The sequence below is a fragment of the Hyla sarda genome, unplaced genomic scaffold (genome assembly GCF_029499605.1).
Source record: "Hyla sarda isolate aHylSar1 unplaced genomic scaffold, aHylSar1.hap1 scaffold_88, whole genome shotgun sequence".
Taxonomy (NCBI): Eukaryota; Metazoa; Chordata; class Amphibia; order Anura; family Hylidae; genus Hyla; species Hyla sarda.
This window is the reverse complement of record NW_026610908.1, coordinates 501545-572677: the sequence shown is the minus strand read 5'-3', so window position 1 is coordinate 572677 and position 71133 is coordinate 501545. Positions and strand designations below refer to the sequence as shown.

General features: G+C 48.7%; 6 protein-coding genes across 6 annotated transcripts; 4 read left to right on the top strand and 2 right to left on the bottom strand.

Annotated features, from left to right (window-relative positions):
- Window positions 1-5884: 5884 nt before the first annotated feature.
- On the top strand, window positions 5885-6586 carry LOC130348337 (histone H1B-like). Its single transcript, XM_056554741.1, has one exon. It carries the CDS (start codon window positions 5907-5909, stop codon window positions 6564-6566), a length of 660 nt encoding a protein of 219 aa, XP_056410716.1. The 5' UTR covers window positions 5885-5906; the 3' UTR covers window positions 6567-6586.
- Window positions 6587-10786: 4200 nt separating this feature from the next.
- Window positions 10787-11607, top strand: LOC130348346 (histone H2B 1.1). Its single transcript, XM_056554749.1, has one exon. The coding sequence runs from the start codon at window positions 10787-10789 to the stop codon at window positions 11165-11167; it is 381 nt and encodes a 126-aa protein (XP_056410724.1). The 3' UTR covers window positions 11168-11607.
- A 19603-nt stretch (window positions 11608-31210) lies between these two features.
- Window positions 31211-33092, top strand: LOC130348354 (histone H4). Its single transcript, XM_056554756.1, has one exon. The coding sequence runs from the start codon at window positions 32620-32622 to the stop codon at window positions 32929-32931; it is 312 nt and encodes a 103-aa protein (XP_056410731.1). The 5' UTR covers window positions 31211-32619; the 3' UTR covers window positions 32932-33092.
- A 1453-nt stretch (window positions 33093-34545) lies between these two features.
- On the bottom strand, window positions 34546-35263 carry LOC130348349 (histone H2B 1.1). Its single transcript, XM_056554752.1, has one exon. It carries the CDS (start codon window positions 35034-35036, stop codon window positions 34656-34658), a length of 381 nt encoding a protein of 126 aa, XP_056410727.1. The 5' UTR covers window positions 35037-35263; the 3' UTR covers window positions 34546-34655.
- Window positions 35264-37505: 2242 nt separating this feature from the next.
- Window positions 37506-37874, bottom strand: LOC130348356 (histone H4). Its single transcript, XM_056554758.1, has one exon. It carries the CDS (start codon window positions 37838-37840, stop codon window positions 37529-37531), a length of 312 nt encoding a protein of 103 aa, XP_056410733.1. The 5' UTR covers window positions 37841-37874; the 3' UTR covers window positions 37506-37528.
- A 31312-nt stretch (window positions 37875-69186) lies between these two features.
- LOC130348335 (histone H1B-like) lies at window positions 69187-69888 on the top strand. The gene has a single exon (XM_056554740.1). The coding sequence runs from the start codon at window positions 69209-69211 to the stop codon at window positions 69866-69868; it is 660 nt and encodes a 219-aa protein (XP_056410715.1). The 5' UTR covers window positions 69187-69208; the 3' UTR covers window positions 69869-69888.
- Window positions 69889-71133: the final 1245 nt, after the last annotated feature.

The following is a 71133-nucleotide window of genomic DNA, read 5'->3' as shown; positions in this document are numbered from 1 at the left end:
GGCGATGAAGATCCCCCTGATGTAGGCTTTATGGGCCTCCCAGACTATAGGGGTGGGCAGTCCCGACCGACCATTAAGGTCAAAGGTAAGGGGAGAAGGAGGTAGGGAGGGAGGGGGGGGGGGTAGAAGTAATTGAGTTAGGAGAATGGGAATGTAAGGGTGATGGGATAAGAAGGCGAAGGGATGGTGCATCCTTCAGAAAGGATGGAAAGCGAGGTGAGAAGAAGAGAAGGGGGGGGGGCAGAGGTAGAATTAAGGAGAGTCAGGGAGGGGGGGTGTGAGGAGACAGGGTGAAGTCCTCGTATCCACGCTGCAATCCCGGGCACTAAAATTCTCTCAATCCCCCACGCAGAGGTAAGGTGGGCAAAACAAAATAACAGGAGAGTTCTAGTTACAGCATCAATTGGGAAAAGTCACCGGTCAGCCATCCATATAGGCTGGAGAAGAGGGCCATCAAAAAAGTCAGAAGGGGTTACTTATCTCAACCCTCTGGGGCAGGCGTCTTCACCGGGGTCTTCTTCTGCTTCGGAGACTTGGAGCGAGCGACCATCTTCCACTCTCCCAAGTTCGGCAGCTGCGGGAGCGGCACATGATCTGACAGCGGCATCCACGATGGTACCTCAACAGGGACGATGTCCAGGACTCGCCAGGCGCTCTGCAGGTCGTCAGGGGTCCTAATGGTGATCATCTTCCCTCCTTTTAGAACCGAAAGCCCGAACGGGAACAACCAGGCGTACGTCAGGTTTTTCTCCCTGAGTTTTTCGAGGAGGGGGCGCATGATGCTTCTCTTCATCAGCGTAGTAGGAGCAATGTCCTGATATAGGGAAATGTATTCTGCTCCGTAGTGGATGGGTCTCTTTTCCCTCGCAGCTTGTAAGATGGCAGCAGTATCCACAAACGACAAGAGACCACAGATAACATCCCTGGGGGGTTCAGCTGGCTTCGGCCGAGGCCGGAGGGCCCTGTGAATGCGCTCTATGACGATGGAGCCAGCGCGCTCGTCCCCCAGCAATCCAGCAAAGATCTCACGGGCAATTTTAGGCAGCGCATCAGGCGCCCAGGATTCCGGAAGTCCTTTGAAGCGAATATTTTTCCGCCTGCTGCAATTTTCCTGGTCTTTGATCAAGGTAAGGGCATTATTGACATGCGTCTCCATGGCTTCGGTTCTGGTGGCAAGTGCAGCAGAGTGTGTAGCGAACTCCGTGCATGCCGACTCGAGGGCCTCCGTGCGAAAGCTGATGGCCCGAACCTCCGATTTGATTTCCGCCAGGTCCGCTCTCACTGGCTTCAGGGCTTGTGTTAGAGCCTTCTTCATGAATGATTTGAAGAAGGCTGGCGTAATAGCCGCCACTCCGCCAACCTCCGAATCGCTGTCCTGGCCTCCTTCTTCTTCAGGGTTACAGCGTGTGGTGGGATCAGGCGCCATCTTGAGCGCTCGTGCATGAGACCGATCGGAGCGTTTAGCAAAGAAAGTCGTAACGGCTGCTTGGCTTTTCTGTTTGGGCATCGCAGGTGGGTCACCAGGTATATAGCGACCAATTTTCACCATTCCTGGTGAGATAAAGTGGGAATAAAAGGGTGCTCAGGAGGTGCGAGGCAGGAGCGCTCAGACTCGCACAACCATACCAGTCCGCGGCCAGACTCCGCACTCCACTCATCTGATGTATTGTCCCTTCCTTTCCTCTTCCTCTGTATGGTACCTGGGGGAGGAAGCAAAGGAAAATCCTCCAAAGAGCGGGCGCCAGCAGCTGGAGGGGGGTTAGGTGCTGCTGAGCCAGGGGAGAAAGGAGGCTGGGTGGGGCGGGGGGCAGGAGAGAGTGCCCGGGCAGGGGAGGACGGGGCAGGGGTGGGCCGGGGTGGGGTACGGGGGGCAGGGGTGGGATGGGATACGAGTGGTCTGCTTGGTCCTGGCCATGATCCTCTGTACACGTACACAGCGGAGAAGTGATGGGAAGAGAGGAAAGAGCAGAATATTTATACTCCTAGCCTGATCCTTATTGGCTCATGTAAACCACACCCCTTCTTCCCATTGGCTGATTCATACAAAATAGAGCCCGCCAAAACACATGAGACATCTGTACTGGATCTTTGTTCTGAAGCGGCGGGGCCCATCCTCAGCGATGATAGCGCCCCCCATGTATGACACGATGCCGGGTCCCGGGCGTTCACACTGATTCCCCGCTCCTCGCATACAGACTCCTTTATGCCTACATTTCCTCTGAGCTCTATCTGCTTCACTATTTCCAATCTCTATATACATGGGGCAGTACAGTAGAGTGACCCCATGATCGAACAAAATGCCCAGTAATTCTCAGAATGGGTTAGTAACTTCATATGTGCACAACCTATTAAGTAGAGTAGAGGGTTAAAATCAGCACAATGTTTCTGGTTAATCAATATTAATAATTTCCAATAAATATTTTCTATCAGTCACTGCACGAAATTCTTACAGTTTCAGGATAGACAAATCAGTTACAGTGAGTGTTACAATAGCGACACCTGGTGGTGAGAGCTTTGTATTCTAACCTTTGCATGTTGCCAGATTGTAACAAGTCTTTACATTTCCTCAAGAACTGACACTAAAATTGTTACAGAGGCGCAAATAGATACAACTAGATGTTATATGAACACCACAATACCAGGCTCTCTAATATGGAGAATATAGTCAAGCCGGGAGCTTGTGTCTCTTCTTGAGGATCTAGGACAAAGGCATATGCATTGTAATGTGTATGTGTGTGTGTGTATATATATATATATATATATATATATATATATATATATATATATATATATATATATATATACACATACACACACACACACACACACACATACACATTTCTCACCCACTCTAATTTGTTTTATATAAAACGCAGGTTATACTACAGTGTATGTAATGAGTATTTAAAAGCTAAATTTTAATAATCGGTTCAAAGGTTTTGGGGTAAAATTAAGAGGTCAAAGTGTCTCCTGATGATATGCATGATTGGCAATGCGCCCCAGGACTTCTGTAAACCCTCGGCCTCCTCCCCTTACATCCTGGGCTCTAATCCCTCAGTATATCTGCGCTCCTGTCCTGTTCTGCCCCAGTAAACCCCAACAGGATTCCCCAAATACACCAGACTATGATGGCGCTTCCTTCTCTTCAGGATCTCTGCTGTCTGGAGGAAAATACACGGGCTCCGGGGAGTGTTAGGTCGGTAAGAGAGGAGGAAGATGCCGCAGGTATAAGATATGATCCGACTGAAGCTCTGGATGTGGAAATGGTGGGGTCGGCGGGTGATCTCCGGGCTGCTCAGCGGTGAGAAGAGAGCGGGAGAAAGGAGACAGGGATAGCGGGAACCGGCGAGGACAGCGGAGGGAGCGGAGAGCAGTGAGGGGGTCAGAGGGGCTGAAGATGAAGAATAAGGGAAGAGAACAAAGGAGAAGATTCTGAGAAGGAAAGTAATAATCCTGATCCAGATACAAGACGATCCGGACTTTCTGTAGGATCCTTCACAGACTGAATTGTATCCGCAGATCCCTCGTCTATTCAGTGATGATCTCTGGGATCTATTACAGAATTGAAGATTCCTATCTATTATTATGTATAGACGATATAACATTATAGTGACGTCATACACGTCTTGGAGGTAAAGCTCTATACTGCCCATTACTCTATTACAGTCTCTGCTCATTAACCCCTAATTCTCCTGAGAAGTCTCGTTGAGAGCAGGAAGGGGAGTTACAAAAGTATACAATGTAACAACAATGTATTAATAAGAATAAACAAATGAATAAATAACTAATGTATCAACGTGGAAACTAACAGACAGGAGTCCATCATAAAGAGTGAATAAGATGTGTTGGTCCTGGAGAGACTGCACAAAACAAAGAATTTATTACTTTATAATGTTGCCCCGTTGTGGATGGGCTGTGGTCTGGTGTCATCTATATAATACATGACATGGACATTCTGTAACACAGTAGGTGACATGTCCCTAATGTACATGGGCCGTGACGTCATCGTTCTCTCTGCACATTTACAATGGAAGTATAAATGACATCATTCTATCAGAGACAGGAGGATTTATGGTTATAGAGAGTTATACCGTGTTATATCCCGTTCCGAACCTGTAGGGTGGAGTCTAGTTTGTGGACTTACCTGTTACATCTGTATGAATTCACATTGTTATCTATATAAACCATTTATATTAATATGATGCATTATAATTCCGTGCATTGTATAAGGTAAACATAATATTTTATTACATTATTAATTAGAAGATAATAAAGAAGAGTTTTATTGTCCGCCCGGGCTGGAGTTCCTCTTGGATGTCGGCAGTCTGATGCTTGCTGTGCGGCTCTCCACCTTTCCCGAGCACAGGAGCTGGGATTCAGCAGGCGGACTGGCTTCATACAATTGTTGTGTGGAATACAAATATGACATGGAAGTATCAGTGCAGCGGCCGGGATAGGGCTTTCTCTCCCAGGTATAATGTTCTCTGTTATCAGGACCATATATACAACCAATATAAGAATCCCCGATGTCATCCTGGTAATATACAAGCAGGTCCTGTAATGGAGATAATCTGTGAGAGAAATCACAATAGGATCCTCGGGGTCATCACTTAACAGACGAGGGATCTGGGGATAGAAGACATTCTGTGAGGTGGAAGGATCCTACAGAGAATACGGAGTCTCTTGTATCTGGATCAGGATTCTGACTTCTTTGTTCTCTTCACTTCTCCTTCCATCTTCAGCCCCTCTGACCCCCGTCACTGCTCTCCGCTCCCTCCGCTCTGTCCTTGCCGGTTCCCGCTATCACTGTCTCCTTTCTCACCGCTGAGCAGCCCGGACACGATCCTCCGACCCGACCACTTCTACTTCCAGAGCTTCAGTCGGGGACCGGATCAGATCTTATAACTGCGGCATCTCCTTCCTCAGTTCCCGGCCCGAACACTCCCCGAAGCCGGATCAGCTGTGACAGCTCCTGCCCGGTGGCTTCAAAACACGTTGGAGATTACAAAGAATAACAACAGGGAGATCACATAATTCCCCATCATGGAGAATCTGTATCCCCTTCCCCCTGACCTCCTGCACAGCCGGGATGTGAGAGAATATCCCCAGGGGTAGGAGCCCCAGCTCTAGGTCCAAATCCTCCTCCTCCCCCCCGCACCCGGGCCAAGTGCTCTCTGCAGACATGAGGAGACATCTGCGGGTGTTATGGGTCGGGAAGCTGTAAGGAAGATGAAGGAGAGAACAGTCATCACATCTACTTGTAGACAACTCCCCCCATCATCTCCGGGTCAGTAAATGGACACGTTGTCCGTATTATATCTATATATCAGGACAGGGAGCCGGCAGTGAGCGGAGGCGCCGCCTGTGTTACCCTCCGGGGCTCTCAGCAGCTCCAGGCCGTCTCCGCATCGTACAATCAGCTTCCTGGACGGTAGATGTTGTATTAAAGATCCGTGTGATGGTGACCGGTGCCGGGAATAGAAGGAACGATCCCCAGCAGCAGATTTATATTCCCGGATACACAGTGATGTGCAGATCGGGAAGACTGTGGCGGAGATCCCGGGGCCTCCTCCCGGCTCCTCCCCGGCACCTCCGCCAGTGACGGGTATAAACTGCTAGGGGGAATGTTGGGGAGGAGGAAGACACGGAGAAGGGGATCTCTCCTGTCCGGTTCTAGCCGGTAAAGATCTTTTATCCCGGGCAGGGAAGCACAAGGTTGTAGCGGAACTTTGGCCGGGTCCAGACGGGATGGGGCGGGGCCTGTTCTCTGTGTCAGCCAATAGCAGCTCCGGACGGTGACATCTCAGCAGCCAATCATTGCGCAGCCGCTGCACATATAAGAGGCGCCAGCAGCTCCGGTCTCAGCATTTATCGTTCACGATATTTCTGTAGTTTTGATTTCTAAGATGGCAGAAACCGCACCAGCCGCTGCTCCTCCCGCCGAACCGGCCGCAAAATCCAAGAAGCAGCCGAAGAAATCAGCCGCAGGGGCCGCCAAGAAAAGTCACAAACCCTCCGGTCCCAGCGTGTCCGAGCTGCTCGTTAAAGCCGTGTCCGCCTCTAAGGAGCGCAGTGGGGTGTCTCTGGCCGCCCTGAAGAAGGCTCTGGCTGCCGGAGGATACGATGTAGACAAGAACAACAGCCGCCTGAAGCTGGCCATCAAGGGGCTGGTGACCAAGGGAACCCTGCTCCAGGTGAAAGGCAGCGGCGCCTCCGGATCCTTCAAGATCAACAAGAACCAGCAGGAGACTAAGGACAAGGCGGCCAAGAAGAAGCCGGCGGCTGCGGCCAAGAGACCTGCAGCAGCTAAGAAAGCGACCAAATCCCCTAGGAAGCCAAAGAAGGCTCCGAGCGCGGCCAAGAGCCCGAAGAAAGCCAAGAAGCCTGCAGCGGCCAAGAGCCCGAAGAAAGCCAAGAAGCCTGCAGCGGCCAAGAGCCCCAAGAAGCCGAAGGCTGCTCCTAAGAAGGTGGCCAAGAGCCCGGCTAAGAAGGCGGCCAAACCCAAAGCTGCCAAGAGCCCGGCTAAGAAGGTGACTAAAGCCAAGAAGAGCGCGGCTAAGAAATAATCGGGAGACTCGTCCTGTACTTATCCCACAAAGGCTCTTTTCAGAGCCACCACCTCCTCCAGACAGAGCTGTACGATCAATGCCCGTGTCACCCCCGGGATACATAAAGGATATAATACAGTGATATAAATCCCTTCTATATTATCATCACTTTATTATATTTTATCAATCCCAATACATCTGCCTTTACTAATTCTAGATCCCCTTATGAACACTCAGCTGAGTCTGATCTGTAACCAACCATTGTATCTTTCTGCCGCTGTAACACTTGTAGGGTCAGCGCTTGGGGGAAGTATAAATATTGTTACAAATCGGCAACAAAAAGATGATAAATCTCTCCACCAGGTGTCACTATTGTAACACATTGTAGATCCTATGTATAAACTATAAGGATTTACACTGCTGTGATAGACGCCCTAAGGATAAACGGGATTATGGAAATTATTGACTTGCCAGACATTGGGGGATAAATGTAACCCTTTGGGTAATAGGTTGTGCACATATTATTTCCCCCATCCTGAGGGTTAGTTTGCTGCTTAGTTTTATTACTATATAAAGTCATGCAGTCCCGAATAGAGTCTGAATATAGGGGAGCGGCAGGCAATGTGTGAACACCCGAAATGCGGTACCGCATCATGTCTGAGGGGACACGGGGGAGGGCGCTATTATCGGGAGTTACGACAATCCGCAGGGAAGGGCAGAATAGGGCGAGGATGGGTCCTGCCTCTTTCTAACAAAGATCAATTGTTGACGTCACATGTATTTTGGCGGGCTCATTGGTTGTAAGAATCAGCCAATGGGATGCAGGGGTGGGGTTTACATGAGCCAATGGGGATGAGACCAGGAGTATAAATGTTCCGCTCTTTCCGCTCTTCTCATCACTTCTCCGCTGTGTACGTGTACAGAGAATCATGGCCAGGACCAAGCAGACCGCTCGTAAATCCACCGGAGGGAAAGCTCCCCGCAAGCAGCTGGCTACTAAGGCCGCCAGGAAGAGCGCTCCCGCCACTGGTGGGGTGAAGAAGCCTCACCGCTACCGTCCAGGTACAGTGGCTCTCCGTGAGATCCGCCGCTACCAGAAGTCCACCGAGCTGCTGATCCGGAAGCTCCCCTTCCAGCGCCTGGTAAGAGAGATCGCCCAGGACTTCAAGACCGATCTTCGCTTCCAGAGCTCGGCGGTCATGGCCCTGCAGGAGGCCAGCGAGGCTTACCTGGTGGGACTCTTTGAGGACACCAATCTGTGCGCCATCCACGCCAAGAGGGTCACCATCATGCCCAAAGACATCCAGCTGGCCCGCAGGATCCGTGGGGAGAGAGCTTAGATCTAATCGGGACCCGCATACAACACAAAGGCTCTTTTCAGAGCCACCAAATTGTCTATAGAACGAGCTGATTCCTGATCCTCTCCATTGTTCTGCTCCTATACTCCGCCTGTCCTCATAAGCAGGATCCCGGGATTGTCCTCTGCAGTTAACCCTCAGTGCTGAGTTATGTTCAGTTACTATAGTGATGTAGATCGTGTCCCCCGCAGTGTAATGCGCCTGTGTGTGATCGGTGCTGCTGGCTTCAGTCTCCCGACACTTGGGATCGTAATTGGTGCATAGAGGGGAAACGAGCGGACACTAAAGGGTTAACTCTAGGTGGAGTTATAGACACGAATGTTCGCTCATTGGATGATCAACGCAGTTAACTTGAAATTCCCGCTCTTCTGATCGTTTCTCCCTTTGTCTCGTCCTCTTCCCTGTACACGTGACTACATTCCTCTGGTTTCTGTAAATAGGAAGAAAAAGGCGGCGGATGGGAAACTGTTGGGGCCGATCAGGGGGATTCTAGTGAGGCTGATGCGGTAGGAGAGGGGACACTATGTCCGGGGCTGACATCACAATGGTGGGTGAATTCGGGGTCGTCCCTGTCCTATTCCAGACCTGATACCGATCACACCCTGCAGCCTGACACTGCTGAGAATGCGGCGGGGAAAGCTATCCTGTATTTTATACATTGTCATTTTGTTATTTAATGTAATAAATTCCGATATTATGTCACTCTGCTGCAAGAGATCGCCCAGTGTGAACACTAACCGTGCGGTTGTTTTACAATCCATTTTACTTGTCAGCGATCACCGTGTATTTAGACCTGATGAAGTCTTAGTGGGGGGGGGGAGAGATTCCTGGGCCCGTCATTGATGAAATCCTTCCCGATCTGGATATAACGCGTGTCAGTGTGAGGAAAGTTACAGGGGAGAGAAAAAAAAGAAATAAAAAATTATATATATAATATACGTACACACACACCATTTATCATAAAAGTAATCTCAGGACCCTGTGGTTACTAATATTATTGGTTAAAATAGACCCCACCGATCTCTCCCCTTCAGGCTTCCATGCGCGGCCGATTTATTCACAAGCTGAGCCGAGATAGGGTGAGCGGTGAGTGTACACCGGCCTTTTACTATTAGTTCAGGACTATAATTTACGAATATTGCGCATAGGACTCACATTTTAATTGGTAGCATACACACAGTGCGATATCATACATCGTGTCCAACCAAAACTATTCAAATGGTGTTTCATGTTTCTTTATTGGAATTAATATTGAGACATTTTCTTAGTAACAAAGTTTTTCCTAGTGTCTCATTCGTTAAATCACAACAAAATCTAGCGGGATTGTTACTTTTTATAACAGATCGGTGAAGTGAAGGAAATTCTGAGCTGTCTGTTTTATTAGTGCAATAATGGGTTAAGTATTTAATGTTTATGTGATTACTATCTATTTTAACCAATAATTCTAGTAGCTAAAGGGCTCTGAGATGACTATTATGTTTCATGATCAATGTTATTGTACTCCGAGCGACCCAGCTGAGAATATTTAGTTTACTACAACTTCCCTCATTTTATTCTTAATTATATTTGTGTCATTTATATTTTTATTTATTCATTATTCTCATTCTACAGCGATAGTTGTAGAATGAGCGGGAAAATAAGTTTTATAGCCGGATACTGAGCGCTTATTGGCTGATCTCTGGGGCGATTATTCCCGGGCACTGTATACAGCGAGTGCCGGGATCTTTATGTAACCAGCGATGGAGAAGCGATGACCCCCTGATCGGCTGGATGGAAGCCTCGCTGTGTATTGCGGCTGGAGATCCGATGTGTTCAGGAGCTTCCATTACACAGGAGGCTACAGTATAGGGGGCGCCATCTCTACACTGCGGTCCTGTCTATTGTAGAGGATCCGTAAACTACATCGTGAGAACAATCTTAAAGCGTAGTAGTTACAAAAGAGAATTACCCCCTCACATACCAACTACATTCTGCACAACCCGCACGGTGTCCTATATTAGATAAAATGTGCAGGATGTTCTGTTTAGTCCCTATAACAGCCCAGATCCCTATCACACCCGAGATCAGCGGTGCCAGCTCTGTAGGAGACAATGTGGTGGCTCTTAGAAGAGCCTTTGGTGTTCGGGATGATCTGGGATAAGCGGTGATCACTTGCTCTTGGCCGCTTTGCTGCTCTCGGTCTTCTTGGGCAGCAGCACGGCCTGGATATTGGGCAGGACGCCTCCCTGGGCGATGGTCACCCCACCCAGCAGCTTGTTCAGCTCCTCGTCATTGCGCACGGCCAGCTGCAGGTGACGGGGGATGATGCGGGTCTTCTTGTTGTCCCGGGCGGCGTTACCGGCCAATTCCAGGATCTCAGCAGTTAAATACTCCAGCACAGCGGCAAGGTAGACCGGAGCACCGGCGCCCACCCTCTCGGCGTAGTTCCCTTTGCGGAGAAGCCTGTGTACACGACCGACGGGGAACTGGAGTCCTGCCCGGGATGAGCGGGTCTTTGCCTTAGCCCGAACCTTCCCTCCTTGTTTGCCACGTCCAGACATAATGATAAGTAAAACCTAAAACGCTCAAAAGAAGCCTTTCTGTGATGTAACCGTAATTTCCTTTCTGCTGCTTTTTATAGGTTTCTGCTCCGCCCTCCGGCTCCTGTGATTGGGTAGATTTGAATCCGGCCAATGGTGACGAGAATTAACGAGACACCAATAAACTGCACTGGGTGGGGCTTATGACGCTCCCACAGGTCACATGATTTGCTCCTCCAGTAGAACAGCGAGCAGACAGCATTTCTCATTTGCATGGGCTGCCTATAAATACGGCTGCGGTGGGAGGAGGAGGCATCATTATTCTCTCTGTTCTAGTGAAGGATTATTGTGTTTGATCATAATGCCTGATCCCGCCAAGTCTGCCCCAGCGCCCAAGAAAGGCTCCAAGAAAGCCGTGACCAAGACTCAGAAGAAGGATGGTAAGAAGCGGAGGAAGACCAGGAAGGAAAGCTATGCCATCTACGTGTACAAGGTGCTCAAGCAGGTCCACCCTGACACCGGCATATCCTCCAAGGCCATGGGCATCATGAACTCCTTTGTCAACGATATCTTCGAGCGCATCGCAGGGGAAGCCTCCCGCCTGGCTCACTACAACAAGCGCTCCACCATCACCTCCCGGGAGATCCAGACCGCCGTGCGCCTGCTGCTGCCTGGAGAGCTGGCCAAGCACGCCGTGTCCGAGGGCACCAAGGCAGTCACCAAGTACACCAGCGCCAAGTAACCTGCTCCGCCTCCTGCTGTCACCCCAAAGGCTCTTCTAAGAGCCGCCACATTGTCTATAATAGAGCTGGGGCTTCTATCTGCTACAATTATCTTTATTTGTGACCGAGTTTATACCGGTGCAGCCGCTTTATACTGTATATATTGTGCTGCTCCGGGATCGCGGTCTGTGATATATAATCTGACTGCAGGTTACATCAGTACCGTATATATACGTCATATGGTAACGGCAGAATAAGTAATTGTGTCTCCTGCACTGACCGGACATATAAGTATCACAGTGGTGATCGGTATCGCCGGGATTCCCGTAGCTTTTCTGCGGTTCCGTTTAGATGCCGGGACATCTATACAAATCGTGAGATTCAGGTCCTTGTGTCTCCCGGAAACGATCAGATCTCTTATCAGTTCAGTCCTGTATACATATTCCCACCATCAGATCTGATCGCGAACAGACTGGGCAGGAAACAATCGATCAGACACATTACAGGGAGGGTCTGCGCCATCTCTAGTCCCAGGAAGATCTCATCCCCCCCATGTATCTATCGGCTCCTCGTGGACAGTGATTTCCCGATCTTGCTGATCGCTTCTCCCGATATTTTACTCTTCATCCATATAAAATGTGAAACAATAAAGTGAGAAGAGAGGAAGATGGACGGAGATTATACCTGATCGTTTATAGATTTGCAGAGATCGTCCGGGAAATTCTCTCCTAGACCTCCGGCCCCTGATTGTTATTGCGGTAATAATCTGCTGGGTGTGATCAGGGGTCTATGGGGGATGAGATCTTCCTGGGACTAGAACTGACAGTAACTTTCTTATATATCCATATAAACAATAAATGTACAATGTAATAAAAATAGAAAACAAATAAAAGGGGTAAAATACAACTGGATCACTGGATGGTAAAAGGCAGAAATGCAAATCAATAAAACATCCAGTAAATAGATGATGCGGCTCCTCTGATCAGATGTACAGGGGATAAAGCTGCTGTGCGGAGATCAGTAGTGTGTACTGGGCTGTAGGATAAAATGTATGAAATAACACAGGGAACCAACCGTGTGCACAGACTGATGGTTACAGCCGCCGACCGGGATCCCGTCGATACAGGAGAGATCTAGTGTTGAGCGGCATAGGCCATATTGGAATTCGCGAATATATGGACGAATATTCGTCATATATTCGCGAATATTCGTATAGTCGTAATATTCTCGTTTTATTTTCGCATATGCAAAAATAACATATGCGAAAATTAGCACATACAAAATTCGTATATGCGCAAATTTGCATATGCGAAAATTCGCATACCAGTCTCACACAGTAGTATTAGAGCCTTATTTACACCACACAAGCTGGAAGCAGAGAGGGATGATCACTGTGATGTGTACTGTGAAACAAAAACAAAAAAAAAAAAACGAATATTCGTAATTACGAATATATAGCGCTATATCAGTGAATATGCGATATTCGCGAATAAAATTCGTATTGCGAATATTCGCGAGCAACACTAGAGAGATCTCGGTTTAATCCTTGGTGGGAAACTATATATTTTTTCTATTCTGTTCAGATGATTAATATTAGCGCTTCAAAGCCTCAATTATAATGTTTCTAAATAGAATAATTACTGATGTAACAACAAAGTGAACTGATCAAAGACAAAACACCTGAAAGGTCACTGCAGGGGTTAATAGGATATGAAGATTGGCAGTGAGTTTACGTGAAGACAGATGGAAACTATACTACAAACCACCACTAGAGGTCCCCAGAGGACAGGAGATGAGGCTGATGGATTCAGTCCTCATTGTGAATGCAGTAAATGCTTCTGAGGCTTCATCCAGACCGGATGATATTTGTGTTATAACTTTTAGATCTAAAACATTTCCAGGCGCTTCCAGTTTTTCAAATCTGTTAGATTAATGGGCTGGTACCTGTTTACTTGGAGGGATATAAGTGGAATCTCATGTGTTAGGCACAATAGTGTGAGGCAATCTGCTTCATCAGTTCTCTTATGTTCATTTCATCCCAAAAGCAAAGAACTACACAGCTCAAAAACATAAAGGGAACACTCAAATAACACAATGTAACTCCAAATCAATGACACTTCTGTGAAATCCCACTGTCCACTCAGGAAGCAACACTGATTGCAGGGGCATACCTAGAGCATTTGGAACCCAGGGCGGACCATTTGTTTGGCACCCCCCCTCTAATTACACCCCCTCCTTCCCCCCAATTACACCCCCTCAACCCCTTGGGGACCGAGCCCATTTTGACTCTAAGGACCAGAGCATTTTTTGCAATTCAAACCACTGTCACTTTAAGCATTAATAACTCTGAGATGCTTTTACCTTTCATTCTGATTCCGAGATTGGTTTTACGTGACATATTCTACTTTAACAAGGTGTTTCACAAGAATAGCAGCAAAGTGGAGGAGAAAAATCAAAGTCTGCATTTTTTACACTAACATATTCTTGTAGACCCATATTTTTTTTTTTTTTTTATTTTTTACAAGGGGGTAAAAGGAGAAAAAATCCCCCAAAATTTGTAACCCAATTTTTCTCGAGCAAGAAAATACCTCATATGTGGATGTAAAGTGCTCTGTGGGTGAACTAGAGGGCTCAGAAGAGAAGGAACGACAATGGGATATTAAAGAGCAAATTTTGCTGAAATGGTTTTTAGGGGGCATGTCACATTTAGGAAAACCCCATGGTGCCAGAGCAGCAAAAAACACCCCACATGGCATACTATTTTGGAAACTACACCCCTCAAGGAACATAAAAAAGGGGTACAGTGAGCATTTACACCACACTGGCGTTTGACAGATCTTTGTAACAGTGGGTTGTCCAAATGAAAAATTACATTCTTCATTTTCACGGACCACTGTTCCAAAAATCTGTCAGACACCTGTGGGGTGTAAATGCTCACTAAAACCCCTTGTTAAGTTCCATGAGTGGGGAAGTTTCCGAAATAGGGTCACATGTGGTTGTTTTTGTTTGCATTTATTTCAGAACCGCTGTAACCAGCAGCCACCCCTGTGCAAATCACCAGTTTAGGCTTCAAATGCACATAGTGCGCTCTCACTCCTGAGCCTTGTTGTGCGCCCGCAGAGCATTTTACGCCCACATATGGGGTAGTTCCGTACTTGGGAGAAAGTGTGTTACAAATTTTGGGGGTCTTTTTTCCATTTACCTCTTATGAAAATGAAATGTATGGGGCAACACCAGCATGTTGGTGTAAAAAAAAAAAAAAAAACAATTACACTAACATGCTGGTGTAGACCCTAACTTTACATTTTCATAAGGGGTAAAAGAAGAAAAAGCCACCAAAAATTTGTAGCGCAATTTTGCTGTAATAGTTTTTGGGGGGCATGTTGCATTTAGGAAGCCCCCATGTTGACAGAACAGCAAAAAAAAAAAAAAAAAAACACCCCACATGGCATACTATTTTGGAAACTACAACCCTCAAGGAACGTAACAAGGGGTACAGTGAGCCTTAACACCCCACAGGTGTTTGACGAATTTTCAATAAAGTTGGACGTGAAAATGAAAAAATATTTTTTTTTCCCTAAAATGCTGATATTACCCCAATTTTTTTATTTTCACAAGGGGTAATAGGTGAAAATGTCCTCCAAAATTTGAAACTCCACTACTCTCGAGTAAGGAAATATATTATATGTGGATGTAAAGTGATCTGCGGGTGCACTAGAGGGCTCAGAAGGGAAGGAGCAGCATTGGGCTTATGGAAAGCAAATTTTGCTGAAATGGTTTTTGGGGGGCATGTCCTATTTAGGAAGACCCCATGGTGCCTGAACAGCGAAAAACACCCCACATGACACACCATTTGGGAAACTTAACCCCTCAAGGAACATAAAAAAGGGGTACAGTGAGCATTTACACCCCACTGGCGTTTGACAGATCTTTGTAACAGTGGGCTGTCCAAATGAAAAATTACATTCTTCATTTTCACGGACCACTGTTCCAAAAATCTGTCAGACACCTGTGGGGTGTAAATGCTCACCAAACCCCTTGTTACGTTCCATGAGTGGGGAAGTTTCCGAAATGGGGTCACATGTGGGTGTTTATTTGTTTGCGTTTATTTCAGAATCACTGTAATCAGCAGCCACCCCTGTGCAAATCACCAGTTTAGGCCTCAAATGCACATAGTGCGCCCTCACTCCTGAGCCTTGTTGTGCGCCCGCAGAGCATTTTATGCCCACATATGGGGTATTTCCGTACTTGGAAGAAAGTGTGTTACAAATTTTGGGGGTCTTTTTTTCCCTTTACCTCTTATATAAATGAAAAGTATATGGCAACACCAGCATGTTGGTGTAGAAAAAAAAATAATAATAATTACACTTCTTTCAGAAGATATGAAGGCTTTGGGAGGATTATGATGATTCTCTGAATAACCACTGATGCGCCATGGCCATGCGAGATTCTCTCTTTATTTTATAGTCTTTCTTTTATTTTTTATTTAAATTTTTTATTTTATCATTATTTCTCTTTTCATTTTACTTTCTTTCCCTTTCTCTCCTCCTACTTCATCTCTACAGTGTTTCTCCTTTATATATAAGGTTGCAAATTTCACTTTATATATTGTAAAGTGCTCATGCTCACTGTACATATGTCGTATTTTTCTTCTGTATTAAAATACAATATTCTTTAAATAAAGAGTTATACAAAAAAAAATTACATTAACATGCTGGTGTAGACCCCAACTTTACATTTTCATAAGGGGTAAAATGAGAAAAAGCCACCAAAAATTTGTAGCGCAATTTCTCCTGAGTACAGAAATACCCCATATGTGGCCCTAAACTGTTGCCTTGAAATTCGTCAGGGCTCCGAAGTGAGAGAGCGCCATGTGCATTTGAGGCCTAAATTAGGGATTTTCATAGAGGTGGACCTGGATGCAAGCATTACACTTGTTTCCTCTACTAAAAATACTGTATGTCAGTTTTCCCCAAACAGGTTGTCTCCAGCTGTTGCAAAGCTCCCAACATTCCTGGACAGTCAATGGCTGTCGGGCAATGCTGGGAGTTTTTATTTTGCAACAGCTGTAGGCTCCGTTTTCTAAAATCTGACGTACAAGACGTTTTTTTTATATATATTTTTTTTTGGGGGGGGCACAGTGTAAGGGTGTAGTGTATATGTAATGTTTTACTCTTTATTTTGGGTTAGTGAAGTGTAGTGTTTTTAGGGTACATTCACACGAGCGGAGGTTTACAGTGTGTTTCTCTCAAACTTTTAGCGGGAAACATGCTGTAAACCCCCGCCCGTGTGAATGTACCCTGTACATTAATGTTGGGGAGGGGGTTGGTGGGGGACTACAACTCCCAGCATGCACTGACAGACCGTGCATGCTGGGAGTTGTAGATATGCAACAGCTGGAGGCACACTGGTTGGGACTGGGAAACACTGAGTTGAGTAACAGAATACCGCAGTGTTTCCACACCACTGTATGTTTCCTAACTCAGTGTTTCCCAACCCGTGTGCCTCCAGCTGTGGCAAAACTACAACTTCCAGCATGCATGGTCTGTCAGTGCATGCTGGGAGTTATAGTTTTGCAACAGAAGGAGGCACACAGGTTGGGAAATACTGAGTTAGGAAAAATACAATGTTTCCCAACTAGTGTGTCTCCAGTTGTTGCAATACCACAACTCCCAGCATGCCCAGACAGCTGAAGGACATGTTGGGAGTTATAGTTATGCCACAACTGAAGGAGAACAGTTTAGAGACAACTGTGTAGTGGTCTCCAAACTGTAGTCCTCCAGATGTTGCAAAACTTCAAAGCATGCCAAGACTGCCCAGGCATGCTGGGAGCTGTAGTTCGGCAACAACTGAAGGGCCAGATGTTGCCAAAGTACAACTCCCAGCATGCCTGGACAGTCTTGGCATGCTTTGAATTGACATCTGGAGTGCTACAGTTTGGACACCACTGTTTAGTGATCTCCAAACTGTGCCCTTCCAGATGTTGCAAAACTACAACCCCCAGTATGCTGAGACTTTCTAGGCATGCTGGGGGTTGTAGTTCTGCAACATCTTCTCGGTCTGGATAAGACCGCCATGGGAATTTCTTAACATCTGCAGGACAAACATGTCAGACTCAGACTCTGTGTAGAGGAGGGCATTGTTTCAGTGCCCTCCTCTACACAATCTTTCCATCTATAGGCCCACAAACTGTAATAATGCCCTCCTTGGTGTCCTTCAAAGTAAAAGGACAGGTAGGTAGCTGGGTAAATAGGAAACTAGGTAGGTAGATCAGGAAGCCAGATTTATAGTTAGGTGACAAGCCAGGTAGGTAGGGGGCTAGCATGGTAGTTAGGCAGCCATGTAGGCCAGGAATGTACATAGTTAGGTAGCTGGTTATGTAGGTAGTTAGATAGCCTGGTATGTAGGTAAGTAGTCAGGCATCCAGGTATAAAGTTAGGTACTCCCCCCGCTTCCCCCTTTACCTGTAGGTATAGGCAGCAGAGTTAACCCCCCTTTCCCTGTAGGTATAGATAGCAGAGTTACCCCCCCCCCCCTTTCCCTGTAGGTATAGACAGCAGACTTAACCCCCCCTTCCCCATCAGTATAGGCAGCAGAGTTAAAACCTCTCCCCAATAATTATTGAAACAGAGTTCACCCACATTTCTTCTTAGGTATATGCAGCAGAGTCCCCCCACCCCCTTTCCCCATAGGTACAGGCAGCATTACCCCCCCCCTTTCCCCATAGGTATAGGCAGAGTTATCACCCCTCTTCCCCATTGGTATAGGCAGAATTACCCCCCTCTTCCCCATAGGTATAGGCAGAGTTACCCTCCCCTTTTCCCCATAGGTATAGGCAGAAATACCCCTCCTTCCTCCCCTTTCCCCATAGTTATAGGCAGGGTTACCCCCCTTTCCCCATAGGAATAGGAAGAGTTACCCCCTCCTCCCCACTTTCCCCATTGGTATAGGCAGAGATACCCCCCTCTTCCCCATAGGTAGAAGCAGAGTTACCCCCCCCTCTTCCCCATAGGTATAGGCAGAATTACCCCCCTTTTCCCCATAGGTATAGGCAGAGTTACCACCCCCTTTTCCCCAAAGGTATAGGCAGAGTTACCCCACTTCCTCCCCTTTCCCCATAGTTATAAGCAGAGTTACCCCCCTTTCATTATAGGTATAGGAAGAGTTACTCCTCCTCCCCACTTTCCCCATAGGTAAAGGAAGAGTTACCCACCTCTTTCCCATAGGTATAGGCAGAGTTACACCCCCCTCTCTTTCCCATAGGTATAGGCAGAGAAACACCCCCCCCTCTTTCCCATAAGTATATGCAGAGTTACATCCCCCCCCCCTCTTTCACACAGGTATATGCAGAGTTACCCCCCTCCCCCTCTTCCGTATAGGTATATGCAGAGTTAAACAAAATATATATGTATGCTCACCTGATGTCCCACGCATGGTTCTCCTCAGCAGAAGGGGCCCACGTCTTCTCCCCTACACAGTACAGGTGCCGATGAGTGAAGTCATCAGTGCCTGTACTGCGTGCTGCGTGGGGACGGAGGTCATGTCTCCTCTGTGTAAGCTGCAGCTGTGTATCACACATACCGGAGAAGGCAGCGATGTCTTCTGGGGATCTGGGGAGTGTCCCGGATCCTCAGCAGCGGCAGCGGTGGTGGGCCCTTAACCCGGTCGGGTCCTTGGACGACATCCAATCGGACCGGCCAGTCAGTCCGCCCCTGGCATCCACCTGTGAGTGGCACCCGGGGCGGGCCGCCCCCCCCCCCCCCCTTGGTATGCCACTGACTGATTGACAATGAATTGGACATTAAAGTAATTAGCAAGATGCCCCCAATAAAGAAGTGGTTCTGCAGATGATGACCACATACCACTTCTCAGTTCCTATGGTTCCTGGCTGATGTTTTGGTCAGCCAGGAAGCATAGTAACCACTCTAGTGGTAGTGTGGTGAACCACAATGAATGGCGGGACCACGGGGTGTAGCGGTGTAGGTGGATGGTATTAACCTCAGGGGCAAGGTGTTATTAACCCCTAATGTTTGTTACGCCAGAGTGTTTTTTTTCCCCTCTTTTGCGGGGGGGGGGGGGGGGGGGGGGGGGGGGGGTGGAGGGGTTGGGGGTGTATCAGGAACCACCCAAATGATATCTCCACTATCCCAATGGCTAGTGCACGACCGGGTTATGGTTTAACGGAGGCTTTACTGAGGTCAGACAGTTGTTATAGTCTCTACAGCTCGGCCAGAATCCCAGAGAGTTGGCCAGAAACACGGAAGGACCCAGCAGCTTGCTGGGACTAATTATACTTGTAACAGACTGTAGATTCTTGACTTTAGGCTTGACTAGACTGTAGGCAGTGGCAGCAGACACAGACTTGACTTACTTGAAGTGACTGTAGATTTGAGGCCTTCCAGGTAGCTGGACACTAGCACTGAGACATCTGGTCTCCACTTTTCCACAGCTAGAGTGATGGTAGAAGAGCTCAGAGATCTTGTGCTGGTAGAGAGTGATTGTAATGGCTGACCCTCTTATAAATGGGGGCTGAGCAAGAAGCCCATAGGTCAATATGCAGGTCATGTGTTAAAAAAAAATTGAAAAAACAATGCCATTTTTGGCTTCTGCTTCTACGCAGTGCACTTTTCGGTAAAAAATACACCTTATCCTTATTCTGCAGGTCCATACAGTTACAAAGATACCCAATTTATGTAAGTTTTAGTTTATTATACAGGTATCCCTCAACATACAATATTAATCCGTTCCAAATGAACAATCGTTTGTTGAAACCATTGTATGTTGAGGGATCTGTGCAATCCCAGATCTGTGCAATGTAAAGGTTTTCTATCCGAGTATGGAGGTACCCCATAAGTGGACCTGAAGTGCACTATGGGCGAACTATAATGCTCAGAAGAGAAGGAGTAATTTTTGGCTTTTTGAGAGCAAATTGTGCTCGGGGGGCATATCGCATTTAGGAAGCCCCTATGGTGCCAGGACAGCAAGAAAAACCCACATGGCATACCATTTTGGAAACTAGACCCCTTGAGGAACGTAACAAGGTATTAAGTGAGCCTTAATACCCCACAGGGGTTTCACGACTTTTGCATATGTAAAAAATGTTTGTGTTTTTTTCACTAAAATGTGTGTTTCCCCCCAAATTTCACATTTTTGCAAGGGTTAATAGCAGAAAAGACCCCCCAAAATTTGTAACCCAATTTCTTATGAGAATGGAGGTACCCCATAAGTGGACCTGAAGTGAACTGCAGGGGTGCTACGATGCTCAGAAGAGAAAGAGTCACATTTGCAAACTTTGCTGAAATGGGGGGGACATGTCGCATTTGGGAAGCGCCTATGGTGCCAGAACAGCAAAAAAAAAAAACACATGGCATACTATTTTGGAAACTAGACCCCTTGAGGAACATAACAAGGGGTAAAGTAAGCCTTAATACCCCATAGGGGTTTCACGACTTTTGCATATGTAAAAAAATATATATTTTTTTTCACTAAAATGTTTTTTTTTTTTTTCCAAAATGTTACATTTTTACAAGGGTTAATAGCAGAAAAGACCCCCCCCCCCCCAAATTTGTAAATACATTTTTTTGGAGTAAGGACATACCGTATATACTCGAGTATAAGCAGACCCGAGTATAAGCCGAGACCCCTAATTTCAACCCAAAATCCCAGGAAAAGTTATTGACTCGAGTATAAGCCTAGGGTGGGAAATACCTCATCCCCCCCTGTCATCATCCAGACCTGTCATTAACATCCTCATCATCCCCTTGTCATCATCCCACACATCCCCCCTTCATCATCCCCTTGTCATCATCCCACACATCCCCTTATCATCCCACACATCCCCCCTTCATCATCCCCTTGTCATCATCCCACACATCCCCTTATCATCCCACACATCCCCCCTTCATCATCCCCTTGTCATCATCCCACACATCCCCCCTTCATCATCCCCTTGTCATCATCCCACACATCCCCTTATCCCAAACATCCCCCCCTTCATCATCCCCTTGTCATCATCCCACACATCCCCCCTTCATCATCCCCTTGTCATCATCCCACACATCCCCTTATCATCCCACACATCCCACCTTCATCATCCCCTTATCATCCCACACATCCCCCCTTCATCATCCCCTTGTAATCATCCCACACCCCCCCCCCTTCATCATCCCCCCCCCCCTTCATCATCCCCACACCCCCCCCCCCTTCATCATCCTCTTCTCATCATTCGCCCTCAGTGGTCTTCAACCTGCGGACCTCCAGAGGTTTCAAAACTACAACTCCCAGCAAGCCCGGGCAGCCATCGGCTGTCCGGGCTTGCTGGGAGTTGTAGTTTTGAAACCTCCGGAGGTCCGCAGGTTGAAGACCACTGCGGCCTTCAACATGCGGACCTCCAGAGGTTTCAAAACTACAACTCCCAGCAAGCCCGGGCAGCCATCGGCTGTCCGGGCTTGCTGGGAGTTGTAGTTTTGAAACCTCCGGAGGTCCGCAGGTTGAAGACCACTGCGGCCTTCAACATCATCCAGCCCCCTCTCACCCCATTTAGTTCTGAGTACTCACCTCCGCTCGGCGCTGGTCCGGTCCTGCAGGGCTGTCCGGTAAGGAGGTGGTCCGGTGAGGAGGTGGTCCGGGCTGCTATCTTCACCGGGGGCGCCTCTTCTCCGCGCTTCCGGCCCGGAATAGAGCCGTTGCCTAGACAACGACGCATCTGCGTCGTTGTCAAGGCAACGTGACTATTCTGAGGCCGGGCCCGAAGCGCTTAGAAGAGGCCTCCCCGGTGAAGATAGCAGCCCGGACCACCTCCTCACCGGACCACCTCCTTACCGGACAGCCCTGCAGGACCGGACCAGCGCCGAGCGGAGGTGAGTACTCAGAACTAAAGGGGGTGAGAGGGGGCTGGATGATGTTGAAGGCCGCAGTGGTCTTCAACCTGCGGACCTCCGGAGGTTTCAAAACTACAACTCCCAGCAAGCCCGGACAGCCGATGGCTGCCCGGGCTTGCTGGGAGTTGTAGTTTTGAAACCTCTGGAAGTCCGCAGGTTGAAGACCACTGCGGGTGGGGGAGTTCACTCGAGTATAAGCCGAGGGGGGTGTTTTCAGCACGAAAAATCGTGCTGAAAAACTCGGCTTATACTCGAGTATATACGGTACCTTGATTTTTGATGATTTTCGCTCCGTGGGTGCACACCAGGTCTTGGAGTGGGAGGTCAGTCAGAGGCCTTGAGCTTATTATAGCAGCCAGGATGTGGGACCCCTCCTCAAGGAGCGTTAATGGGGGGAGCACTGAGCCCTAAAATAGGGGAACACTATGGGGGACAACGGGCCGTAACTGGGGTAGACAAATGGGGTACAGAGGCCCGTAATATGGGGTACAGTGGGCCAGAAAACTATAAATCATAAAATAATAAAACAGCATATGTTCCCAGAATGATGACCCAGAGCATAGCCAAAACTAAAAAAAACTATGCCCTCCCCAAACCCTATGCTCTGAATCATCATTCTGGGAATGTGATGTGTGTGGCCGTCCCTAACCAGTTGCCTAAAATGCGCACCCGCTCAGGTGGAGAGAGAGCGCTGCGCAATTAAGGCAACATAAAAAGTCCCCGATGATAGTGAGTCAGTGACCTATGACCCATTTCTGAAAAAACACCCCCAGAGGTCTTATCAGGTTTTTTTTCCAGATTTTTTTTTGCAATTTAGTGATTTATGGGGTTAACAATTTTGAATGTACTCTGGACTTGGTACATTGTTCAAATTATGGAAAATTGAAATGAAAAGGGAAAAATTAGTACTCCATGAAAGTGTGATACTCCCTGAAGCAGCCTATGCAGAGGCCCGGATTATCGGGGCAAGTGTTGCACTGATAGGTGGTGTCCTTCCGTCTCTGCATTTTTTCTGGCGCCTATAACTCCAGACCCTTGGGAAGTCCGGCCTGCTCTTTCCCGGTCAGCGAAGATCAGGAACCTTAGGACTTCTTCTTGGTACTGGAGGAATGTCCCTGTGTTGCCAGCGTACTGGGATAGTACAAAAGCGTTGTACATGGCAACCTGTACCAAGTAGACCGCAACTTTTTTGTAGCATGCCCGTGTTTTCCGCATGGCGTTATATGGCTTGAGGACTTGATCTGAGAGATCAACTCCCCCCATATACCGATTGTACTCCAGAATACAATCGGGCTTGAGGACCGGTCCCACGGTACCTCCCACAGGGACAGGGGTGCTGCCGTTCCCATGAATAGTGGTGAGTATAAGGACACCCCTCTTATCCTTATACCTGACCAGCAACAGGTTATCATGGGTGAGGGCACGGGACTCACCCTTGGGAATAGGCATCTTAACAAAATTTAGAGGGAGATCTCTCTGGTTCTTCCGCACAGTCCCACAAGTGGACGTGGATCTGGCGGCAAGGGATGTGAAGAGAGGGATGTTGATGATGTGTCCATGGATGCCACGTGGGTGCCAGCTAGAAGAGAAGAAGAGGGGGAAAGTTTAGATGGGGAGACAGAGAGGAGGAGGAGACGAGTTGGAAGCAGGGGGAGGTCGTCGCAAGGAGCTAGTGGCACAGTCAGACAGCATGCATCGGCACCCGGGGTCAGCCAGACGGGACACCAATCAACGCATGCTGTTGCCACCACCAGAATGCCGTCATCGCAGAGCTTAGCAGTGTGGCATTTTTTGTGTGTGTCTGCCTCTCACAACAACGAGGCCATTTGCAACCTGTGCCAGAAGTAACTGAGTCGTGGGAAGTCCAACACCCACCTAGGCACAACTGCTTTGCAAAGTACACAAGCAGCACACAAAGTCAAAGCCGCCATCCTCCTCCTGGTCCAGCATCTTCAGCCAGGTCAACCACTGCTGCCCTCCTTGCCCCCTCTCAACCATCCGCCTCTCCTTCTCTCGCCTTGAGCAGTTCCTGCTCATCTGCCCACAGGAGATGTTTGAGCGCAAGAAGACAATGTCTCAAAGTCACTCTCTAGCCCGGCATCTGACAGCTGGCTTATCGGAACTGCTAGCCCGCCAGCTTTTACCATACAAGCTGGTGGAGTCTGAGGCCTTTAAAAAAATTTGTAGCCATTGGGACACTGCAGTGGAAGGTACCCGGACAAATTTTTTTTGCACAAAAGGCAATCCCCAACCTTTACTCCATTGTGCAAAAGGAAATTATGGCATGTCTGGCACACAGTGTAGGGGTAAGGGTCCATCTGACCATTGATACCTGGTCTGCAAAGCATGGTCAGGGCAGGTATATCACCTACACTGCTCATTGGGTAAACCTGGTGACAGCTGCCAAGCATGGGATGCATGGCTCTGCAGAGGAGTTGGTGACACCGCCACGACTTGCAGGCAGGCCTGCTGCCACCTCCTCTACTCCTCCTACTCCATCCTCTTCCATAACATCCTCGTCCGAGTCCTCTTCCACTGCTGCATCTTGCTCCACATCACCGGCAACCCCCCAGCTCCCCAGGTGCTATTCCACATCCCGGATACGGCAGTGTCACGCCATTTTGGGATTGACTTGCCTCAAAGCAGAGAGTCACACCGCACCAGCGCTCCTGTAAACCCAGAGCACGGGTGGACCAGTGGCTGACTCCGCACCAACTGAAGATCGGCAAGGTGGTTTGTGACAATGGAACAAATTTGTTGGCGGCATTGAGGTTGGGCAAGTTGACACATGTGCCGTGCATGGCACATGTGTGTAATCTGATTGTACAACGCTTTGTGCTCAAGTACCTAGTCTTACAGGATGCCCTGAAGCAGTCCAGGAAGATGTGTGGCCATTTCAGGCGTTCCTACACGGCCATGGTGCACTTGTTAGGTATCCAGCGGCAAAACAACATGCCAGTGAGGTGCTTGATTTGCGACAGCCCGACACATTGGAATTCAACACTCCTAATGTTCGACCGCCTGCTCCAACAAGAAAAAGCCATCAACAAATATTTTTATGACCGGGGTGCTAGGACATCTGGGAATTGTTTTGCCACGTTACTGGAGGCTCATGCGCAATGCCTGTAGGCTCATGCGTCCTTTTGAGGAGGTGACAAACCTGGTCAGTTGCACCGAAGGCACCATCAGCGACATCATACCATTTGTTTTCTTCCTGGAGCGTGCCCTGCAAAGAGTGCTGTATCAGGCAGTAGATGCACATGAAGAGAAAGAGTTGTGGACACCATCACCACCAGAAACAGACTTATCAGCATCGCTTGCTGGACCTGCGGCAACGCTGGAAGAGGATTGTGAGGAAGAGGAGTCAGAGGAGGAATGTGGCTTTGAAGAGGAGGAGGAAGACCAACCACAGCAGGCATCCCAGGGTGTTCCTTGTCACCTATCTGGTTACTGTGGTGTTGTACGTGGCTGGGGGGAAGAAGATTATACCTTCCCTGACATCTCTGAGGACGAGGAACGGGACATGAGTAGCTCGGCATCCGTCCTTGTGCATATGGGGTCTTTCATGCTGTCGTGCCTGTTGAAGGACCCTTGTATAAAAAGTATGAAGGAGAACGACCTGTACTGGGTGTCCACGCTACTAGTCCCCCGGTATAAACATAAAGTGCCTGACATGTTACCGGATTACAGCAAGGCGGAAAGGATTCAGCAGGTCCAAAATAAATTAAGAAGTATGCTGTTCACAGCGTATAAGGGTCATGTCACAGCACAACAGGCATCTAACAGGGGAAGAGGTGAAAGTAATCCTCCTCCCACGAACACGCCGGCTGTACAGACATGCTGTTGATGGAGGACATGCAGAGCTTTTTAAGTCCTACACATTGCCAAAGCCCTTCGGGGTCCACCATCAGAGAACGACTTGACCGACAGGTAGCAGACTACCTGGCCTTAACCGCAGATATCGACACTCTGAGGAGCGATGAACCCCTTGACTACTGGTTTTGCTGGCTTGACCTGCGGCCTGAGCTATTCCAATTTGCGCTCAAACTTCTGGCCTGTCCCGCTTCAAGTGTCCTGTCAGAAAGGACCTTCAGTGCAGCAGGAGGTATTGTCACCTTGGTCAAAAAAGTCTGGATTACCTCACCTTTCTTAAGATGAATGAGGGATGGATCCCGAAGGGACTGACACTAGGTGATACATTTGACTGAACAAGGCCTGATCAGATGACCTGCCTTGGCCTAAAAATGGTCCACACGCTGCTGTATTTGAACTCTGAATGCTGGATAACTTGCGTGACTTATCCGCCACCAACTAGGGTTCAAGCTGCAATGTTTTAGGGCACTTTCTGCCTGGCAACAGTGGCGTTGCGACCCGGGTGCAGGGGGTGTGGCCCGTACCGGGTGACACCAACCTAAGGGGGTGACACCAAGACCCTCCGCAGCACCCAGCCCCCCCTCCTCAGCTACACCGACACCCCCCATCTTTGCCCAACCAGCCTCCCGTCCGTCAGCACCCCCCCCCCGCCTTCACCTGCGCTGTGTGTGCGGTGCGCCCGTCCGTCAGCAACCCCCCCTTTCACCTGCACTGTGCGCCCGTCCGTCATCACACCCCCCCCTCACCTTCACCAGCACTGTGCCCGGCCTCCGCTCCCACGTCTGCGCCGGCCTTACGTCACACCGCATGGCCGCATAGGAGGACGTCAGTTACGTCACTCGCAGGGCGCCCGGTGAGAAGGAACGCTGCGCTGGATGGGTGAGTGTGTGTGTGTCTGACTCTCTGTCTGTCTCTATCTATGTTTGTGTGTGTGAGACCGTGTGTATGTGACTGTGTGACTCTGTGTATGTGTGACTCTCTGAGTGTGTGTGACTGTGTGACTCTGTGTGTGTTTGTGCGACTCTGTGTTTGTGTGACTGTGTGTGTGTGACTGTGTGACTCTGTGTGTGTGTCTGTGTGAGTGTGTGTCTCTCTGACTGTGTGTGAGTGTGTGTCTCTCTGACTGTGTGTGAGTTTGTGTGTGTGTCTCTCTGTGTTGTATGTTTTTTTTTTATTTGTGTGTGTGTGTGTGTGTTTGTGTGTGTGGGGGCGGGGGGGGGGGGGTTGTACCAGCGATCTAATGTGGGGAGACTTTGACCCATTGTGGGGAACCTGCAAGGGATCCTGCGGCCTAATGTGGGGAAACTACTACCAAATGTGTGAAGTCTATGCTACCAAATGTGGGGAGTCTATGCTACCTTATGTGGGGAATCTGTGCTACCTAATGTGGGGAATCTGTGCTACCTAATGTGGGGAAATTTCTACCTAATGTGGGGAATCTGTGCTACCTAATGTGGGGTAACTGGTACCTACCTAATGTGGGGGAACTGGTACCAAATGTGGGGAATCTATGCTGCCTAATGTGGGGAAAAGATGCTACCTAATGTGGGGAAACTGCTACCTACCTAATGTGGGGGAACTGCTGGCCAGTAGCACCCTCATCATCCTCCAGCAACACCCCCCCAGTAGTAGCACCCCCATCATCCATTAGCAACACCACCAATACCCCCCTCCCGTGGTAATAGCATCAGCTAACGGATGTTGAGGGGTGTTACTGCGGTTGTGGTATTATATTCAGAGGGTGCACTGTATGGCAACGTTATATTCAGAGGGCGCAGTTTGTGGTAGTATTATATTCAGAGGGTGCAGTGGGTGGTAGTATTATATTCAGAGGGCGCAGTTTGTGGTAGTATTATTAGAGATGAGCGAACTTACAGTAAATTTGATTCGTCACGATCTTCTCGGCTCGGCAGTTGATAACTTATCCTGCGTAAATTAGTTCAGCTTTCCGGTGCTCCGGTGGGCTGGAAAAGGTGCATGCATTCCTAGAAAAGAGTCTCCTAGGACTGTATCCACCTTTTTCAGCCCACGGGAGCCCCTGAAAGCTGAACTAATTTATGCAGGAAAAATCATCAACTGCCGAGCCGAGAAGTTTGTGATGAGTTGAATTTACTGTAGTTCGCTCATCTCTAAGTGTTATATTCAGAGGGCGCAGTGGGTGGTAGTATTATATTCAGAGGGTACCGTATGTGGCGGTATTATATTCAGGGGTACAGTATGTGCAGATTTATATTTAGGGGTACAGTATGTGGCAGATTTATATTCAGGGGTACAGTATGTGGCCAATTTATATTCAGAGGGTACAGTATGTGGCAGATTTATATTCAGAGGGCACAGTTTGTGGTAGTATTATATTCAGAGGGCGCTGTGGGTGGTAGTATTATATTCAGAGGGTACAGTATGTGGTAGTATTATATTCAGTGGGTACAGTGTGTTGCGGTATTATATTCAGGGGTATAGTATGTTTCAGATTTATATTCAGGGGTACAGTATGTGGCAGATTTATATTCAGAGGGTACAATGTGTGGCAGATTTATGTTCAGAGGACACAGTGTGTGATAGTATTATATTCAGAGGGTACAGTATGTGGTATTAATATATTCAGAGGGTACAGTGTGTGGCGGTATTATATTCAGGGGTACAGTATGTGGCAGATTTTTATTCAGAGTGTACAGTATGTGTTGGTATTATATTCAGAATGTACATTGTGTGGTAGTATTATATTCAGTGGGTACGGTGTATGGAAGGTTTATAATCAAAGAGTATAGTGTATAGTAGTATTATATTTAGAGGATACAGTGTCTGGCAGGTTTATAATAATACTTGTTTTCATATAGAGGATGAGAATGCGCTGACATAGTGAGGAGACGTCTGGGCGTCACATTCTGCAGAGAGAAGTTTTAGCTGGAACAAGTCTTGGCGGTATGTACCATCCGAATTAGATAAGGGAAGACTATAGAGAAGACGTCACCTATAGTCACTGATATCATTGTACATTCTGCTCTCTATGTCCTATCAGAGCTGTAGTCGCTTGTCAGTTCTACAGTTATGGTGAGTGAAACTACAACTCCCAGCATAACCTCACTACTGCTCAAAGGGGTACTCTACTGGAAAATATTTTTTTTTAATCAACTGGTGCTACAAAGTTAAACAGATTTGTAAATTACTTCTATTTAAACATAATCCTTCCAGTACTTATTAGCTGCTGTATAAGCGATTCACAGGAAGTTATTTTCTTTTTTAATTTATTTTCTGTCTGACCACAGTGCTCTGTGCTGACACATCTGTCCATGTCAAGAACTAACCATAGTAGGAGCAAATCCCCATAGCAAACCTATCCTGCTCTGGACAGTTCCTGACATGGACAGAGGTGTCAGCAAATAGCACTGTGGTCAGACTGGAAAGAACTACACAACTTCCTGTGGAGCATACACCAGCTTATAAGTACTGTAAGTATCACCATCTCATTCACACAAACCAAACTTCTATTTATTTATTTTTTTACCAAATATTCACAAATCACTTACCAAACCTCCTGGATGTCCTATTATTTCATGTACAAACTCTGCAACCAGTAATCTTGCACGTTACCTGGATCTATGTCTTTAGGACTATAATGAGTTCTGTATCAAGGTATGAGCCGCTCACCACATACATGCCCTCCTCACCACCTGTGCCGTGGACCGGCTGGTACCGCCTCCAGCCTATTATTAGACAAGAACAAAGGCGAGGTCCGGCACCTGGATGGTTGCAGATAAAAGCTTGCATTATTTTATTGAAGATATCGCAGTACAAGGCAAAACGTCTGACACGTTTCGCACATGACCATGCTTAATCGTATGTCTACGATTAAGCACGGTCACGTGCGAAACGCGCCAGACGTTCTGCCTTGTACTGCAATATCTTCAATAAAATAACGCAAGCTTTTATCTGCAACAATCCTGGTGCCGGACCTCGTCTTTGTTCATATATATATATATATATATATATATATATATATATATATATATACAGTGGTCCCTCAACATACAATGGTAATTCGTTCCAAACGAGCCATCGTTTGTCGAATCCATGGTGTGTTGAGGGATTCATATAATGTAAAGTATAGGAAGCTGTGTCACCTGTCCCCGCTGCTCGCGATGGTGACCCCGGGCCTCCGCTGTCTTCTCCTGGTCTTTTCCGGTCCTCTGCTGTCTTCTCCGGTCCTCTCCTGGTCTTCTCCGCTGTCTTCTCCGGTCCTCTCCTGGTCTTCTCCGCTGTCTTCTCCAGTCCTCTCCTGGTCTTCTCCGGTCCTCTCCTGGTGTTCTCCGCTGTCTTCTCCAGTCCTCTCCTGGTCTTCTCCGCAGTCTTCTCCGGTCCTCTGCTGTCTTCCGCAAGGCCTTACTAGGCCTGCGTAGCGATTTCATTACGCCGCTGAGTACGCCATTCCTATTGGATGGCGTGCGCAGCAGCGTATTGACGTCATTGGAGAGGGCCGAGAAGACACCGGAAGACCAGCGCTGGACCCAGAGGGCGCCCTGGAGCATCGTGGAGGGGTAAGTAATACTTACCGCACCACACGAGGAACATTAAGCTGCAATCCGGCAGCAGCTTAAGCATTTTGCGCTGCCGGAGAGCACTTAATGCGATGGCCCCGACATAAAAAAAGCATCATATGTCAATTTGATCATATGTCGGGCCATAGTAGGTCGGGGGGTCACTGCATATATAGATAGGTAGATAAAGTCATCAATAGTGTTGAGCGGCATAGGCCATATTCGAATTCGCTAATATTCGCGAATATATGGACGAATATTTGTCACATCTTTTTGAATATTCGAATATTCGTTATATTCTCGGTTTATTTTCGCATATGCGAATATACACGTAAGCGAAAATTAGCATATGTGAATATTCGCAAATACAAAGTTAGCACACAAGAAAATTCGCACATGCGAAAATTGGCATATGCTACTTTTCGCATATTCAGCCTTCTTTACACCACACAAGCTGGAAGCAGAGAGGGGTGATCACTGTGATGTGTACTGTGAAGACAAAAAAAAAAAAAATAATAAAAAAAAAAAAAGAATATTCGTAATTACGAATATATAGCGCTATATTCGCGAAAAATATTCGAATTGCGAATATTCGCGAGCAACACTAGTCATCAATATATAGAATCTAGGCTAAGGGAGTGTTCAGTCCTGTTTTCTGTTCATTGTGCAACAGCGACATCTACTGTCAGTTTACTGCAATCACATTACTAGATATCATGTTCCCGCTAATTCTGTTTCTTTTGCGGTCACCTCATTATTCTATAAATGATTACATTCTAATAACATCTACTGATCAACAATCACAACGTTAACCCTTTAACCACGAGAGATACATGAGATCTGATCTCACTGCTGGTCTCATAACTCAGTCCCGCTTCGCTTCCCGTTCGGCCTGGATTTCTATTGATCTTTTCCACATTGAATCAGACTTTTTATTACATTTTTCCTTTTATCGTTATTTTATGTAAATAGTTATTGTATATGATCTTACTCTGCTGTAAAATATCGTCCAATGAGAACTCTGACCGGAGTCTTAGCGATTGTTTTATAAACAATTTAACCCCTCAGCATTCAAGGGATGTTTAGACCTAATAAAGCGCTTAGTGTGAACAGCAAACGTCTCCTCTATTAGTTGTTTTTTTCTAGAATAAAGCGATTCTTATTCTGCGTTATACATTGGGATATCTGATCTTCTATACCAGTGTGGAGAGATCCCAGTGTCCGTCCTTCATGAAGACTTCGGCCGGAGAACTTCTGGAATGTAATCTTATCCATCTAGATTTGGAATTAACGCTTGATCGTGTGAATATATCGCTAATAACAGAGTAGCTCAGTAATAGTCCGGTCCCTGACTTTGCTATTACGGTGCAGAGCTGGATTGTTGTAATAATCTGCTGGGTGTGACCAGGGGTCTATGGGGGATGAAGCTTCAGACATAGAGCTGATGTGATGAGCGGCTTTTTCTTCCACAGAGATGACTGCGGTTTCGTTACATTGTAGAGACTTGCGGTACCTGCTGTGCCCCGAGCACAGATTATTAGGTCCCGTCCATCCCTATAGGACTCGTTTCCTTGTAGAATCTTGGCGGCCCCGATAATCACTGAGATACACAGATGTCCCTGTCAGTGATGTCCCCGTCAGTGGTCCCAGCCATTGGACACCGCAGTCTCCTTACAGCTGTGAATTAATGTCTTTGACTGATATAATGAAAATAAAACAAGGAACAGAAAATGTGGACACTAAAGAGTTAATGTACGGATCTATAGCTCTGATACTTAGTACCGATCGGATGATAACGGAGCTTTGGGGATTTTTTCTTTTCTCCTCCTCATCCATGTAATAACAGGAGCCCCCTCATTGGTGCTTATTCCCGGTGACTGTATACGGAGAGTGCCGGCATCCGCAGCCTGAGAAGGAGCCGCCTGTATATGAGATCACATAACACGGGACAATTGTCTTCTCTCCCAGAGCGGAGAATTACAGGGTGAGCGGGAAATTCAAAATCAACTAAGCTTTTGTGTTCAGCCAATCAAAAGAGAAGGGGAGGGGCCGGGAATGTAAATTATTAAAGGAAACGCCCATGATGACGTCATCTTGTTTGAGTTCTCCGTCTGGTCCGCCATGTGCTATATAAACCAGGACTCCGCTCCTCAGACATAATTCATTCTATTCTCAATCAGCAGGATGTCGGGACGCGGTAAAGGAGGGAAAGGTCTCGGTAAGGGCGGAGCCAAGCGGCACAGGAAGGTGCTCCGGGATAACATCCAGGGCATCACCAAGCCTGCCATCCGCCGTCTAGCTCGCAGGGGAGGTGTGAAGCGCATCTCCGGCCTCATCTATGAAGAGACTCGCGGTGTCCTGAAAGTCTTCCTGGAGAACGTCATCCGTGACGCCGTCACCTACACCGAGCACGCCAAGAGGAAGACCGTCACCGCTATGGACGTGGTGTACGCCCTCAAGCGCCAGGGCCGCACTCTCTACGGCTTTGGAGGTTAATTCTAATCCTGAAATCATCTCCTCCCCCCAAAGGCTCTTCTCAGAGCCGCCCACATGTTCTATAGAAAGGCTACAATTCCTTGTGTCTTCCCTACTGAGTGGTTGTGTGGTCGGTGTTGTGCTTTGGTGGTTGCGGTGTTTTTTTTCCCTCAATTCTAACTTAATCAGAGAAGGAGCGGGAAATACCGGCAGACTATCTGCCCCGGGAGATTTCCACTAAATGTTCTGACTACTGCCCTCACCATCTACATCATTCTTCCCCTCCTCCAGATTTCATTACTTCCCTCCCCCACCAAATCACTATCTCCCTAAAGAGTCCGTGTTATAGAGGATGCAGATCTCCTGATAACGGGATATAAATGCGTCTTATCCGGATACCACTGGATAGACGAGTCTTCGCTCTATAGCACCTGTAAGTTAATTAATGGAGCAGTTCACACCGAACTAAATTGCTGCGGCTTTATTCTAGTGTAGATGCAGGTTCCTCTATATCACTCCTCAGCACGTTGCAGGCTGGCGCAGTGTGCGCTTCTCCCTGTGATACCGATCCTCACTGATGTCCCGGACTGTGATAGCGGCACAAACCCCCATACACCGGACTATGATAGCGCTATGTTCTACTACCCAGCGGGAACAGCGAGAATCGGAGTCCCGGTGATCACTGACTGTTCCTCTAACAATTCCTGTATAAAGTTTTGGCAATGATTCCGGAGAAATAATTGTAGAAATGAGCGGGAAACTCCCAATATGTATAACACTACATGTCCGCCAATTATTCCTCAGCTTAATAACTATACATATCATCCAGCATCATGAGCGGGGAGAGGTACCGGTCCCCGCCACTCACCCCTGGCAGGTGCATGTTAATCTGGTTTACACAGACTAATAGGGGCAGATTTGGAGCTGATGGTATCGTCTATTATGGATCTTTATCCCTGCGCCCGGATACATTGTTATATCTCCATCAGTCGGTGACATTTGGGGAGCTATAGCCCTGAGCGTTGTAATTGTCTCATTATTGTAGTGCACATGCCGCTAAAGGGTTAACAATGAGCCGTGCGCGCGGTCCCGTCCGATGCCTAATGCTCATTGGCTGATCACAGGATGTTCAGGATTTGAATTTCCCGCTTCCCCCAGACCCGATAACAATGGAGAGATCTCCCCGAGATGTAGAGCCTGATTCAGTGTCTGACTACTACCCTCATCATCCTTGTTTCTCTATTGTACCCCCTAGTCAGTGCACAAAGATTATGGCAGCAGGATGCGCGTCTCATTATAAACCCCGGCGATTCCGATCAATAGATTCCCCGGTCAGTAAATTAGGATTTATAGCGTTACCGCAACAATCCACTCCAGTAAGGCTGTGTGATCGATCAGGACCGCGGAGATTATAGAAGAAATAATCGGGGAATCTGGTGGAGGAGATACTGATCACAAGACAGATCGGGCAATGGGTTAACTACGGAGAACTGATCTACAGCGCCCCCCGCTCCACCACAGGAGAATATACATCCTGCAGTCAGTGAGAACCGCAGCCGCCGCTCTGATCTCACCCGATCCCGGAGCAGAATATATATAGTCTCAATAGACTGTACTGACAGAATAGCGGCCACATATACAGAAGAGAATACGGGGAATACAGACAGGAGAAGCCCCAGCTCTATTATAGACAATGTGGCGGCTCTTAGAAGAGCCTTTGGGGTGACAGCAGGAGGCGGAGCAGGTTACTTGGCGCTGGTGTACTTGGTGACGGCCTTGGTGCCCTCGGACACGGCGTGCTTGGCCAGCTCTCCAGGCAGCAGCAGGCGCACGGCGGTCTGGATCTCCCGGGAGGTGATGGTGGAGCGCTTGTTGTAGTGAGCCAGGCGGGAGGCTTCCCCTGCGATGCGCTCGAAGATATCGTTGACAAAGGAGTTCATGATGCCCATGGCCTTGGAGGAGATGCCGGTGTCAGGGTGGACCTGCTTGAGCACCTTGTACACGTAGATGGCATAGCTTTCCTTCCTGGTCTTCCTCCGCTTCTTGCCGTCCTTTTTCTGAGTCTTGGTCACGGCTTTCTTGGAGCCTTTCTTGGGCGCTGGTGCAGACTTGGCGGGATCAGGCATGATTATCAATCTCAAGAATTCCTAACTTAAACAAAGAGGATAATGATGTCGCTTACTCCCTCTGCAGCCGTATTTATAGGCAGCCCATGCAAAAGAGCAATGCCGTCAGCCTCTTGCTCTACTGGAAGAGCAAATCATGTGACCTCAGTGCTGTCATACGCCCCGCCCAGTGCCGCCTATTGGAGAGTCTTCAATTCCAGTTTCATTAGCCGGATTCAAATCTACCCAATCACAGGAGCCGGAGGGCGGAGCTGAGAACTATAAAGCCAGCAGAACGTGTGGGAATGATCACATTATTCTGAAATAAGTTGTCATGTCTGGACGCGGCAAACAAGGAGGGAAGGTTCGGGCTAAGGCCAAGACCCGCTCATCCCGGGCAGGACTCCAGTTCCCCGTCGGTCGTGTGCACAGGCTTCTCCGCAAAGGGAACTACGCCGAGAGGGTGGGCGCCGGTGCTCCGGTCTACCTGGCCGCTGTGCTGGAGTATTTAACCGCTGAGATCCTGGAATTGGCCGGTAATGCCGCCCGGGACAACAAGAAGACCCGCATCATCCCCCGTCACCTGCAGCTGGCCGTGCGCAATGACGAGGAGCTGAACAAGCTGCTGGGTGGGGTGACCATCGCCCAGGGAGGCGTCCTGCCCAACATCCAGGCCGTGCTGCTGCCCAAGAAGACCGAGAGCAGCAAAGCGGCCAAGAGCAAGTGATCACCGCTTATCCCAGACCATCCCGAACACCAAAGGCTCTTCTAAGAGCCACCACATTGTCTCCTACAGAGCTGGCACCGCTGATCTTGTCTGATAAGGATTAGATTTCTTATGACATGTTCTTTATACGGGGTTATAGTAGAACTGATGAGTTTCTTTCATTAACAGTATGAGAGGGATTGGACACCTTCACTTTTATATAAAAAAAAAAAAAAAAAATAACTACCAGAAAACTTCCTATAGCAGAATGTGACCCTCAGCACAAGGACAGTTTCCTCCTCACTCCATCCCCGCTACCCTCACTTAGGGGGACGGGTACAGTTTCTACATATGGATTTTGAGGTGCAGCCAGCCTTTCCCCGCGACAAAGACAGTAATGTAATCACGTGTACAGGGACGAGACAAAGCGAGAAAGTCAATCTCCAATGAGCGTAAACTATCGGGGTTATTGCTCCACCTACAAAGTTAACCCTTCATTGTCCCTCGTTATTTATGCTCTGTTTCCCCTTCAGTCCCCGGAGCGCTCTCTGCTTCACTAGTCCCAATCCCTATATACGCTTACACGGTGCACTATAGTAGAGCGCCCCCATATTTAGTCTCCATTCGGGGCTGCATTGGCTTTATATTACGTTTACAAGAAATAAGCCCAATAATTCTCCAGATGGATAAAACGCCATGTGCACAACCTATTAACTAAAGGGTTACATTAACCCCCAAATCTCTGGTAAATTAATTGTTTCCTTATATCTATCCATAGATCGTCTATCGCAGCAGTATAAATCGTTAGTTTATACAGATCAGATACATTGTGTTACAATAGCGACACCTGGTGGTGAGAGCTTTGTATTCTAATCTTTACATGTTACCAAATAGTAACAAGTATTTCCCAGGTGCTGATACAAATTACAGAGGCGCAAATAGATACAACTGTGGATGGTGACTAAAACTTATAATAACAGCACAATAATTTCAGCTGCTCTTATACACCCTGCTTATCCTATACCAGATATAAGTGTCCTAAGGGGATCTAGAACAAATAAATGCATCTGCATTGTCCTCGATATAACATAAAGTGATGTAATGTAGAAGGTTTGTATATTAGGGTGAGGAGTGACATATTTATCGCCAGGATCCTGAATTATATCTCTTTGTTGGAGCTGCGGGGCAGGAGCTGTCACCTCTGACCGGGCTTCGGGAGTCTTCGGGCCGCCAGGAGAGGAGAGATGCCGCAATATAGAACATGATCCGGCGAGAAAGAGGAGGGAAGCGGGTGTCGGCTAGTAATGTATTCTCCGCATTGTACAGTGTTAGTACAGAACTCCCGGGCAGCGATCATAATCTGGGCCATGTAATGTTATACTACGGTCCCTCCACATGTTTAGGGGAAGGAGTCTCCACATCTATTATATTCATCGCTCTGTATAGAATCACATCTCCCACCTGATCTGCTACTAGTTCCCCCATCACTGAACACATCGGCCGATCTATATTTACAGCAAAGGAAACTATGGAGCTACTAAACTAAACACTTTGAGCACCATATACCGGAGCCACAGCTCGGGCCATTGAGATAAGATCCTTGCAAATCCCAAAATCGGGTTTCCTCTTCAATATGCAGCTTCTATATCTTAACCACGATTATTGTACAGACAAGGACAATACACTACGACAGATTTCCGATAACACAAAGCAGTGTAAACACAGAATTTTAGCTTTTCTATAGAACATGTGGGCGGCTCTGAGAAGAGCCTTTGGGTTGATGAGATGGAGCCGAGTAGAAGCAGAATTAACCTCCGAAGCCGTAAAGAGTGCGGCCCTGGCGCTTGAGGGCGTACACGACGTCCATAGCGGTGACGGTCTTCCTCTTGGCGTGCTCGGTGTAGGTGACGGCGTCACGGATGACGTTCTCCAGGAAAACCTTCAGGACACCGCGAGTCTCTTCATAGATGAGGCCGGAGATACGCTTCACACCTCCCCTGCGAGCTAGACGGCGGATTGCAGGCTTAGTGATGCCCTGGATGTTATCACGGAGCACCTTCCTGTGCCGCTTGGCTCCGCCCTTACCGAGACCTTTTCCTCCTTTGCCGCGTCCCGACATCCTGCTGGTTGAGAATTGAATGAACAACGTTTGAGGCGCGGAGTCCTAGCTTATATAGCACATGTGCGGACCAGAAGGAGAACTTCAACAAGATGACGTCAACATGGGCGTTTCCTTTTACTGAATTTACATTACCGGCCCCTCCCCTTCTCTTTTGATTGGCTGAATACAGAATCGTTGGTGATTTTGAATTTCCCGCTCACCCTGTAATTCTCCGCTCTGGGAGAGAAGACAATTGTCCCGTGTTATGTGATCTCACGTTCAGGCGGCTCATTCTCAGGCTGCGGATGCCGGCACTCTCCGTATACAGTGACCGGGAATAATCACCAGGGCCCGTCCTGACATCTCCTGTTCTTATATAGAGGAAGAGGAGAGAAATCACCAAAGCTCCGGTATCAGCCAATCGATACTATGTATCAGGACTATAGCTCCGTACAGTGTTAACTCTTTAGTGTCCACATGTTCTGTTTCTTGTTTTATATCTGTACGGAGACTGCGGTGTGTAATGGCTGGGACTGTATATATTATATATAATTACACTGCAGTCACCATTCTATGTCCATTCTGATCTCTCACATATTGCCTCCGTTCATTCTCATCCTACATCGTCATTGACTTATATTTACCCATGAAATTAGATACTAACGAACTCTTAATTAATTACATCCAAATGTTCTCTTTGTAGCGTCAATCATCCTATTTAGTTCTATTAAGTTCATTGATGTTACTTTGATTAATTGGTCTTTTCACTCTCATTCCTAAATGTCATCTCCTGCCGGGGCTCGTTCCTACGATCGGTCTCCTATACGGTATAATATATTGGGTTACATAGAAAACTATTTACTGCCATGTTGTGGTAGCTGAACACAGTACAAGAAAAAAACTTTTGAATAGTCTTTACATTCTTCAGCCTTACCACTAGGTGGGGACAAAGTACAGTGCAGCCTCTTCTAGGGATTCAGGCGAGAAAGGAAAAGTGTTGAACAGTGTCTTCTGCCATCTAGTTGCCGCAGAGCAGATTTCAGCGAAGTTCAATATAAAGTTACTAATTTTGGCCAAGTTTCTTTTCTCATTCTGCTATAATTTTAGCCCTTAATTAATTTGATTGTAATAGTGTTTAATAGAAATATGTATTTTTTGTTACAATTTTTTTTTCCAATCTCCTTTTTACATTAACCCCTCAATGATGTTGTATTTTTTTTTATATATTTGTTTTCTCTTTTAACTTTTCACAAAAAAAAAAAAAAAAAAATCTATATCTCTGTCAATGTTTCATCTACAGACCCATATGAAGGCTTGTTATTTGTGAGACCAACTACACTTTGTAATGGCATCCTTCATTTTACTACTAAGTCTACAGCAAAGCCAAAAAAAAGAGAAAATTATAGGGTGAAATAAACAAAAAAAAGTAAAATAAAAAGTTTAAAAATGATTATTTATTATTATTATTTTTTTTTTTTTTGGGGGGGGTCCAAGTTTAAGGGGGAGGGGAAGTGATGGCTGCACATTCACATGTCATACATTGTAATTTTCATACTTGTGCTGAGAAGCAATAGAACAATCAAGTGTTACTATACATTTCACTCAAACTGTACAAGCCAACTCGTCACTTCACGGTCACCTGATTCAAGTGAGTCCCTAACTTAACAACTTCTCCTTTTAATGACATGGGTGGGTGCTGCGGAGCATCTTGGTGTCACCCCATTAGGTTGGTGTCACGCCAGTGTGAGGTGATGAGGAGACTGAGGATAGGGTACGGGTTGGCTGGGTTGTGATGTATGAGGTGAAGAGAAGACTAAGGATAGGGTACGGGGGGGGGGGGGGGGGTTGGTGGCGGTGTATGAGGTGATAAGGAGACTGAGGATAGGGTACGGGGGGGGGGCTGGGTGGTGGTGTATGAGGTGATGAGGAGACTGAGGATAGGTTACAGGGGGGGCTGGGTGGTGGTGTATGAGGAGAATGAGGATGGGGTGCAGGGGGGCTGGGTTGTGGTGTATGAGGTGATGAGGAGACTGAGAATGCAGTATGGGGGGCTGGGTGGTGGTATATGAGGGGATGAGGAGACTGAGGATGGGGTACTGGGGGGGCTGTGTGGTGGTGTATGAGGTAATGAGAAGACTAAAGATAGGGTACAGGGGGGCTTGGTGGTGGTAAATGAGGTGATGAGGAGACTGAGAATGGGGTACGGGGGGGCTGGGTGGCGGTGTATGAGGTCATGAGGAGACTGAGGATGGGGTGCAGGGGGGTTGGGTGGTGGTGTATGAGGTGATGAGGAGACTGAGGATGGGGTATGGGGGGGCTGGGTGGTGGTGTATGAGGTGATGAGGAGACTGAGGATGGGGTATGGGGGGGCTGGGTGGTGGTGTATGAGGTGATGAGGAGACTGAGGATGGGGTATGGGGGGGCTGGGTGGTGGTGTATGAGGTGATGATGAGACTGAGAATGGGGTACTGGGTGGGCTGGGTGGTAATGTATGAGGAGACTGAGGATGGGATACGGGGGGGGGGGCATGGGAGGTGGTGTATGATGAGAATGAGGACGGGGTGCAGGGGGCCTGGGTTGTGGTGTATGAGGTGATGAGGAGGCTGAGGTTGGGGTACTGGGGGGGGGGGCTTGGTGGTGGTGTATGAGGAAACTGAGGATGGGGTGCAGGGGGGAGCTGGGTGGTGGTGTATGAGGTTATGAGAAGACTGAGGATAGGGTACGGGGGGCGGTTGGGTTGTGATGTATGAGGTGATGAGGAGACTAAGGATAGGGTATGGGGGGCTTGGTGGCGGTGTATGAGGTGATGAGGAGACTGATGGGGTACGGGGGGGCTTGGAGGTGGTGTATGATGAGAAGGAGGATGGGGTGCAGGGGGGCTGGGTTTGGTGTATGAGGAGACTGAGGATGGGGTACTGGGGGGGCTGGGTGGTGGTGTATGAGGTCATGAGGAGACTGAGGATGGGGTGCAGGGGGGTTGGGTGGTGGTGTATGAGGTGATGAGGAGACTGAGGATGGGGTATGGGGGGGCTGGGTGGTGGTGTATGAGGTGATGATGAGAATGAGAATGGGGTACTGGGTGGCAATGTATGAGGTGATGAGGAGACTGAGGATAGGGTACTGGGGGGCTGAGTGGCGGTGTATCAGGAGACTGAGGATGGGGTACAGGGGGGGCTGGGAGGTGGTGCATGATGTGATGTTGAGACTGAGGATGGGGTATGGGGGGCTGGGAGGTGGTGTATGAGGTGATGAGGAGACTGAGGATGGGGTACAGGGGGGGCTGGGAGGTGGTGTATGACGTGATGAGGAGACTGAGGATATGGTACTGGGGGGCTGAGTGGCGGTATATCAGGAGACTGAGGATGGGGTGCAGGGGGGTTGGGTGGTGGTGTATGAGGTGATGATGAGAATGAGAATGGGGTACTGGGTGGGCTGGGTGGTAATGTATGAGGTGATGAGGAGACTGAGTATAGGGTATGAGGGGGGGGCTTGGTGGTGGTGTATGACGTGATGAGGAGACTGAGGATATGGTACTGGGGGACTGAGTGGCGGTATATCAGGAGACTGAGGATGCGGTACGGGGGGGGGCATGGGAGGTGGTGTATGATGAGAATGAGGACGGGGTGCAGGGGGCCTGGGTTGTGGTGTATGAGGTGATGAGGAGGCTGAGAATGGGGTACTGGGGGGGTTGGGTGGTGGTGTATGAGGTGATGAGGAGACTAAGGATGGGGTATGGTGGGGCTGGGTGGTGGTGTATGAGGTGATGATGAGAATGAGAATGGGGTACTGGGTGGGCTGGGTGGTAATGTATGAGGTGATGAGGAGACTGAGTATAGGGTATGAGGGGGGGGGCTGGGTGGTGGTGTATGAGGTGATGAGGAGTCTGAGGATAGGGTACTGGGGGGCTGAGTGGCGGTGTATCAGGAGACTGAGGATGGGGTACAGGGGGGGCTTGGAGGTGGTGTATGAGGTGATGAGGAGACTGAGGATGGGGTATGGGGGGGCTGGGAGGTGGTGTATGAGGTGATGAGGAGACTGAGGTTGGGGTACTGGGGGGCTGGGTGGCGGTGTATGAGGAGACTGAGGATGGGATACGGGGGGGGGGGCATGGGAGGTGGTGTATGATGAGAATGAGGACCGGGTGCAGGGGGCCTGGGTTGTGGTGTATGAGGTGATGAGGATGGGGTACTGGGGGGGGGGGGGGGGCTGGGTGGTGGTGTATGAGGAGACTGAGGATGGGGTGCAGGGGGGGCTGGGTGGTGGTGTATGAGGTTATGAGGAGACTGAGGATAGGGTACGGGGGGCGGCAGGGTTGTGATGTATGAGGTGATGAGGAGACTAAGGATAGGGTACGGGGGGCTTGGTGGCGGTGTATGAGGTGATGAGGAGACTGATGATGGGGTACGGGGGGCTTGGAGGTGGTGTATGATGAGAAGGAGGATGGGGTGCAGGGGGGGCTGGGTTTGGTGTATGAGGTGATGAGGAGACTGAGGATGGGGTACTGGGGGGGCTGGGTGGTGGTGTATGAGGTCATGAGGAGACTGAGGATGGGGTGCAGGGGGGTTGGGTGGTGGTGTATGAGGTGATGATGAGAATGAGAATGGGGTACTGGGTGGGCTGGGTGGTAATGTATGAGGTGATGAGGAGACTGAGTATAGGGTATGAAGGGGGGGGCTGGGTGGTGGTGTATGACGTGATGAGGAGACTGAGGATATGGTACTGGGGGGCTGAGTGGCGGTATATCAGGAGACTGAGGATGGGGTACGGGGGGGCATGGGAGGTGGTGTATGATGAGAATGAGGAAGGGGTACTGGGTGGGCTGGGTGGTAATGTATGAGGTGATGAGGAGACTGAGTATAGGGTATGAGGGGGGGGGCTGGGTGGTGGTGTATGAGGTGATGAGGAGACTGAGGATAGGGTACTGGGGGGCTGAGTGGCGGTATATCAGGAGACTGAGGATGGGGTGCAGGGGGTGCAGGGGGGTTGGGTGGTGGTGTATGAGGTGATGATGAAAATGAGAATGGGGTACTGGGTGGGCTGGGTGGTAATGTATTAGGTGATGAGGAGACTGAGTATATGGTATGAGGGGGGGGCTGGGTGGTGGTGTATGACATGATGAGGAGACTGAGGATATGGTACTGGGGGGCTGAGTGGCGGTATATCAGGAGACTGAGGATGGGGTACGGGGGGGGGGGGCATGGAAGGTGGTGTATGATGAGAATGAGGACGGGGTGCAGGGGGCCTGGGTTGTGGTGTATGAGGTGATGAGGAGGCTGAAAATGGGGTACTGGGGGGTTGGGTGGTGGTGTATGAGGTGATGATGAGAATGAGAATGGGGTACTGGGTGGGCTGGGTGGTAATGTATGAGGTGATGAGGAGACTGAGTATAGGGTATGAGGGGGGGGCTGGGTGGTGGTGTATGAGGTGATGAGGAGACTGAGGATAGGGTACTGGGGGGCTGAGTGGCGGTGTATCAGGAGACTGAGGATGGGGTACAGGGGGGGGCTTGGGGGTGGTGTATGAGGTGATGAGGAGACTGAGGATGGGGTATGACTCTGTCCATTTTGCCCCATATGAAGCAAAACACTGTCCGGTTGATGGCCTTGCAAATGGTGGTATGGGGAGGCCAGGCCTGTGCGGTATACTGGAGCACAGGCAAAACTTCACTCTGCAGGACAAGTGCCTTGCCTTCAATCGTGAGCTTTCTGGAGCTCTACAGTCCGATTTTAGAGTTCATCTTTCCTAGTCGGTCCTCTGCCGAAGTCCTCGCAGGTCTGGACGAGTGCAGTCACCGAACGCTGGTCAGCGCAGAAGACGGTCATGTCGTCCATGTAGAGCGAGCATTTCACCTCGTAGCGATCTGGTCCTGGTGCGGTGATCCCTCTGATCTATCCATTCTGCCGGATAGTCTCAGCGAAGAGCTCTATAACACAAACAAAAAGAAGAGGTGAAAGAGGGCAGCCTTGTCTAACCCCTGAAAGGATGGGAAAGGGGTTAGTCTTCCAGCTATTCACCAACACCGTGCTGTAAATATCAAAATACATGACGTTAACAAAAGAGCAACACATCTTCCCCAGACCTAGCCTGCGCAAAGCCCTGCCAATGAATGCGTGGGAGACACGGTCGAACGCCTTCTCCTGATCTAAGCTGACCAGGGCGGCGTGGCCACCGCTGTCCTGGATGTAATGGACCGTGTCTCTCACAAGGGCAAGGCTGTCAGCAATCCTGCGACCAGGAATGCCGCAGGTCTGGTTCGGATAGACGATCTGCCCGATGACAGATTTCAACCTGTTGGCCAGCACCTTGGCAAGGATCTTGTAGTCCACGTTCAGGAGAAAGATGGGACGCCAGTTTTTCAGGTCACATCTCTCCCCCTTCCGCTTATACAAGATCGTGATCATCCCCTCCCTCAACGACTGAGGCATTCTGCCCCCCACCACCATCTCCACGTACACCTCCAACAGGTCCGGACAGATCAGGTCACCCAGCACTACATAGAGCTCGGCCGGGAGACCGTCACTGCCCGGGGTCCTTCCAGGCTTAAAGGATTTAGCGGCAGAGAGCAGCTCCCCCACTGTCAAGGGATCGTCCATAGCTGCCGCACCTGCGGGATCAACCACGTTAGTGATACCTGACAGGAACCCCTCGGCGGCTTCGGGGTCGGATGACTTGGGGGCGTAGAGGTTGCTGTAGAAGTCGGAGACAACCCCCACTACCTCCTCCTTGCCCCTTCTCATGTGTCCGGTCTCACCTCGTAGCTCAGTCAGGGGCGTGTGGCCAGCATGGAGCTTCCTGAAAAAGAAAGAGTTACACTTCTCACCCTTCTCCAGGTTCTCCACCTTGGAACGAAAGACGATTCGCTTGGATTCCTCCTCAAAGTGCCTTTTCAAGCTCTTTTTGGTCTCCTCCAGCTCCTCCCTGATGTCCCAGCCACACTGGAGCAGGTCCTGCAGGGACCGCAGCTCGCGCTGCAGCTTCCTGAAGTCCCACTTCTTCGCACACGCCTGTTGTCTGCCTTTTGCCTGAAAGAAACAGCGGAACTCGACTTTAACATATTCCCACCAATCACTGATGCAGTTAAACAGACATTTGTCATTACGCCATACAAGGTACGCATCCCTAAGTTCCTCCATGACCTCCCTCTGCTCCAACAGGGCACAATTCAACTTCCAGGAGCCTGGGCCAGGTGGGAATCCATGGCCCAGAGTCCCCCAGAATCGAATGGCCCTGTGGTCAGAGAAGAAGCAGGGGACCATTCTGACTGCTCTCGAAGTGAAGATGAAGTCTATCCAAGAACGGAGCGAGCCATCGGGGCGGCTCCACGTATAGTTTACGGAGCCGTTCCTGATGGACCCACCAACGTCCTGCAAGGATGCCTCTGTCATCATCTCAATCAACAGCTTAGACGTCACGTCCAGGTTGGCGGATGTGCCAGAACTGCGCCCGTCTACCTCAATGGGGCAGTTGAAGTCACCACCCAACACTACTGCCCTAGTGGTGGCGAGCTCAGCCCGCAGGGCCTGGAGAACCTCCAGTCAGACATCCCTCTCAGGGGAGGCAAACACGTTGATGAGCCGCACGAGCTCACCCGCCCAGGAACCGTCTGCGACAAGAAGTCTGACACAGACGAGCTCCCGGACGGAATCAAGTGCAAAGTTGCCTCCCCTGATCAGGATGGCCACCCCCGCAGACCTACTGTCACCCCCACCAGACCAGTAGAAAGGGCGGTGAGGCCACTGCCTGGCCAGATGTTTGTAAGACCTAGAAGCAGACAAAGCACATTCCTGCAGGATTTAAACATCACACCTCTGAGAATCTAAGAACTTAAGGACAGTCTGAAATCTAAACCTAGCTCTAATACTCCTCACATTAATGCAGAAGATGTTGAGATCAGCCATGGGAATAAAAAGAGAGGTTAGTTCAGATACTAGTTACCACTCTGGTCGGGCGGGTCCTCTTCTCTGGCGCCTGTCAGCTCCTGTGGCTTCTCATAGCGCCCTTCCAAGAACTCGTCGTTGGCCGGAGTGTCTAGGATTTTCTTGACTTCTGGGTCCTGCAGCAGCTCCTCCATAGACTGAGCTTGGACTTGCTCCTCTTGGACCTGTTCCACTTGGGCCTGCTCCATCTCCTCCTCTCCATCTGAAGCTTGAAGGCTCTCGCAGACCTGCTCCATCTCCTCCTCTTCATCTGAAACTTGAGGGGTCTCGAAGGTCTAGATAATCTTTCTCTTGTGGGACTCATCTGATGTATTTTTTTTTTTCAACTATCATTTTTATTGAGCGAAAAAGACAAAAGGGAATGAAGTCCACTCGCAGGTGGGGTGTTTGTAGTATGCTCAGTTTTTGCAATTCAAAACAAAACAGAACAACAAATGAGAAATAGTATACACAATTTCTGTTAACCTGACACATGGGGAGGGGGACGACATGAAATCACAGCATCTCGGGGGGGGCGGGGAGAAAGGGGGACAAATATGATGAGCGAGAAGGTTAAGTGTAGGGGGGGGGGGGGAGAGGGAGAAGCTGGAGTAATGCCACTATAAGCGGCAATCAATTTCAGGTGGGGATAAGTGAGCAGAAGGGTTGGGTAAATGGGGGATGGGGTAGTAGGCAGTAGCTGAGTGAGGGGGAAGGGAAAAAGGGGGGGGGGCTGTAAGTGAATGAAGAGAAGAAGGTAAGCGAGAGAGAAGGAATAGGAGGTCAGGGTGGAAAGAGGGTAAAAGAGGAAGATGAGGGTGGGGTGAGTAGGGCGGGGGGATAAGGGCAGAGAGCCTAAGGGGGGGGGGTAAAGGGGGGGATGAGGGGAGAGGGCGGGCCTCAGCAGCCATGGAGTCTCATGAGGAATAGGGGGAGTCTAGCCAAGGCTGCCAGGTCTTGAGGAATGAGTCATAGGATCTATTTACACGACTGGACATTACCTCAAACCTGCAGATCTGGGAAATTTTGGTGTACCAATCCTGCATTGAGGGGAGCGAGGTTTGCAACCAGTGTAAGGGAATCAGTGACTTAGCAGCCGCCAGAAGTTGGGAGATCAGAGTGTTGGATGCGGGGGTATAGGAGATGGAGGGGCACCCCAGCAGGACCGATTCCGGTGTGAGTTGAATAGTGGTACCAGTAATGTCGGCCAGCTTGGCCTCCACCTCCTTCCAGAACAAGGCTATGCTGGGGCAATGCCACCAGACATGTGAGTGTGTGCCTACCTGGGCTTTGCATCTCCAGCATAGACCGGAGGGGGCGAGACCGTGGGCATGTAGGAACTCATGCACCTTGTACCAGTGGGAGAGGATCTTAAAGTGATTTTCTTGCAGACGGACACATCTGGAAGGGCCGATCGTGAAGGAGAGAATACGATCCACCTCCATGTCACTCAGGGGGAGCTGAAGCTCGTCTCCCACGAGGCCAGGTAACCCAGCCTTCCCCGAGGCCTCGCCCGCCTCCAGGCTAATTTCGAGTCAGTAAGCCTCCATGGCCTATCCCCTGTGGAAAGCAAGAAGCTTTCAAATTCAGTAAGTGCTCTGAGGGGCAAATGTTTTTTGGCGAAAGCAGTACAGCATAAGACGATATGGTTTAGGTGCAGGAAGGTCAGATTTACCTCAGGGAATAGTTGGCATATATCCCCTGCGGCCGGAATCCCACCGTCAGAGAACAACTGCGAGACTGGAACCCCTGATAACCTCCTCCACAAAGGAGTAAAGGTGGGTGAATCCATCCCCACGACCACAGGAATAAAATGCGAAGGAAGAAGAGGAGAAATTCCAGGGGAGAGGAAAGGCGAGAGAAAGGACCAGGAGGAGATAATGCCCTCAATTAATAAATGATTGCTTTTTGCATTATATTTGGCGTGGGACGCAGGGGGCAACCAGACATCCGCTAGTGGGTCAGCATCAGCAGGCGCCTGGGGGAGAGTCAAACCACACGGCGCATGAGATGGGTGGGTGTACCATACCCATCGCTGGAGCTGAATCCCCCTATAAAGGTCACGGACATCCGGCAGCCCGATGCCCCCCTCCGACCTCAGGCGGGTGAGCAGTGTATGTGACATGCGGGCCCTTTTTCGCTTCCATACGAATCCGGAAAAAAGCCTTCTAATTGCAATGAAAAAGCGATCAGGAATTGCTATGGGAACCATGGTGAGTTTGTATGTGATTTTGGGGAGGACATAACATTGGATGACATTGCGTCTACCTAACCAAGAGATCAGGGGCAAATCATATTCCTCCAGAATATTTTTGATGTCTGTCAATAATGGAGCAAAGTTAGCATCGTATAAAGAGGCAGTTTGTGCGGTGATATGTACTCCCAGGTATTTAATATGCGTATCTGACATTTAAAATCAGATTGAGAGCGGAGCAGCCGGGATGTTCTAGGGGGCAAGGTAATGTTCAATAGTTCCGACTTCGATACATTCACCTTGAAGTTGGAAACTGCACCGAAGTCGTCAAATAGTTGAACCAGGGGGGGTAGGTCCTCCAGAGGGCTCGCCAATAGGAACAAAAGGTCGTCAGCAAATGCCAGCACTTTCATTTTGGCGCTCGGTGTGTGGAATCCACTGAGACCTGACCACTGGCGCACCCTCTGCAGCAATGTCTCCATCACAAGGATGAACAGAGTCGGGAACAGGGGGCAGCCCTGCCTGGTGCCGTTTTTTATGTGTAAGGGGGGTGAGATGGAGTCATTTACCAGTAGGGAAGCGGAGGGGGGAGAGTATAGGGACATAATTGCAGAAATAAACCAGTCTGGAAACTAAAACTTCCTTAGGGTCGCCTCCATGAATTGCCAATCAACTCTGTCAAAGGCCTTCTCGGCGTCTACTCCAAGAAGAGCCAGAGGCCGTCCAGAGAGCTGTGCCTGAGAGATAGCCTGCAAGAGCTTTTCAGTGTTGGTACGGCTTTCTCTACCTGGTACGAAGCCGGCCTGCTCCTCTCCTATTAGGTGGGGGAGTAATTTTTTGATGCGGAGGGAAAGGAGTTTTGCCCACAGCTTAACCTCTTCAGGACCCATGACGTATGCATACGTCATCACACCCTGGGTCTTAACCCCTTAAGGACATAGGGCGTATCCATACGCCCCCGTTTCCAAGTCCTTAAGGACCGAGGGCGTATGGATACGCCCTGAGCATTTCCGGCCCCCACCGCTAGCCGGAGGGGAGCCGGGGCCGGATGCCTGCTGAAATCGTTCAGCAAGCATCCCGGCATATCGCCCAGGGGGGTCAATTCAGTCCAGCGATCTGCGGCGGATTCCGGGTCAATCAGGTCTCCAGTGACCCGATGACCCGGAATTACTGGCTGATCGGGGCCGTCAGAGACGGCCCCGAACAGCCAGAGCCTGCAGGAGTGAGGTGGCACTGGTGCCACCTCACGATCGCCCTGATTCGTCGGCCGGATTACCGGCCGACCAATCAGGGTGCCTGCTGCGGGTGTCACTCCCACAACCCGTTCCGCCCCTCTTCCGGAGGACGTGAGCGGGTGCGGGAAGACGACCCCGGGTGCTGGGGACCCCGATCCCCGGCGCCCCTGTTGGGATCGGGGCCCCAGGAGCGACGGCGGTGGTGAGGGACTGACCTGCAGTGTGGATCGTTGGAGGTGAGTGACAGCCTCCTGCTGTTGCTTAGCAACAGCTCCCAGCATGCACCAAGGGCATGCTGGGAGCTGTAGTTATGCAACAGCAGGAGGCAGACCACCACAACTCCCAGCATGCCCTTATGGGCATGCTGGGACTTGTAGTTTTGCAACAGCTGGAGGCACATTCTTTCTATGGAAAAGTGTACCTTCAGCTGTTGTGTAACTACAACTCCCAGCTTGCACAATCAGCTAAAGTGCATGCTGGGAGTTGTAGTGGTGCATCTGGTGGTTGCATAACTACAACTCCCAGCATGCCCGTTGGCTGTCGGTGACTGCTGAGAGTTGTAGTTTTGCAACAGCTGAAGGCACACTGAGTTAAGTAGTAAACCAGTGTGTCTCCAGCTGTTGCATAACTACAATCCCCAGCATCCCCAGCCAATGTAGTATGCCCCCGGCTGTTGCATAACTACAAGACAATTTAGCCGAACAACAAAAACGGCAAAACAATATGTGCCGTATGTAGGTCCCGGGGGTACCAATAAATAGCCAAAAACAAAGAGACCCACAATACTAATATTATTTCAAAAAGTATAACAATCTTTATTAGACAATAAAAAACAGTTTTTAAAAAATTAGAAAAAGGCAAAGGATGACCTTACACAGGAGACAACAGGTGCCAGTGGGCCTGGTATGGGTAATGTGGGTATTCAATCAAGAGTATACATAATATAAGGCTAGCGTAGCTGCATGTTTACAATATCGTAACAATAGGTATAATATCTAACATACATTGAGGTAACAATGCTTCCTATGTTACCTCAATGTATGTTAGATATTATACCTATTGTTACGATATTGTAAACATGCAGCTACGCTAGCCTTATATTATGTATACTCTTGATTGAATACCCACATTACCCATACCAGGCCCACTGGCACCTGTTGTCTCCTGTGTAAGGTCATCCTTTGCCTTTTTCTAATTTTTTAAAAACAGTTTTTTATTGTCTAATAAAGATTGTTATACTTTTTGAAATAATATTAGTATTGTGGGTCTCTTTGTTTTTGGCTATTTATAACTACAAGACCCAGCATGCCCTTCCGCTGTCCGTACATGCTGGGGGTTGTAGCTTTTGCAACAGCTGAAGGCACACTGGTTGCAAAACACTGAGTTTGTTACCAAACTCGGTGTTTCACAACCTGTGTGTCTCCAGCTGTTGCAAAACTACAACTCCCAGCATGCACTGATAGACCGTACATGCTGGGAGTTGTAGTTTTGCAACAGCTGGATGTCCCCCCCCCCCAATATGAACGTACGGGGTACACTCACATGGGCGGAGGATTACAGTAAGTATCCGGCTGCAAGTTTGAGCTGCAGCAAATTTTCTGCCGCTGCTCAAACTGCCAGCGAGAAACTACTGTGAACCCCCCGCCCGTGCGACTGTACCCTAAATCACTACACTACACTAACACAAAATAAAATAAAAAGTAAAAAACACTACATATACACATACCCCTACACAGCCCCCCTCCCCAATAAAAATGAAAAACGTCTGGTACGTCACTGTTTCCAAAACGGAGCCTCCAGCGGTTGCAAAACTACAACTCCCAGCATGCACTGATAGACCGTACATGCTGGGAGTTGTAGTTTTGCAACAGCTGGATGTTCCCCCCCCCCCCAATATGAACGTACGGGGTACACTCACATGGGCGGAGGATTACAGTAAGTATCCGGCTGCAAGTTTGAGCCGCAGCAAATTTTCTGCCGCTGCTCAAACTGCCAGCGAGAAACTACTGTGAACCCCCGCCCATGTGACTGTACCCTAAAAACACTACACTAACACACAATAAAATAAAAAGTAAAAAACACTACATATACACATACCCCTACACAGCCCCCCTCCCCTCCCCAATAAAAATGAAAAACGTCTGGTACGCCACTGTTTCCAGAACGGAGCCTCCAGCTGTTGCAAAACAACTACTCCCAGTATTGCCAGATAGCCACTGACTGTCCAGGCATGCTGGGAGTTTTACAACAGCTGGAGGCACCCTGTTTGGGAATCACTGGCGTAGAATTCCCCTATGTCCACCCCTATGCAATCCCTAATTTAGGCCTCAAATGCGCATGGCGCTCTCACTTTGGAGCCCTGTCGTATTTCAAGGCAACAGTTTAGGGACACATATGGGGTATTGCCGTACTCGGGAGAAATTGGGCTTCAAATTTTGGGGGATATTTTCTGCTATTACCCTTTTTAAAAATGTTAAATATTTGGGAAAACAAGCATTCCCTTACGTCCTAAACAGCAGCACAAGTGGTGAAGTGGGGTGTTCTGCCCCTGTGAAGCTGGCAGGACGGTGGGATTTTTAATTCCGCCCAAGCAATTTAAATTAATTAGCCCCCCCCATAAAAGGCCTCCTCCCCTAGGCCATCTTGCTTTTTTTCTGTCCTGTGTAAGGACAGCAGGACGGTGCAGGCTCCTTTGGAGCCTGCCTGGATGTCTCCCCTGTATTGGGGAGATATTTTTGGGGCGCAGTACCTTTTTCAACTGCCCCCTGTTTTTTTCTTTTTATATTATCTGGGCCTCCGGCCTGGTTTATCTTAAAACTATTTGTTTTGACTATTTTATGTTGCTATAGGGATCCGGTGATCCCTCATAGCATTAGGGATGCCGCCGCAGGTTTTTTCTTACCCGCCTGGCGTCCCACGTGTCCCGGCGCACGCTCGCCTCCATTACACTGTGCGAGCCGTGGACCGGAAGTACGTCATCTGACGACTTCCGGTCCCGGCCTCACTTTCTTCAGCGCTTTGCGCTGCCTTTTAAGTTTTATATTTAGGTGAAAATTCAGGCGTGAGCCCTTTCCTAGTTAGGGAAGGGCTCAGTGGATAATTTTTATTAAAATTCCCTTCCGGGTGTTTCAGCCTATTGCAGGCTGGTCTTTCTCTGAAGGGGGCAGGGCTTCCGGGCCCCTTCCCATATAAAGACAGCTGAGACCTTCATTCAGTCTCTGCTGCCATCATAGCTAGTCCTATTTACAAGCCTAGCATTAGTGGTTAGAGCTCCTATCTGCATTATAGGTATCTCTCCCTCTCTATTTGGCGTTAGGGCGATAATAATTTTATTTATTATCCCTAACTTATTTTCTTTCTTTCCAGAGTCATGTCTACTCCTTCCTCTAGTGACCCACACTCTGGTGGTCGTAAGGCTAGCGCCAAAAAAACGCCATCTAACTTGCGCCAATTGCGGCACTCCGCTTCCGGACGCTTACGAATATAACAGGTGTCCCGGTTGCCGTCCACCCTCTAATCCAGCTGAACCTACTGTCCAGGACATGTTCAACTGGATGAAGGAGTTTATGGGAAATTCCATATCTGAAATTAAGAGTGCTCTTGTTCCCAAAAGAGCTAGAACTGAATCCACTCCTCCTTCTGTGGCGGAAGAATCCGTTATGTCGGTCGATGTATTGGACCAGAGGTCATCTGTACAGTCTGAACAGCCTGTTGAGGTGAAGATGTTTCCGCCTCTTTTCCCTGCGGAAAAGACGCAGAGATTACTTAGGTCCATCCGGTCAAGGGACCAGGATGTTGACCAAGGGGAAGCCTCTGCATCCACCTCTAGAGAACCTTGGGTTTTCAAGGTGAATGATGCACGCAAAAAGATGATGAAGGCTGAGTGGAAGCACCCAGATAAACCTGCGCTTGTCACTCGTACCTTCAAATTGATGTACCCTCTCTCGGACGCGGAATCTGATTCCTGGATGCCACCTCCTAAGGTTGATATGGCAGTAAATAAACTGTCCAAGAGAGTCTTGGTTCCCGCGGATGATGGAAGCAACCTCCAGGACCCGCTTGATAGGAAGGTGGATTCCCTTCTCAGACGGACATATTCGGCAGCATCAGCGTCTGCCTCTGTGGCTATTGCCTCGGGAGAAGTGTCTGACTTCGTGAAGGAGCGTGTGGAGCGCATACAGACTGAGATTGACAACAATGTCCCCAGGGAAGACATCTTGGACAGCTTCAAGACACTCCTCCTTGGTATAGACTTCCTCTGCGAGGCCTCCCAGCAAAACCTTAAGCTAGCTGCCAAGTCCATGGCACTCGCTTCTGCTAGCAGACGTCCCTTGTGGTTACGCCCTTGGGTAGCGGACAACACCTCCAAGTTTAACTTGTGTGGGATGCCTTTCGAGCCTACTTGGCTATTTGGTTCTGAGCTGGATCGCATAATGGAAGGTTATGCTGACAAAAAAGGCAGGTGCCTTCCTGTTCAGGCCTTTCGGGGTAAAGGTAGAGCAAGAGGGGGGAAGTCCCAGGGCCCTCCTAGATCCCAGAGACGTCAGTCCTTTCAAAAACGTGGTGGAGGTCGCGGCCGCGGTAAAGACCGGAAGGCCGAGCTATGACTCTCCACTGACATCCACCAACGTTTTCCCTCTCCCTTCCCCTCAAGTGTTTGTTGCAGAGAATCTATCTGCCCATCCTCCTCCAGTAGGAGGACGTTTAAGTTTATTCCTTACAACCTGGATGCAAGAAATCCAGGATCCCTGGGTTCTGAAGGTTATTCAGTCGGGGTACAGGATAGAATTTACCTCCCCTCCCCCAAGGAAGTTTGTCTTAACAAAGTTACTTCCTCAGCTAAAACAGGCTGTCATAGAAACCTCAGTTCTCCAATACTTGGAAAAGCAAGCTTTGGAAGAAGTTCCCCCAGATCAAAGAGGATCTGGCGTCTACTCCCCAATATTTTTGGTTCCCAAACCAAATGGCGACTGGCGCATGATAATAGACCTGCGCTACCTAAACCGATTTATAAGGAAAAGGCGGTTCAGAATGGAAACCATTCGCTCGGTGGTCAGTATCCTGAACCCACAAGATCTCATGGTCACTATAGACTTGAAGGATGCATACCTTCATGTCCCTATATTTCCTGCCCACAGGAAGTTCTTAAGAATCGCCATCACCATAAAAGGTATGGTAAGGCATTTCCAATTTGCTGTTCTACCGTTCGGCATTACCTCCGCTCCCCACACCTTCACAAAGGTGGTGGCTCCAGTTGTCTCTGCTCTAAGACTAAAAGGCCTAGAGATTGTTCCTTATCTAGACGACTGGCTTTTAAAAGCCGCAACTCTAGACATTCTTCAAGCTCATCTTCAACTGACCCTGGATTTTCTTCAACACCTAGGGTGGCTCATAAATTGGGAAAAATCCGAGATCATTCCATCTACCTCAAGAAGGTTCCTGGGGTTTGTCCTAGACTCCTCTCGGATGACGCTGTCTCTCACCCCAGAAAGGAGAGAGCGCGTCATAAGAGCCGCAGAGTTTTTGTCGGTACCTCGCAGAGTGCCCATCAGAACTCTAATGAAGATGTTGGGCCACATGTCAGCGTCTGCAGAAGCAGTCCCCTGGGCCCTGTGGCACCTCCGACCTCTCCAAGATCAGGTCTTGACTGCCTGGAATTGCAACCCCAGTGGGTTGGACAAAAAATGCACCCTGTCGTCCGAAGTCCGTGCCTCTCTCAGGTGGTGGACAAACCTGACAGATGGGAAGTCCTTGATTCAACCTCTGTGGATCACTCTGACCACGGACGCCTCCCTTCTAGGGTGGGGAGCCCATCTGGACGACCATCCGGTTCAGGGTACCTGGACCCCTCAGGAAAGGTTACTCTCATCCAACATGAGAGAACTGAGAGCAGTTCGTCTTGCGCTCCTCCACTTTGCTCCCCATATCTTAGGGAAAGCAATAAGAGTCCGGTCAGACAACACCACTGTAGTGGCTTATATCAACAGACAGGGTGGCACAAAGTCCCAAGTGCTCCTCAGGGAGACCGGACTTATTCTATCGTGGGCAGAGCTCAACCTATCCCACCTTGTTGCTGTCCACATCAAGGGGGATCTCAACGTAGTGGCAGATCGTCTAAGTCGCAGGCTTGCAGTCCAGGGAGAATGGTCTCTCAACGAGAAGATCTTCAGGAGGATAACCCTGAAGTGGGGTACACCAGAAATAGACCTCATGGCAACCCGGCTGAATGCCAAAGTGAGCAAGTTTTGTTCCCTTTACAAGGAGGACAATCCGGTGGCGATAGACGCTCTGTCCATCCCATGGAGGTTCAGGCTGGCCTACATATTCCCTCCACTTTCCATGATACCCAGGGTATTGATGAAAGTCAGGCAAGACCAGACCTCAGTGATTGCCATCATCCCATTCTGGCCGAAGAGGTCTTGGTTCACCCAACTCATGAGGATGAGTCAGGGGTGTTATTGGAGGCTTCCCCACGTGCAGAACCTTGTGTCTCACAACACAGGCTCCTGCCTAGATCTGAGGAGACTCAATCTGACAGCCTGGAGATTGACAGGACCCTACTAAGGAGTGGGCTTCCTGCGGAGGTCTTGAGAACTATTGCACACTCTAGAGCAGAGTCTACAAACAAGGTTTACTCCAGGATAAAGAAGATTTTCCTTCAATGGTGTGCAACGAAAGAGGTAGTTACCTCAGATCCTCCTCTTTCTGCAATACTGCGTTTTCTCCAGGATGGCCTTGACAAGGGTCTTAGCCCATCCACCTTAAAGGTTCAGGTCGCAGCACTCTCTGCCTTCCTAGGCAGGTCTCTATCACAAGAATCCCTAGTTAGAAGATTCCTCAAAGGGGCTGAAAGACTTAAACCTACAGTTCTCAGACCTATTCCCAGTTGGGATTTAACCACTGTTCTCAGGGGGTTATGCTCTCCCCCCTTTGAACCTCTGGAAGAAGTAGACTTTAGGTATTTATCCCTTAAAGTCACTTTTTTATTGGCCATAACCTCAGCCAAGAGAGTGGGTGAGCTTCAGGCCCTTTCGGCTTTCGAGCCTTATACTGTTTTTCTACAGGACAGAGTCCTGTTGAGGTTTTTACCTACCTTCCTTCCTAAGGTTCCGACTTTCTCCAATACCAACCAGGTTATTTCTCTTCCAGTTCTACTGCCTAATCCATCCTCTCCTGAAGAAGCGGTTGACCACACTCTGGACATCTCTAGAGCTCTCAGAGTCTATATCTCAAGAACTGGAGAATTCAGGAAGTCGGAACACCTCCTTGTTTCTTTTTCTGGAAAGAACAAGGGCTTGAAAGCCTCTAAACCTACCCTAAGTAGGTGGATTAAGGAGGCAATCCGAGAGACCTTCATAGTCCAGGAGCTAACTCCTCCTGCCTTTGTCACTGCCCATTCCACTAGGGCAGTCTCTACTTCCTTTGCTGAGAAAAGGTCTGTTCCTCTGGAACAGATTTGTGCTGCTGCTTCTTGGAGCACCCACAATACTTTTTTGAGTCATTACAGGGTTAATGCCAAACGATCGGAAGAGTTGGCCTTTGGGCAGTCAATCCTAAGTGCCACTCTGCCGTAGTCCCTCCCTATTTGTGTTGTTACTCGCTAAGTCCCCACTTGTGCTGCTGGTTAGGACGTAAGGGAAGCGTTAATTTTTAACGTAAATTTGTTTTCCCTTAGTCCTAACAGCAGCACACAAATTTCCCACCCTAAACTTTTTTGTTACTTGTTATTAAGCGAGATGGCCTAGGGGAGGAGGCCTTTTATGGGGGGGGGGGGGGGGGGCTAATTAATTTAAATTGCTTGGGCGGAATTAAAAATTCCACCGTCCTGCCAGCTTCACAGGGGCAGAACACCCCACTTCACCACTTGTGCTGCTGTTAGGACTAAGGGAAAACAAATTTACGTTGAAAATTAACGCTTTTAGGTAAAAAAAAATTTTTTTTTTTTACATATACAAAAGTCATGAAACACCTGTGGGGTATAAAGGTTCACTTAACCCCTTGTTACGTTCCCCGAGGGGTCTAGTTTCCAAAATGGTATGCCATGTGTTTTTCTTTGCTGTCCTGGCACCATAGGGGCTTCCTAAATGCGGCATGCCCCCAGAGTAAAATTTGCTTTCAAAAAGCCAAATGTGACTCCTTCTCTTCTGAGACCTGTAGTGCGCCAGCAGAGCAATTTTCACGCCCATATGGGGTGTTTTCTGAATCGGGAGAAATTGTGATTCAAATTTTGGGGGGTATTTTCTGCTATTACACTTTTTAAAAATGTAATATTTTTGGGAAACTAAGCATTTTAGGTAAAAAAAAAAAATTTTTTTACATATGCAAAAGTCGTGAAAAACCTGTGGGGTATTAAGGTTCACTTAACCCCTTGTTACGTTCCCCGAGGAGTCTAGTTTTCAAAATGGTATGCCATGTGTGTTTTTTTGCTGTCCTGGCACCATAGGGGCTTCCTAAAGGTGACATGCCCCCCAAAAACCATTTGTCGCTCCTTCCCTTCTGAGCCCTCTACTGCGCCCGCCGAACAATTAACATAGACATATGAGGTATGTGCTTACTCGAGAGAAATTGGGTTTCAAATACAAGTAAAAATTTTCTCCTTTTTACCCCTTGCAAAAATTCAAAAATTGGGTCTACAAGAACATGCGAGTGTAAAAAATGAAGATTTTGAATTTTCTCCTTCACTTTGCTGCTATTCCTGTGAAACACCTAAAGGGTTAATACACTTACTGAATGTCATTTTGATTACTTTGGGGGGTGTAGTTTTTATAATGGGGTCTTTTATGGGGTATTTCTAATATGAAGACCCTTCAAATCCACTTCAAAACTGAACTGGTCCATGAAAAATAGCGAGTTTGAAAATTTTGTGAAAAATTTCCAAATTGCTGCTGAACTTTGAAGCCCTCTGGTGTCTTCCAAAAGTAAAAACTCATAAATTTTATGATGCAAACATAAAGTAGACATATTGTATATGTGAATCCCAAAAAAAAATATTTTGAATATCCATTTTCCTTACAAGCAGAGAGCTTCAAAGTTAGAAAAATGCAAAATTTTCATTTTTTTCATCAAATTTGGGGATTTTTCACCAAGAAAGGATGGAAGTTACAATAAAATTTTACCACTAAGTTAAAGTAGAATATGTCACGAAAAAACAATCTCGGAATCAGAATGATAACTAAAAGCATTCCAGAGTTATTAATGTTTAAAGTAACAGTGGTCAGAATTGCAAAAAACGCTCCGGTCCTTAAGGTGAAAAAGGGCTCGGTCCTTAAGGGGTTAAGGACCCATGACGTATGCATACGTCATGTCTTTTCCTGGTCTCCGCTGCTCACCCGGCGGAGATCGGAAGCGGATCCCTGCTGAAATCCTTCAGCAGGGATCCAGGGCAAACGCCGAGGGGGGCCATGTAGGTTTGCAATTAGCCCTTGCGATTAGCCCTTGCGATTTGCGGTGATACCGGGCTGATCGGGTCTCTGGGACCCGACCGCCCGGTAATTTCGCATGATCCCGGCTGTCACAGACAGCCAGGACCATGCTGAAGCCTAGGAGCGAGGTGGCAAGCCTGCCACCTCCTCCGATCCCCTGCAATTCTTCGGTTAGTTAACCGACCAATCACAGGGGGAGGGGGGGGGGGAGCGGTTACTTCCTCCCGTCCTGCCCGGCCCCTTGAAGTCCGGAGAGGACGGGAGGAAGACCGGAGGACGCGGCGGGGGACGGGGGAGTGCTGGGGACCGGCCCCGGTACTTACCTCGTCCCTGAAGACACGGATCCCGGCAAGGAAGATGGCGGCGACAGGTGAGTAGATCTTCAGCCGCGGTCGGGCCCTCTACAGCAATGCACGTCACCGTAAAGCGACATGCATTGCTGTAATGGGACCCTATATACTACAACTCCCAGCATGCCCAGACAGCCCTTGGCATCTGGGCATGCTGGGAGTTGCAGTTTTGCAACATCTGGAGGTCCACAGTTTGGAGACCACTGTGCCCTTCCAGATGTTGCAAAACTACACATCCTCAGCATGCCCTTACTGTCCAGGCATGCTGGGAGTTGTAGTTCTGTAACATCTGGCCCTTCAGATGTTGCAGAACTACAACTCCCAGCATGCCTGGACAGTTTTGGCATACTGGGAGTTGAAGTTTTGCAACATCTGGAAGGGCACAGATTGGGAACCACTGTATTAGTGGTCTGCAAACTGTAGTCCTCCAGATGTTGCAAACTACAACTCCAAGCATGCTGGGAGTTGTAGTTCGGCAACATCTGGCTCTAAAGATGTTGCCGAACTACTACTCCCAGCATGCCTGAGAATGTTTGGGAGTTGTGGTTTTGCAACAACTGGAGGCACACTGGTTGGGAAACATTGTCTGTTTCTTAACTCAGTGTTTCCCAACCCGTGTGCCTCCAGCTGTTGCAAAACTATAACTACCAGCATGCACTGATAGACTGTGCATGCTGGGAGTTGTAGTTTTGCAACAGCTGGAGGTCCCCACCTTGTGAATGTACAGGGTACATTCACATGGGCAGGGGGCTTACAGTGAGTATCAGGCTGCAAGTTTGCGATGCAGCAAATTTTGCGCCGCAGCTCAAACTCGCAGCGGGAAAATTGCTGTAACCCCCCCTGCCCGTGTGACTGTACCCTAAAAACACTACACTACACTAAACACAAAATAAAATAAAAAGTAAAAAACACTACATATACACATACCCCTACACAGCCCCCCTCCCCAATAAAAATGAAAAATGTCTGGTACGCCACTGTTTTCAAAATGGAGCCTCCAGCTGTTGCAAAACAACAACTCTCAGTATTGCCGGACAGCCGTTGACTGTCCAAGCATGCTGGGAGTTTTGCAACAGCTGGAGGCACCCTGTTTGGGAATCACTGGCGTAGAATACCCCTATGTCCACCCCTATGCAAATCCCTAATTCAGGCCTCAAATGCGCATGGCGCTCTCACTTCGGAGCCCTGTTGTATTTCAAGGCAACAGTTTAGGGTCACATATGGGGTATCGCCGTACTCGGGAGAAATTGCCTTACAAATTTTGGGGGGCTTTTTCTCCTTTCACCGCTTATGAAAAGGTGAAGTTGGGGTCTACACCAGCATGTTAGTGTAAAAAAAATATTTTTTTTTTACACTAACATGCTGGTGTTGCCCTATACTTTTCAATTTGACAAGAGGTAAAAGGGAAAAAAGCCCCCCAAAATTTGTAATGCAACTTCTCCCGACTATGGAGATACCCCATATGTGGGCGCAAAGTGCTCTGGGGGCGCACAACAAGGCTCAGAAGGGAGAGTGCACCATGTACATTTGAGGTGATTTGCACAGGGGTGGCTGACTGTTACAGTGGTTTTGACTAACGCAAAAAAAAAAAAAAAAAAAAACACATGTGACCCCATTTCGGAAACTACACCCCTCACGGAATGTAATGAGGGGTGCAGTGAGAATTTACACCCCACTGGTGTCTGACAGATCTTTGGAACAGTGGGCTGCACAAATAAAAAATGTTGCACAGCCCACTGTTCCAAAGATCTGACAGACACCAGTGGGGGGTAAATGCTCACTGTACCCCTTGTTACGTTCCTCAAGGGGTCTAGTTTCCAAAATGGTATGCCATGTGGGGGTTATTTTGCTGTTCTAGCACCATTGGGGCTTCCTAAATGTGACAAGCCCCCCCCGAGCAAAATTTGCTCTCAAAAAGCTAAATATGACTCCTTCTCTTGTGTGCATTGTAGTTCGCCCGTAGTGCGCTTCAGGTCAACTTATGGGGTACCTTCATACTCGGAAGAGATGGGGTTACAAATTTTGGGGGTATTTTCTGCTATTAACCCTTGCAAAAATGTGAAATTTGGGGGTAAACACACATTTTATTGACATTTTTTTTATTTTTTTTTTACATATGCAAAAGTCGTGAAACACCTGTGGGGTATTAAGGCTCACTTTATTCCTTGTTACGTTCCTCCAGGGGTCTAGTTTCCAAAATGGTATGGAATGTGGGTATTTTTTGCTGTTCTGGCACCATAGGGGCTTCCTAAATGCGACATGCCCCCGAGCAAAATTTGCTCTCAAAAAGCCAAATATGACTCCTTCTCTTCTGAGCATTGTAGTTCGTCCATAGTGCGCTTCAGGTCAACTTATGGGGTACCTTCATACTCGGAAGAGATGGGGTTACAAATTTTGGGGGTATTTTCTGCTATTAACCCTTGCAAAAATGTGAAATTTGGGGGTAAACACACATTTTATTGACATTTTTTTTATTTTTTTTTACATATGCAAAAGTCATGAAACACCTGTGGGGTATTAAGGCACACTTTATTCCTTGTTACGTTCCTCAAGGAGTATAGTTTCCAAAATGGTATGCCATGTGTTTTTTTTTTCCTGTTCTAGCACCATAGGGGCTTCCTAACTGCAACATGCCCCCCAAAAACCATTTCAGAAAAACGTACGCTCCAAAATCCCCTTGTCGCTCCTTCCCTTCTGAGCCCTCTACTGTGCCCGCCGAACACTTTACATAGACATATGAGGTATGTGCTTACTCGAGAGAAATTGGGCTACAAATATAAGAATACATTTTCTCCTTTTACCCCTTGTAAAAATTCAAAAATTGGGTCTACAAGAACATGCGAGTGTAAAAAATGAAGATTGTGAATTTTCTCCTTCACTTTGCTGCTATTCCTGTGAAACACCTAAAGGGTTAAAATGCTGACTGAATGTCATTTTGAATACTTTGGGGGTGCAGTTTTTATAATGGGGTCATTTGTGGGGTATTTCTAAGATGAAGACCCTTCAAATCCACTTCAAACCTGAACTGGTCCCTGAAAAATTGTGATTTTGGAAATTTTGTGAAAAATTGGAAAATTGCTGCTGAACTTGCTGAAATTTTGGGATTTTTCACCAAGAAAGGATGCAAGTTACCATAAAATTTTACCACTATGTTAAAGTAGAATATGTCACGAAAAAACAATCTCGGAATCAGAATGATAACTAAAAGCATTCCAGAGTTATTAATGTTTAAAGTGACAGTGGTCAGATGTGCAAAAAATGGCCAGGTCCTAAGGTGTAAAATGGCTGGGTCCTTAAGGGGTTAAGATCCATATTTAATAGTGAAATCGGGCAAAAGCTGCCACAATCACTCGGATCCTTCCCCTCTTTGGCCAGTAGGGAGATGTGTGCCTCTAAGGATTGCCTAGGTAATTGGGAGCCCTCAAACAGCGAGGTGCACCATTCAGTCAAATGGGGGGTCAGTACGTCTCGGTACCTCGTATAGTACTGGAGGGGGAGGCCGTCAGGGCCCGGGCTCTTGCCTGGAGGGAAAGAGGTCAGAACACGCCCAACCTCATCATCAGTGATGGGGGCTAACAGGCTCTCGGCCATCCCCTCCTCCACACGAGGCAGGGAGAGGTGTTGTAACAAGTCCTCAATGAGTGAGGTCTTCGTTTTACAGGTGTAGAGGAATCTATCGTGGCGTCTAAATTGTACAATTTAGAGTAAAACTTCTGGAAAGCCACCGCAATAGCCTCAGTTGTGGTGCAAGAGTCGCCCCGTTCGTCCCTAACATGGTGGATATGCTGTTTCGCCTTAGCTTTCTTAAGCAGGGACGACATGAGCTTGCCTCCTTTATTACCATGAGTGTACAAGCGGTGTCTAAAGTTAAGATATGCCTTAGAGGATTTATAGTTTAGGAGTGACAATAATTGTTCCCTGAGTGAACGTAGGTCATCCTGGACGGGGCCAGTGCATGTGGTCTTGTGTAATCTTTCTAAGCTAGCTATTTTAAGTAGGAGAGTGTCTATCTCTTTCTGGTATGTCTTTTTCAATTTTGAGCCCCAGGCGATGAAGATCCCCCTGATGTAGGCTTTATGGGCCTCCCAGACTATAGGGTAGGTAAGGGGAGAAGGAGGTAGGGAGGGGGGGTAGGACTAATTGAGTTAGGAGAATGGGAATGTAAGAGTGATGGGATAAGAAGGCGAAGGGATGGTGCAGCTTTCAGAAAGGATGGAAAGCGAGGCGAGAAGAAGAGAAGGGGGGGGGGGCAGAGGTATAATTAAGTGGGCAAAGGGTAGAGAAGAGGAAGGGAGACAAATGATGCATGGATGATGAAAAGCGAAATGAATAGGGGATAAAGGTAATAGTAGAGGTACAGATATAACACCTAAGGGAGATAAAGTAAGCTCTGTTGGCCACCAACAGTGAAAGGGCCAGACAGTAACTAGGTCACCATGCCGAATTTCAGGGCTAGGAAAATCTCGATCTAGATGAAGGAGGGATCAGTAGCAGTCACCCGTCCGTGGGATTTCATCGGTGGCTCCTCGGAATGCCAGGGCATTCCATGCCAGGGATCTGCCCGGCGCATCTCAAGCAATGCAGACCAGGTATTTGGGATGGGGCAGGAGAGTCAGGGAGGGGGGGCGATGGGGGGGTGAGGAGACAGGGTGAAGTCCTCGTATCCACGCTGCAATCCCGGGCACTAAAATTCTCTCAATCCTCCACGCAGAGGCAAGGTGGGCAAAACAAAATAACAGGAGAGTTCTAGTTACAGCATCAATCAGGAAAAGTCACTGGTCAGCCATCCATATAGGCTGGAGATGAGGGCCATCAAAAAAGTCAGAAGGGGTTACTTATCTCAACCCTCTGGGGCAGGCGTCTTCACCGGGGTCTTCTTCTGCTTCGGAGACTTGGAGCGAGCGACCATCTTCCACTCTCCCAAGTTCGGCAGCTGCGGGAGCGGCACATGATCTGACAGCGGCATCCACGATGGTACCTCAACAGGGACGATGTCCAGGACTCGCCAGGCGCTCCGCAGGTCGTCAGGGGTCCTAATGGTGATCATCTTCCTTCCTTTTAGAACCGAAAGCCCGAACGGGAACAACCAGGCGTACGTCAGGTTTTTCTCCCAGAGTTTTTCGAGGAGGGGGGCGCATGATGCGTCTCTTCATCAGCGTAGTAGGAGCAATGTCCTGATATAGGGAAATGTCATCTGCTCCGTAGTGGATGGGTCTCTTTTCCCTCGCAGCTTGTAAGATGGCAGCAGTATCCACAAACGACAAGAGACCACAGATAACATCCCTGGGGGTTCAGCTGGCTTCGGCCGAGGCCGGAGGGCCCTGTGAATGCGCTCTATGACGATGGAGCCAGCGCGCTCGTCCCCCAGCAATCCAGCAAAGATCTCACGGGCAATTTTAGGCAGCGCATCAGGCGCCCAGGATTCCAGAAGTCCTTTGAAGCGAATATTTTTCCGCCTACTGCGATTTTCCTGGTCTTCGATCAAGGTAAGGGCATTATTAACATGCGTCTCCATGGCTTCGGTTCTGGTGGCAAGTGCAGCAGAGTGTGTGGCGAGCTCCGTGCATGCCGACTCGAGGGCCTCCGTGCGAAAGCTGATGGCCCGAACCTCCGATTTGATTTCCGCCAGGTCCGCTCTCACTGGCTTCAGGGCTTGTGTTAGAGCCTTCTTCATGAATGATTTGAAGAAGGCTGGCGTAATAGCCTCCACTCTGCCGCCCTCTGAATCGCTGTCCTGGCCTCCTTCTTCTTCAGGGTTACAGCGTGTGGTGGGATCAGGCGCCATCTTGAGCGCTCGTGCATGAGACCGGTCGCAGCGTTTAGCAAAGAAAGTCGTAACAGCTGCTTGGCTTTTCTGTTTAGGCATCGCAGGTGGGTCACCAGGTATATAGCGACCAATTTTCACCATTCCTGGTGAGATAAAGTGGGAATAAAAGGGTGCTCAGGAGGTGCGAGGCAGGAGCGCTCAGACTCGCACAGCCATACCAGTCCGCGGCCAGACTCCGCCCCCCACTCATCTGATGTATTGTCCCTTCCTTTCCTCTTCCTCTGTATGGTACCTGGGGGAAGAAGCAAAGGAAAATCCTCCAAAGAGTGGGCGCCAGCAGCTGAAGGGGGTTTAGGTGCTGCTGAGCCAGGGGAGAAAGGAGGCTGGGTGGGGCGGGTAGCAGGAGAGAGTGCCCGGGCAGGGGAGGACGGGGCAGCGGTGGGACGGGATGCGAGCGGTCTGCTTGGTCCTGGCCATGATCCTCTGTACACGTACACAGCGGAGAAGTGATGGGAAGAGAGGAAAGAGCAGAATATTTATACTCCTGGTCTCATCCTTATTGGCTCATGTAAACCACACCCCTTCTTCCCATTGGCTGATTCATACAAACTAGAGCCCGCCAAAACACATGAGACATCTGTGATGGATCTTTGTTCTGAAGCGGCGGGGCCCATCCTCAGCGATGATAGCGCCCCCCATGTATGACACGATGCCGGGTCCCGGGCGTTCACACTGATTCCCCGCTCCTCGGATACAGACTCCTTTATGCCTACAATTCCTCGGAGCTCTATCTGCTTCACTATTTCCAATCTCTATATACATGGGGCAGTACAGTAGAGTGACCCCATGATCGAACAAAATGCCCAGTAATTCTCAGAATGGGTTAGTAACTTCATATGTGCACAACCTATTAAGTAGAGTAGAGGGTTAAAATCAGCACAATGTTTCTGGTTAATCAATATTAATAATTTCCAATAAATATTTTCTATCAGTCACTGCACGAAATTCTTACAGTTTCAGGATAGACAAATCAGTTACAGTGAGTGTTACAATAGCGACACCTGGTGGTGAGAGCTTTGTATTCTAACCTTTGCATGTTGCCAGATTGTCACAAGTCTTTACATTTCCTCAAGAACTGACACTAAAATTGTTACAGAGGCGCAAATAGATACAACTAGATGTTATATGAACACCACAATACCAGGCTCTCTAATATGGAGAATATAGTCAAGCCGGGAGCTTGTGTCTCTTCTTGAGGATCTAGGACAAAGGCATATGCATTGTAATGTGTATGTGTGTGTGTGTGTATATATATATATATATATATATATATATATATATATATATATATATATATATATATATATATATATATATATACACATACACACACACACACACACACACACACACACACACACACACACATACACATTTCTCACCCACTCTAATTTGTTTTATATAAAACGCAGGTTATACTACAGTGTATGTAATGAGTATTTAAAAGCTAAATTTTAATAATCGGTTCAAAGGTTTTGGGGTAAAATTAAGAGGTCAAAGTGTCTCCTGATGATATGCATGATTGGCAATGCGCCCCAGGACTTCTGTAAACCCTCGGCCTCCTCCCCTTACATCCTGGGCTCTAATCCCTCAGTATATCTGCGCTCCTGTCCTGTTCTGCCCCAGTAAACCCCAACAGGATTCCCCAAATACACCAGACTATGATGGCGCTTCCTTCTCTTCAGGATCTCTGCTGTCTGGAGGAAAATACACGGGCTCCGGGGAGTGTTAGGTCGGTAAGAGAGGAGGAAGATGCCGCAGGTATAAGATATGATCCGACTGAAGCTCTGGATGTGGAAATGGTGGGGTCGGCGGGTGATCTCCGGGCTGCTCAGCGGTGAGAAGAGAGCGGGAGAAAGGAGACAGGGATAGCGGGAACCGGCGAGGACAGCGGAGGGAGCGGAGAGCAGTGAGGGGGTCAGAGGGGCTGAAGATGAAGAATAAGGGAAGAGAACAAAGGAGAAGATTCTGAGAAGGAAAGTAATAATCCTGATCCAGATACAAGACGATCCGGACTTTCTGTAGGATCCTTCACAGACTGAATTGTATCCGCAGATCCCTCGTCTATTCAGTGATGATCTCTGGGATCTATTACAGAATTGAAGATTCCTATCTATTATTATGTATAGACGATATAACATTATAGTGACGTCATACACGTCTTGGAGGTAAAGCTCTATACTGCCCATTACTCTATTACAGTCTCTGCTCATTAACCCCTAATTCTCCTGAGAAGTCTCGTTGAGAGCAGAAAGGGGAGTTACAAAAGTATACAATGTAACAACAATGTATTAATAAGAATAAACAAATGAATAAATAACTAATGTATCAACGTGGAAACTAACAGACAGGAGTCCATCATAAAGAGTGAATAAGATGTGTTGGTCCTGGAGAGACTGCACAAAACAAAGAATTTATTACTTTATAATGTTGCCCCGTTGTGGATGGGCTGTGGTCTGGTGTCATCTATATAATACATGACATGGACATTCTGTAACACAGTAGGTGACATGTCCCTAATGTACATGGGCCGTGACGTCATCGTTCTCTCTGCACATTTACAATGGAAGTATAAATGACATCATTCTATCAGAGACAGGAGGATTTATGGTTATAGAGAGTTATACCGTGTTATATCCCGTTCCGAACCTGTAGGGTGGAGTCTAGTTTGTGGACTTACCTGTTACATCTGTATGAATTCACATTGTTATCTATATAAACCATTTATATTAATATGATGCATTATAATTCCGTGCATTGTATAAGGTAAACATAATATTTTATTACATTATTAATTAGAAGATAATAAAGAAGAGTTTTATTGTCCGCCCGGGCTGGAGTTCCTCTTGGATGTCGGCAGTCTGATGCTTGCTGTGCGGCTCTCCACCTTTCCCGAGCACAGGAGCTGGGATTCAGCAGGCGGACTGGCTTCATACAATTGTTGTGTGGAATACAAATATGACATGGAAGTATCAGTGCAGCGGCCGGGATAGGGCTTTCTCTCCCAGGTATAATGTTCTCTGTTATCAGGACCATATATACAACCAATATAAGAATCCCCGATGTCATCCTGGTAATATACAAGCAGGTCCTGTAATGGAGATAATCTGTGAGAGAAATCACAATAGGATCCTCGGGGTCATCACTTAACAGACGAGGGATCTGGGGATAGAAGACATTCTGTGAGGTGGAAGGATCCTACAGAGAATACGGAGTCTCTTGTATCTGGATCAGGATTCTGACTTCTTTGTTCTCTTCACTTCTCCTTCCATCTTCAGCCCCTCTGACCCCCGTCACTGCTCTCCGCTCCCTCCGCTCTGTCCTTGCCGGTTCCCGCTATCACTGTCTCCTTTCTCACCGCTGAGCAGCCCGGACACGATCCTCCGACCCGACCACTTCTACTTCCAGAGCTTCAGTCGGGGACCGGATCAGATCTTATAACTGCGGCATCTCCTTCCTCAGTTCCCGGCCCGAACACTCCCCGAAGCCGGATCAGCTGTGACAGCTCCTGCCCGGTGGCTTCAAAACACGTTGGAGATTACAAAGAATAACAACAGGGAGATCACATAATTCCCCATCATGGAGAATCTGTATCCCCTTCCCCCTGACCTCCTGCACAGCCGGGATGTGAGAGAATATCCCCAGGGGTAGGAGCCCCAGCTCTAGGTCCAAATCCTCCTCCTCCCCCCCGCACCCGGGCCAAGTGCTCTCTGCAGACATGAGGAGACATCTGCGGGTGTTATGGGTCGGGAAGCTGTAAGGAAGATGAAGGAGAGAACAGTCATCACATCTACTTGTAGACAACTCCCCCCATCATCTCCGGGTCAGTAAATGGACACGTTGTCCGTATTATATCTATATATCAGGACAGGGAGCCGGCAGTGAGCGGAGGCGCCGCCTGTGTTACCCTCCGGGGCTCTCAGCAGCTCCAGGCCGTCTCCGCATCGTACAATCAGCTTCCTGGACGGTAGATGTTGTATTAAAGATCCGTGTGATGGTGACCGGTGCCGGGAATAGAAGGAACGATCCCCAGCAGCAGATTTATATTCCCGGATACACAGTGATGTGCAGATCGGGAAGACTGTGGCGGAGATCCCGGGGCCTCCTCCCGGCTCCTCCCCGGCACCTCCGCCAGTGACGGGTATAAACTGCTAGGGGGAATGTTGGGGAGGAGGAAGACACGGAGAAGGGGATCTCTCCTGTCCGGTTCTAGCCGGTAAAGATCTTTTATCCCGGGCAGGGAAGCACAAGGTTGTAGCGGAACTTTGGCCGGGTCCAGACGGGATGGGGCGGGGCCTGTTCTCTGTGTCAGCCAATAGCAGCTCCGGACGGTGACATCTCAGCAGCCAATCATTGCGCAGCCGCTGCACATATAAGAGGCGCCAGCAGCTCCGGTCTCAGCATTTATCGTTCACGATATTTCTGTAGTTTTGATTTCTAAGATGGCAGAAACCGCACCAGCCGCTGCTCCTCCCGCCGAACCGGCCGCAAAATCCAAGAAGCAGCCGAAGAAATCAGCCGCAGGGGCCGCCAAGAAAAGTCACAAACCCTCCGGTCCCAGCGTGTCCGAGCTGCTCGTTAAAGCCGTGTCCGCCTCTAAGGAGCGCAGTGGGGTGTCTCTGGCCGCCCTGAAGAAGGCTCTGGCTGCCGGAGGATACGATGTAGACAAGAACAACAGCCGCCTGAAGCTGGCCATCAAGGGGCTGGTGACCAAGGGAACCCTGCTCCAGGTGAAAGGCAGCGGCGCCTCCGGATCCTTCAAGATCAACAAGAACCAGCAGGAGACTAAGGACAAGGCGGCCAAGAAGAAGCCGGCGGCTGCGGCCAAGAGACCTGCAGCAGCTAAGAAAGCGACCAAATCCCCTAGGAAGCCAAAGAAGGCTCCGAGCGCGGCCAAGAGCCCGAAGAAAGCCAAGAAGCCTGCAGCGGCCAAGAGCCCGAAGAAAGCCAAGAAGCCTGCAGCGGCCAAGAGCCCCAAGAAGCCGAAGGCTGCTCCTAAGAAGGTGGCCAAGAGCCCGGCTAAGAAGGCGGCCAAACCCAAAGCTGCCAAGAGCCCGGCTAAGAAGGTGACTAAAGCCAAGAAGAGCGCGGCTAAGAAATAATCGGGAGACTCGTCCTGTACTTATCCCACAAAGGCTCTTTTCAGAGCCACCACCTCCTCCAGACAGAGCTGTACGATCAATGCCCGTGTCACCCCCGGGATACATAAAGGATATAATACAGTGATATAAATCCCTTCTATATTATCATCACTTTATTATATTTTATCAATCCCAATACATCTGCCTTTACTAATTCTAGATCCCCTTATGAACACTCAGCTGAGTCTGATCTGTAACCAACCATTGTATCTTTCTGCCGCTGTAACACTTGTAGGGTCAGCGCTTGGGGGAAGTATAAATATTGTTACAAATCGGCAACACAAAGATTATAAATCTCTCCACCAGGTGTCACTATTGTAACACATTGTAGATCCTATGTATAAACTATAAGGATTTACACTGCTGTGATAGACGCCCTAAGGATAAACGGGATTATGGAAATTATTGACTTGCCAGACATTGGGGGATAAATGTAACCCTTTGGGTAATAGGTTGTGCACATATTATTTCCCCCATCCTGAGGGTTAGTTTGCTGCTTAGTTTTATTACTATATAAAGTCATGCAGTCCCGAATAGAGTCTGAATATAGGGGAGCGGCAGGCAATGTGTGAACACCCGAAATGCGGTACCGCATCATGTCTGAGGGGACACGGGGGAGGGCGCTATTATCGGGAGTTACGACAATCCGCAGGGAAGGGCAGAATAGGGCGAGGATGGGTCCTGCCTCTTTCTAACAAAGATCAATTGTTGACGTCACATGTATTTTGGCGGGCTCATTGGTTGTAAGAATCAGCCAATGGGATGCAGGGGTGGGGTTTACATGAGCCAATGGGGATGAGACCAGGAGTATAAATGTTCCGCTCTTTCCTCTCTTCTCATCACTTCTCCGCTGTGTACGTGTACAGAGAATCATGGCCAGGACCAAGCAGACCGCTCGTAAATCCACCGGAGGGAAAGCTCCCCGCAAGCAGCTGGCTACTAAGGCCGCCAGGAAGAGCGCTCCCGCCACTGGTGGGGTGAAGAAGCCTCACCGCTACCGTCCAGGTACAGTGGCTCTCCGTGAGATCCGCCGCTACCAGAAGTCCACCGAGCTGCTGATCCGGAAGCTCCCCTTCCAGCGCCTGGTAAGAGAGATCGCCCAGGACTTCAAGACCGATCTTCGCTTCCAGAGCTCGGCGGTCATGGCCCTGCAGGAGGCCAGCGAGGCTTACCTGGTGGGACTCTTTGAGGACACCAATCTGTGCGCCATCCACGCCAAGAGGGTC

Coding starts and splice junctions, on each gene's coding strand:
- LOC130348354 (XM_056554756.1), top strand. CDS start 32,620: ATGTCGGGACGCGGTAAAGGAGGGAAAGGTCTCGGTAAGGGCGGAGCC.
- LOC130348349 (XM_056554752.1), bottom strand. CDS start 35,036: ATGCCTGATCCCGCCAAGTCTGCACCAGCGCCCAAGAAAGGCTCCAAG.
- LOC130348356 (XM_056554758.1), bottom strand. CDS start 37,840: ATGTCGGGACGCGGCAAAGGAGGAAAAGGTCTCGGTAAGGGCGGAGCC.
- LOC130348346 (XM_056554749.1), top strand. CDS start 10,787: ATGCCTGATCCCGCCAAGTCTGCCCCAGCGCCCAAGAAAGGCTCCAAG.
- LOC130348337 (XM_056554741.1), top strand. CDS start 5,907: ATGGCAGAAACCGCACCAGCCGCTGCTCCTCCCGCCGAACCGGCCGCA.
- LOC130348335 (XM_056554740.1), top strand. CDS start 69,209: ATGGCAGAAACCGCACCAGCCGCTGCTCCTCCCGCCGAACCGGCCGCA.